A 71,425-nucleotide genomic window follows, 5' to 3' on the forward strand; every position below is an offset into this window, starting at 1 on the left:
AGAGGCATGAATCTGTTTTAATTCTTTCAAATAAATACTATAAAATTGCATGAATTATCCTTAAACTGACCAAGGTGGAGAAGGTTACATTAGCTATAAAAACATACTTTTTAGCATCAGACAATAGGCTACATTTTGATGTTAAACCCACTACTGTTTTATGTCTGATCTCATGACATTTCACACTTTTTTCATACATATTTTACAATAATTCATACGAATTTGTACGAGTGCGGTCGTAATATTTAGATTCCTTATAAAATGCATACGAATCGCTGTGCGATCGGATTGATCTATACACAGTTTTTACCTCAATTACATCAGAAGTAACTGTAAATAAATTACAGATAAATTAAGAGTAATCCCTTACTTTACATTTTCGAGGAAAAGTAATGAAATTACAAGGAGAGGACAAGGAATTTACTTAGTAATTAGTTACACCCAGCACTTGAAGTATGGTGCACGCAACTTATCCATTATAGCATCAATGAATCTGTGATGGACTGTGTGGTCTGTTGAAGAAAGCTGTTGACTCTCACTTATCTGAATTACTTACACCTGGCTTGACATAGCCGCTCCTCCTGAGCCTGGTTTGGCCTTTGTGAAACTGATAAAGCCAGGATGCACTGATCACACTAGGTCAAGCCCAGCTTTATCTCTTATCCTGGATTTCTAAATTCTGCTTTTGTGAAACAGCCCTCAGGTCTTTCTAGTAGCTATCAAGTCTGTTAGCGAGCTAGCTGCATAACTACGTATGGACTAGGATTAACTCCAAGGTGAAGGTAGTTAAATTGTGTAAAGCAGACAAGGTTTTTAGCAGTAATAATTCCTCCGTAAATAATCTATTTCTACTGTACTCTAGCTCTCATTGAAAACCATAGATATCACAAATCTCAAAACAACCTATCACACACTTTTGTTGTTGTTAGCAAAATACGACAGCTGTGTTTACACTGCCAACGGCGAGTGCCCAGAAGTCATTCATTTTTCAGTGAATTTTGCCGCTCTTGTGGTGGCGGTGTGAACGTACAGTTAGCCTCATAACACACACAGCTGACTCGCCGAACCAGCTGGTGGCGCTGATTGACGAAACTACACCCAGATAGCAAACTGACATTGAATCAACGTGGAAATATGACATTGAAACAATGTTGATCTGACATTGTTTTGCTCATCGAATTAACGTTGAACCAACGTCAGACGCGTCACTCTTTCAAAACTAACGGAAAATCAACTTGAAATCAACGCGTTGTTTCAACGTTATGAAAGCAAACCAATTTTCGATTTTCATTTAGCTTTGAAGAATGCCGCGTCTGACGTTGGTTCAACGTTAATTCGATGAGCAAAATCAACGTTGTTTCAATGTCATGAGAGATGTCGTTTCCACGTTGATTCAATGTCAGTTTGCTGTCTGGGCAGGTTGACTATAGACACGATTAATTATATGATCATACAGCCATTGTATTAAAACAAATGTTGAAATTACCTTGAGTGATGGACTGATCACTGCACAGACGTGTAACGTTATACTGTGAAGGTTGCTTATCTCGTTTGGTTAGTGCAACCAACCGCACAACAACTATCTGGCATGTCGTTTATACCTCGAAACACCAACTTTTGAATAAAAACTGCCGACGTCCTGGCAAGATCCTTGACTTGTTTACTGGGTTTTGTTGCTGGAGAATGGCGTTCTTGTCCGCCAGCCAGTACTTGTGACGTCATGTGCAATGTATTAATAGTGTACTTCAGATGAGCATTCAAGCGCCCTCCACTGGTGTGGCGGTGAACTACTTCTTAACAATTGGTGTTCACATTACCAAAACAAGGGGATGGCGGTTTCCCATTAATTATTTGGCAAACGTTTTTTATAACACCCTTTACAGAGCCATTAACTGGAGATAAATTCAGCCAAAACGTTATCCACAATTCTGAAATAATCTTGATATCTAGCAGGATATGTGACAGAGGCCGACTGTCAGAGTCACAACCCTGATAAATCAGTGCATTCAAAAACCAATCCATCTGTGTCATATCCACAGCAGTAATATGATAAGGTCACTGTCACCAGACTTTTCATCACAATTAAATGTCATCACAGTGTCACACACATTATGTTTTTCTATTTATAGTTCCCTTTGTTCTTTGTGAAGTCTTGTCTTTGGTCACGTTGCATTTTCTCAGTGTTTCCTGTTCTTCTGATTTGTTCTGGTATTTTGCAGTTCTGATAATTGCTGGTGAATGTGTGTTAAAAAATTGTGCAGACTTATGGTCCTTGCATAGAGTCCGAAAGTTTCGCAGCTTTTTTTTGTATTCTCTGAATTGTCAAAACACCTCCCAAAATGCTAGTTACGGATGCGAAAAACACAGAAAATTGAACCCAATCCGAATTTTGTATGTTTCGGAGGCAGTGTTTAAACGAGATTGACACAACGTGAGGTCGTATCGGAGAAGAATTTCAGAATTTCATAAATATATATATATATATATATATATATATATATATATATATATATATTCATATGTTATGTTACATGAAATTATATATAGGCAAAAATAATGGCAATATTCGAAAATCGATAATTATTATTATTATTATTTGTTTAAATTACATTGATATCTGAAATGATTTAAAAACCTAGACTTTCATCAAAACATCAAAATGTAATTTATTAATATGTATTCGTGTACAAAATGACATATAAACATCGTTTCCTATTTTTATTTTTATTTTTTTTTTGCCTGGAAACGCTTTCAATACGCTTGCGCGAAAAATAGGCGTCAGTTCTATTTCTAGCATGCACGCGTTTTCTGGAGACGGCGAAATAAAACACGCAGCCAGTGTGTCTCCTGCCTATAACAGCGTCCGAGGATAAACGACTTCAAGCCGAATCTGTCCGAGCTTACGTCTCACACAATCAGAACGTAAAAATACGGGATATTTTACGGGAAAATACTAAAACGATAAAACAGCGGGAAAAGAGCTAAAATACGTGAGAAACCCGGAAAAAACGGGAGGGTTGACGGCTATGGTGATAGCTGACTGCCTCACAGTGTTGTTAACAGTGTTGTTAACATCATTCACGTTATTTACCGCAGGACGTTTAATACTATCTCCACTTTACGCAAAACCGGCTTCTGACGCAGCACCGGATGTAACTGGGCGTGCTGAGACAAACCCGGAAGCGATCGTGCATAGAGGCTATTGAGGCTGCGTCAGTGGCGCAAAAAGTGGGTATGCGCTATATGCGGCGCATAGGGGCGCAGCACAATGGGGGGCGCCAAAGCGATGGTAAAAAAAAAAAATATATATATAGGCTATATTGTATTTCTATATGTAGCTGCCGTTGTCCGTTTCTAAATCATTTCTGCATTCCTTCAATGTTATATAAAATTTTAGAGGACTAACAGCCAGGCTAGAGTAGGCGCCCTCATGGAGAAGGGGGGCGGGTAATATCGCGAGGGTTGGACTGGAACGCAGCATGAGAAACGGATAAGTGTGTGCTAGCCAGACTAATGAACATGATACAGTTCAGGTGTGTTTGTGACCTGGAATCAATACTCAGGTGACGGCTCCCTCCTGTGGTGCATTGGTGGTATTACAAATGGATGTACCAGTATGAAAATTATGCATTGTATTCAGTGTGGTACTGACACTTAAACTCTAAAAACTTTCATTTTTCTCTCACAGTAATGTTTATTTTGGATGAATTACTGTATAAACAGTTGTTACACCCCTACCATTAAGTCATGTGTACAACTTATCAGACACATACAACTCTTCATGTTTGCCAGCCTTTAGTACTCTTGGTGAATTTTCAGCCCTGAATAATTATGCACATAATATTCACAGCCAGAAAAGAGCGGGTGGGTGGTAACACCATCATTATGCACATTTACTCTCAACTCTACCCTTAACAGCAGAAGCAGAAGAGGTTAAATGAAGCTTTGCCCTGTTCATATGCGTCTCCACATTTTTGAATGTTGTATTGATTTGCGAGTTGGGTCGGAGAGCGTTGCATTAGTATTAATGTATTCCAGCTCTTCTTCAGTGTGTTGGTGCCCACCGTCCACGAGGATTTAACTGGGTCATAGCCAGACCTCCATCGCCCCGAAGGCCACATTTCACAGAGCTCTTCATTTGGGCTGAGTTTCAAAGCAGCACTGGTTTAAAGTTCAAGTTCGCACTAGCCGGTGAAAAGCATGCGCTATTTCCAGTAGTAGCTCTCGTTCGACACTCATAACCATTCAGACAAAGGGCAGACACTTTTCAAATACATATCATTTTATGGAAATGCGTGAAAATCCCCAGTTGCATGATTATTATCAATGTTGAAATCAGCAATTTACATTTTATTTCAGGATTCTTTGTTGAACCGAAAGTAAGAAGAACAGCATTATCTTTTTTTGACATATACATGTCTTTGCTGTAACTTTTGATCAATTTAATTTGTCCTTGATGAAAAAAAGTATTGATTTCTTTTATTTATTTCCCCCAACTAATATATATATATATATGACCCCTTTTGAGCAGTATTTTTTAATGTTAAAAAGCTTTCAATTTCACAAATGCTTTCTAGTCATCAAAGAATCCTGAAATAAAAATGTAAATAACTGTTTTCAACATTGATAATAATCATAAATATTTCTTGAGCATCAAATCATCATATTAGAGTGAATTCTGAAGGATCGTGTGACACTGAAGACTAGAGTATGCTGAAAATTCAGCTTTGATCACAGGAATAAATTACAATTTTCTGTATATTCACATATAAAACAGCTGATTTTCTTTGTAATCATATTTCACAACATTACTTCTTTTTGTGTGTGTGTGTGTGTGTGTGTGTGTGTGTGTGTGTATTTTTAATCAAATAAATGCAGCCTTGGTGAACAGAAAAGACTTCTTACCGATCAAAAACTTTTGACTGGAAGCGTGTAAAAAATCCCCGACTTCATAGTGCGTGTCGATTATATACTGGAGCATACAGCCTTTCACCTTTAGAGGAAAAGAAAATATTTGCGATGTGATGTAAAACAATTATTATTCAGACCACAGGGAAGCATGAATTATGATATGTGCCTTGTATTGATTTCACGCCTGACAGACCACCACCTTTAACCAGCGAGAAGCTTGCCGTTTTTGGGAGTAGATAATCTATCAAAGCAATAATAGAGTAATTCTCCTTTTTAATTGGACACTGTTAGACTGGCGTGTTAGTCTCGCCGCTCAAATGCCCATTTTCCATGTAATCTGTAATTGAAACATTGCATTGCCACACAGACAGCCAGGTAAGAGACGGAGACCCGTTCAACTCGCAAAGCTGCTTTAATCACAGTGAGCTTGTCCACCCTTCTTTATTAGCGGCGTTTGCAAGAATCACATTTGCTCATCATCCCTGTAGGATTTAAACAAAAGCAACATTGCAACAGTGTCAACCACCCACTGGGCTAAAAACAACCCAATTTGGATTGTTTTCAACCCATGGCTGTGTAAATATGGGACAGAGCACATGTTGGGTTGATTTTAACCCAGTATAATGGGTTGATTCATTTTTACTATAGTACAAGCTTCTTCTTCTTTTTTTTTTTTTTACTTCATAGGCTACATGAATTAATGTTTACAGATTAACTTAAATCCTCTATAACTCTTTTAAAAATGTGTGATAATTTAACATATTTTACAGTATAGCATATTATATCGTTTTGAATACATATTGCATACATTTAAGCTCATTTAACAAATATTAGAGGTAGATTTAAAAAAAATATATATATATATATATATATATTTAGAAGTAATTCAAGTGTAATCGACCAGCCTGTTTGATCTTGTGCCGGAGCTTGTGTCGTGTTCAGCGGGGAACTAAACTACTTTATATATATATATATATATATATATATAATCAAGGTATCAGGTCAGGTGTTTCCATTGCGCCTCATGTGATTATTTTTTCTGTACAGCACTTTGGTCAACTTTGGTTGTTTAAAAGTGCTTAACAAATAAAGTTGGATTGGATCACGTGAAAGATTACGTGACACTCATTTAGGTGATTAACTCCCCGTATGTTGCTTTGCATAAAATTAAACGATATACAGAACTGCGATGAATTTATCCACAAGTTTCCGAGGGGCGCTCCTGTAAAAAATAAAGTGGGTGAAACTTCCGGTGACGCGGCGGAAGTAGCATTCCAATGGTATTTTGCGTGTAAGTTAGCGAAGAGGCTTATTTTAGGAGAATTATTTTACTATTTAAAGACGCAAATCTTTATGAGAGATGTCGTTACGGAGCTCAGGGACAACATGTGCTGTTCGCGGTTGTATGTATAACCGGACTAAACTAAACGTGATTGTTTTGAACATAAGCTGAAAACGAAATCAGAGTGATCCTGCCAACGACTGAAGTTTCCATCACCTCCCAAAAGACGACGAATCTTCCTGTGTTGTTTAAATTCTTAATATTCTATAAACTCTATCAGCATGTGTTTGGCTGTTCGCTACTGATGTTACACCTAAACTCAGGATCAAAGCCTGTGTTGACAGAATACCAAATGTGCCAGTTAATGTATTCAAGCAGCACATTCATTTATAATTTTGAATAAACTCCAAAGCACAATGACTAAGTGTGTATTTTTTTATTTTAATTGTTTGTCAGCTCGCACAACTGTCTGTCACCATGCCTTGATGAGTATTGATTATTAATAATGTTATTATAATACTCCCAATCAACTACTGCGGAGGGTAAAGGTACTGTTATTTCACCCTTTTTAATTTCGTTGAGGTTGTGTTCCCACATCGTTAGCTAGTTTGGATCGCTATAACTTCAATGACTGTCAACTGTTGAATGAACGAGTGTCAAACATGTCAAATCGCGCTTTGTTTACTTCCAACCGGAAGTCGCGCCCACTTTTGACGCAAGGCCTCATGGGGCGTAGGAAACTTGTGGATAGTTTAAACAAAATGCAGAGCCGGGCAGTATCGGAGTACATTTAATTAAGTACAGTTTTGAGGGATTTGTACTTTACTCGAGTATCATTTTTGGGGAGAACTCATGACTTTACTCAAGTACATTTGAGAGGGAAATATTGTACTCTTTACTCCACTACATTTCTATCCACAACCATGCATACCCGTTACTACTAAAAAAGAAAAAAATGGAAAAAAGAAAAATTTCGGAAACCCTCAATATGTTGTTTCCCTCTCAAACGTGATTGTGCAGGCGCTACTAATTGGGGCAGCCTATCAGCAATCACCTTCAGCTTTCCACCAAACTCAACTCCATGGTCAGATTTAGATAAGAGACAAAACAATGGATGCAGACTATTTCAATTTTCTGAATTTTCAGAAATTTTCTTAAATGTTAAATAAAGCAACATGGTAAAAAGATGAAAATGACTTTTCAAATTTACTTTCAAATCCTTTTACATTCTCCAAGGCATTAACATGAAAATTTTTCATAAGTGTAGGATGTTTCTGTACATAAATGTAAGTGGCAGTAGTAATGCAATATTGTACTCTTGAAACTCAAGTACTTTTAAAAAGAAGTACTTCGGTACTTTTACTCAAGTAGACATCTGACTGAGTACTTTTACTTGTACTTGAGTAAAATTTAGCAAGGGGTATCTGTACTTTTACTCAAGTAATAAAGCAGTGTACTCTGTCCACCTCTGAAAAAATGACACAATAAACCTGTATTTTACCGAAGACCTGCACCATTTTGACGGAGCAGCACTCCTCTCTCCTGAAGAGGGCGCAAAAGCCTGTAATAAATAACTCAACTCTTTGACCTCTGACCCAGGATCTGGGCAACAGAAAAACTACCCAAACACTGGGTTGTTATGTCTGACCTAATATCTGGGTTACACACAAACATAAAACAAACACAAACACTAAACGCATAACCCCAAAAAATTACCCCCAAAAAAATATAAAGACAAAAAAAAAATTTTTTTTTAGCATCCATATAGTGCCTTAAAAACCATACTGTAACACACTGACCAAAAGGGCAACAGGACCTTTTAGGACACTTTAGAGAAAAATATTTGAGACCTACTTAAAGCTATTATATTATTATAATTATATTATAGAATTATAATGTAGGCTACATTATATTATGCATTATATATTTACATCCCAGACAGCAAACTGACATTGAATCAACGTGGAAACGACGTCTCTCATGACATTGAAACAACGTTGATTTTGCTCATCGAATTAACGTTGAACCAACGTCAGACGCGGCATTCTTCAAAGCTAAATGAAAATCGAAAATGGGTTTGCTTTCATAACGTTGAAACAACGCGTTGATTTCAAGTTGATTTTCCGTTAGTTTTGAAAGAATGACGCGTCTGACGTTGGTTCAACGTTAATTCGATGACCAAAACAATGTCAGATCAACGTTGTTTCGATGTCATATTTCCACGTTGATTCAATGTCAGTTTGCTATCTGGGATATTTAGTTACCTTGTACTAAAGCATAGGATATCCATACAATGTGTTACAATGCATAACTAATGCATTAAAATACATTTACAATGCATTATATGAAGGCATCAAGTAAGACCTTTAATAATTTATAGTTCAATGTGATCACAAAGAAGATCCAACTCCTTTCCTCAATTTCTAATGCAAGTGTGTGTGGTCAAACCCGCCTCGTGTTGAAGAGAGAGACTTTCCTCTGCAGAAACACACACACACAAACGACTCCACCTGAAGTGTGAATGTTTAGGCTGTTCTTTGATCCGCTTGAAACGCATGGCATTTATGAGACATCAATAAATGACGATGACAAATAAGACACAGTTAAAAAGCCAGTGCATGATTGCGATGCTTGCCGAGAGACGATAATGTTTCGTGTTTCAACATCAAAAGAGGAAGCGACGCTGGATATAATTCTGAGATAAAGTGGAAGAATTACAGCTCTCTCTGTGGTTTAAACGGCTTTCTTCGCCGAGTAGTCTTCAGTATCAATCAATTATTTTAGGTGAACGCAGTAATGTGATGTTGCCTGAAGCCGCACACATTATCCCGCAGAAAATGAGGCGCTTTCCATTCCTTTATTTCATCTGTTCCTTCAGCATCTGAATTGAGGAAGAGTTGTCACTTCTAATGACTGTCAATAAATGTTATCTTTCTATTGTACAAAGACTTACATGCAGTATTCATCCATCTCAGCTACTAGCAATTTAATTGTAAACCTCTCCTGTTGTTCTGTTCTGGTCCAGATGCATGCTGGGAATAGAGGAGAGATGCGTGCTAATGGCTTCTCATCACTCATATGGTGGTACGCCGGTTTAGTCCAAATGGGCTAAAAAAAAAAACACAATCATTTCAAGAACTGTGTGTTATGTTATTCAATAACAATGTAATTTTTCAACAAAAATAAAATTAAAAAATATATATATTTTAACTGTTAAAGACTGTAAAAATGCTACGGTGAAAAACTGTTAATTGTCAACAGAAAGTTTCCTTACTATAAACTGACATAGATCTAACCTTACATTTAATGCAATTTTACAGTAAAATACAATAAAATGTACAGTTTTGGAAGTGAAAAAGAACAAGTCTTTGTATAATTTATCGTGGAAAAAAACATATACTGACATTCCCACAATTCCCTGCATGACACTATTTTTGTTGAAATAACTATGTATCTATATAGTTTTTTTCTAATCAGTTATGTACATTAGAGTTTTATGTTACATTTATTGTTGTTAATTTAATGTTTATTGTATATATTTAAAAAAATACAATAAAAGATTAGAAAAAAAAATGGGGACCACACGATTTCGTCTTGACGGTTTGCAGCCGAGTGTGAAGCGGCTGGGATGAAAATCAGTACCTCCAAATCTGAGGCCATGGAAAAGGGTGGCTTGCTCACTTCAGGTTGGTGGAGAGATCCTTCCTCAAGTGGAGGAGTTTAAGTGTCTTGGGGTTTTGTTCACGAGTGAGGGAAGGATGGAACGGGAGATTGACAGACGGATCAGTCGTAATGTGGTCGATGTACCGGTCTGCTGTGGTGAAGAAGGAGCTGAGCCGTAAGGCAAAGCTCTCGATTTACCGGTCAATCTACGTTCCTACTCTCACCTATGGTCATGAGCTTTGGGTCATGACGAAAGGACAAGATCTCGGATACAGGCGGCCGAAATGAGCTTTCTCCGCAGGGTGGCTGGGCGCGGAGAAATGGGTGAGAAGCTCGGTCACTCGGGAGGAGCTCAGAGTATTGCCGCTGCTCCTCCACATCGAGAGGGGTCAGCTGAGGTGGTTGAGGTTAATACACATTAATTCATTACAGCTATACATAACTAATTATCTAAAACACTGTAACCCTAATAAATTAAAAGGATTCACCCTTCGTAAGTTACACTGAAACGTCTCTGTTACTATTGTAACCCTCAATCCCTGAAAGAGGGAATGGGAGACGTAACATCGACGTGACAACGTAATTGGGGTCACTTCGGGGCCCAATCAACTTTGAGTATCTACAGAACGAGCCAATGAAACGCGTCATGTGCCCCGAAGTGTGGGTATAAACAGGAAGCGGTCGCACACACACATTGTTTTTCACTGAGGAGCCGAGATTAAGATGGTCAGCAACCACAACGTCGGGACATTACATCTCCTGTTCAGGGAACGAGGGTTACAACAGTAACTGAGATGTTCCCATTCAGTCGCTCGTGTTCGGCGTAACGTCGATGTGACGACGTACTGCAATTGGGATCCCATGGAAAACGCCATGGTTGCTGCCACATTCAGCGCCCTACGCAAGACCTCCAACTGGCTGGGGCGGAAGGCCTGCGTAGAGGGAGTTCGGACTGCTGTTCCATATAACTCACACAGTGGAACTCTTGGATAACACTGGGAAAGCGTGCCTTTCCATGGGAAAGGGAAGCCACATTCTGCCTGAAGAGAGGTGACCCGGAGAACACACATATGGACTGGCCGGTTAAGAGCTGTGCAACATATGGAATGTCACTGGGGTGGCTCCAGCCTGAGAAGGGGGACAGTGACGGCAGAGCGGACTCTGCCAAGGGAAAGACACGGGCTCACTGCAGGGAGCTTGTCGTGGAAGAATACGCATATGGGATCGCCCGCAGGGGTCACCACATATGGAACCCAGCCTAGCACAAGTTACACAAACATACTAGCACAAGGCCTGGCGTCGGATGCAACATCTGACTGCCGAAGGGGTGCTGAGGAACTCTACAGGGTTCGCCTAAGTGGAGAATTCAATTGGAGAAGAAAGCGCACATGGGGAGTGGCGCAGCAAGCCGACACTAGAGCGGGAACTTCGGTGTGTGCCAGAGCATCCGTGCCAAGGGCCACCTCGGTCAGGGAATAGAACAACTGGCAGTAAGACTAGGGTGGCAAACAGATCTACATGTGCAGTCCCGAAGCACCTTACCAAGAAAAGAGATCCTCTGCCCGGGGGTGAGTTTGCTCTTTTCCCAATTGACCTAGGGAAAAGAGTTTTCGCCCTAGGTGGCAGAGGTGACTGAGCACAATGTCCCTGTGTTCGCACAACTGTTCTCTCGACTGGGCGAGAATAAGCTAGTCGTCGAGGTAGTTGAGAGTGCGAACACCACGCATTCGCACATGGGAGTAATGGCCGCCTCCCGTGACTTTCGTGAAGACACGGGGCGACTGGGCCAGTCCGAAGAGTAATACTTTGTACCAAGGGGGTAATCCATCGACCGGAAGTTGAAGCCTCGCGGGAGCTGCCATCTTGTAGCAAAACTTCACTTGCGTTAGCATTCCCATTGACTCCCATTGATTTTGGCGTCACTTTAACAGCGAATAACTTTACATCTGAGGCGTTTGAAGACCCAATTTGTCCTTTATTTATTTCTAAAGAAACACGACAATGTATAAAATGCTCCATTACCTTGTAGCTTATGTTATGGCCCCGTAGAAGCAGTTTTAGTGAAAGTAGGCTAACGATTGCGTCATACCCACGCGACTCTCTGTCGCACAGTAGAGAGATTACCGTATGGACAGGAGAAGAAGCTCGCATGCAATCGGGGAAACGTGGAGGCAAAATGACAAAATAATTAATCAGAATACCTAGCAGATTTGTCTCCTGCTCCTCGCTCATGGACAGCTCCTACTCACACTCTCTGCCTCTGCATGTTTCAGAAGGGAATGATTCAGATTTCTCATGCCACAGCACTAGAAGACATACGGGTTGCTCTCGTCACATCTACGCAGTCAAGCTCTGTTTGAGTCTGCGCGTCAGGGACGGAAGTGCTAAAAAATCACCAAAAACGGGCTTCAATCGTCTCAATGGAGTTCCAATGAGATCGCTCTGTCCATTTCTTTTACTTTCTATGCTTTGTACCGATTTGCCGGTCCCTCGAACGCAAAGCGAAAAAACGGTCTGTGTCGAGGGAGAATCGAGACATGAAAGTACGGGTCCTTCAGGTGGACCGCTGCAAAACAATCTTGGGGACGTATGCAAGTGAAAATGCGTTTCTGCGTAAGCATCTTGAACGGCAGCCTGTGAAGGGACCAGTTCATGACACGCAGGTCCAAGGAAGGTGCAATGAAGTACGGGCTGTAGAAGCCGGTCACGTCCTTCGCCAGTAGGACCTAAACAAAAGATTCTTCACCCGGCCCTCCACTGGGGGAAGGGGCGGTGCATACATCATCTCCTGATGGGCAAGTTGATCCACCTCTGGGTCGCCCTTCTCAGGGTCGTTTTCACCCCCGCTTGCGCCCTGGACGGCGTGGTCGACTTCCTGCGGCTTGCTCTACGCTGAGGCCTGGATGGTGGTTGCTTCTGGGGCTTTGCGGGAGGGGAGTCCACCGCAGGAGGTCGACCTCGGTAATGAGAGGATGGAGGGGCTGCGGCCGGCGGATGGGTGGTAGCATCAGTGGTCCACCGGGGCAGGATGTGTCGAATGGACCTCCATCCAGTGTGTGGCACTAATACCTGTCTCACAGTCATGATAAAAACATCAATGTATTCACTCATCCATAAACATTATTAGATCCATCAGCTTGACGACAAGTTCCATAATTCAACTGGAATTTTGCGTCATAAACCTACGCCTTTGTTGTTGTAAGAGGTTATCGATCTCTCGTGGTGAAAAAAAAATTACATATTGAATCGTTAATGTCATGTGTTACCATGATGGTGTTTAGTGTGTGTGTGTGAATCACACTGTGCAGCTTTTATAGAATTATGTTTTTTTACTTTCTCAGCTTGTGAGCTTTCATCATGTGACTCTCATCTCCACTGTGATTGGTGGATGCCAGCGTATTTCAGTGGTGCATACAGATATTAGTACATCAATAGATCAGTAAATTAACATTATATCAGATAAGGAAATATATGTTTTTACGATAAATTAATGGTTAAGTCTGTAAAACCTAACATGTTGCCACCGTATTTTCTACTGTAAATTTAACCTTTTTTTTTTTTATAAATGTACAGTATATACCACAAGTACTGAAGTACTATATTTTGGCTTATTATATACATATATAACTAAATATTATATTTTTATAATTGGCTATTTTTTACCGAATTTTTAACCGAATGTAATACAATTATGCAAACAGTGATAAGAGAACAAATAAACCATACTGCCTTTGGCTTTCAGCAATGGATGTATAATCTGCTCTCTGTCTCACGAACGCCTCAGTTCAGCTCTCAGTGATTACTGTATAATAAATGCCATTGCATATCTCTGTTTGTTTATGCAAAGATAGAAAAGACACAGTTGGCATGTGATGGATGGAGGGAATGATAGCAGTGAGAAAGGACCAGGCCTGTGTCTGAGTCACCCTGTAGTAAACCGAGCGGCCCGACCCGATTCCTGTAAATCAAACAGCAGATCCTCTGTGACGAGCGCTGAGTCACCAAGGCAGAGGCCGATTACTCCGGGTAAAGGGAATGTATTCTTTTGTCATGTAGTTTGTTTAAGAAATCATGGGAAAATTTTGTTTTGTGACACTGAAGCAGTCCCTAAAGTAAAAGATGTCAGAAATCATAGACCGATAGACCATCGGCTCAGTAAGATATTGGCCATTATATATCTATTATATATTATATAAAATATCGCCATTGGCCATTCAAAAAAAAAGAATAATTTAAGAATCTGACATGCTCAAATGTCCTCTTTTGATAAATATAATCTAGAAGTTTTTAATATATTGTTGTTGTTGTTGTTGTTTTTTGTTTTTTTGTAAAATGTATGGAAAATAATGCTGAATTTGAAAAAAAAAACTCAATAAAAGCTGGATTTTTTAGATTTTAATAATATAATTTAATATAACTTAATATAATATAATATAACAGCCACTGGAGTTGCACAATATGGTTTTTGTAACAGCTTTTTGCAATATTTTTTTTTTCAGACATCATGTTAATAATTGGTTTAGCATCACAAGATCACAGGATTTGCATTAATTAAATAAATGCAGAGGGTCTCAAACACATGCAGATTCATTCTCACACACTATGCTCAAACGAATGTTATGGGTGATTTGGTAACATTAATTAGTTAAACCAATAAAAAAAATGTGACACATAATTTTGACAGTTCTTCAACATTTTATGTGAAGATCCAGCAGCATAGCCTATCCATAATTTGATAAATTTGACTGGTCTGGGATTAATGGATCTTGATGATATTGAGTTTATTTCATATTTTCTGCAGAGGAATAATAGTTTAATTCTTGCAATCACAGACACATTTGTCCTAAACTCACAGCTTTGCCCCTGCAGGGTTTTATACTAATGCATTTGTGCAGTCGATCACTTCAGCCACTAGGTTGCGCTGTCAGAAGCATCGAGTAGTACTCATCGAGGAAGGTCATTTTCATGTTACGACCACATCCACCTACGCAATCCTGATCATATTCTGCATTAAGAAATCATTACAATGCAGCCAAAGATATATTTACAGGGAATATAAAGATTTACTTTAGAATGAAATGAATAATGAATATAATTTATAATGAAAAAAAAGTTATTTTCTCCTCTATTGTGCCGTTTATCCGAGAGAAACACTTCTGAAACAAGAACAAATGTGGGCGGGGCTTGATTTTGTCTTTCTAATTGATTAGATGGTTGTGGTTTGCTATTGGCTGATCTCATGTGAGTGACAGGTTAGTGCCCCGCCCTCGTCATCAGAGAAGAGAAGAGATGAACTTATTCTGATTCAAGATTATTAACACATTAATGATGCGCACCGATAAATTACGGACCATCCAACCATCCAATCAATTCTGCACAGACAAAATTAAGCCCCACCCACATTTGTGCTTGTTCACAATGTGGAAAAGACCAGCACAACTGCAGTTACATGCTGACTTTAACCTGACTTTTGAGAGCAGAGCATTAAAATCATCCACTGTTGTGCTTTCAAAGCATGATGTGTAACGAAACTATATGTATGTAGTGCACTATAAACGAGGGATTTTCTTTTAAAAACTAGTTTTAAACGCTCCCGAAATGTTCCACCAATACACCGGAGTCATTCACACCAGTCTAATGGAATGAACGAAATTAATAAATAGCCAGAATGAAAAGATAATCATCTAAACAAATACATTTGCATTAAGAATAATGATTCCTTGTGTTCAATATGAGACTAAAAAGCAAAATAATAAACGTATCAGGGACAGTAAGCTCCATTTGCAAAAGCACAATAAACAAAATGTTTAAAATGTTGTAATTAGTGTTCAAAGTTTATGAAAATAAAAATATTAAATACAATTAGAAGTTTAATAAAATGTGTTAAATAGTCCTTCTGTTAATATATTACTTTTGTTTTATTTTTGAAAACAAAAGTAATATTATTATTATATATTAAAGTCATAATTTTGTTATAAAAAATATTTATACTCTTTTGCTATTTGAAGTTGTTTATATGTCATTTTTGGTGTATGTAAAAACCATATCAGATAGACCCACAGATATTATAATAATTAGTAATTATATAACACACAACAAGTAACCTTGTCCCTATTTTTTTTATTCAAAGACAATAACAACTGAGATTTCACTGATGTGTTGACCAGTTTAACACTAACACGGTTTAAGACTCAGTGGATTCAGTATCGTGGGATTTTACTGCCCTCTTGTGTTCACAATAAAATAACTCTTAACTGAGAAAGATTACAAATGACTAATGACTATAAACATTCAAAATATAATTCATAATCTTTGAGGGCAGTGAGACCTTTTAATTCTATAATGTCATAATAAACTTATTTAATAAAATAATATGCAGTTAACACCACACTTAGGCGTTAAAAAAAACAGAAATGTAATGTTTTAGATGGACTTTTTATATATTAAATTAAACAATGATATGTAATCTATGATCTTTAAGAGTGAGATATTTTAATTCTATAATGGCATAATAAACAGTTTATCATATGCAACGCACACTTTAATATAAATGCAGTGGTATTAGAAGGCCTGTGATGTCCTCCGGTTAGTTGGATCTCAGATGCTGTTGTTTGCAGAGATTTGACATCCGGAGTGTCTAATTGTTGAAGGTGACATTGAGTTCCCCTTCGAGGCGAGAGCCAGCGGTGTGATCTGTGTGTGCCGGTGGAAACTCATCTCTGTTTGCTGTAGCTCATTGCCCGCTGTAATGCAAGCGCCGGAGACACCTGTGCCCGATGACACAGGACCTCAGTGAGAGCAGTGGACTGGCAAACCCCCGGTGATTGCTTTCTCCAGCGCCCGGACCTCCGCTCAACACACACCATTAACCCATGGACATATCAGTGACCTCACTCATGAGAACTTCCTCACGACACACACACACACACAGACTGACCTGGCACGGCCGTTTACTAGACCGGTGTTGTGCTTTCCGACCCCCGCCAAATTTTTACCCCCATAGCATTGGTCGGTTTAGGATTAGTTGTGGGGGAGGGGTTATGATTAGGGGCAGAGGAGGGGTTATTTTTAGGGGAGTGGTTAGGATTAGGGGCGGGGTTAGGATTAGACAATCAGGTACTGACCTCAATGAGGGGGGGGGGGGGCAGTGGTAATAATTTGGCAATGAGTCGAAATTAGCCACAACACATTGAATCCTGAGACCAGGCCGATAACAAATGTGGTCGAGAAAAGATCAAGAGCTTCAAATAAAGAGCTTCTAATGAATTATTCACTATAATTCACGATACAGATTGTCACTAGTATCCACAATACATATTGCTGCATTTTTTTATTGTGATGTATTGTCCCATGATATATTGTTACACACCTAAAAGGTCCCCCTGGCCTAATCGCAAGCACAGCTGTCAATCATGACGTCACGCCCCGTTTTTATAGCACCAAACTAACTAAAACCAAATGTATTGTGGAAAAAAAAAACACTTGAACATACGTCTGCCTGATAAGAACTACCTAAAACCTTTGAAGTGTATTTGGATTTATTTATTTCTTTTAGTACGTCCCATCGGATTACATGGAGGGGGCCGGGTGGCGGGGTTTATGACCTGTACTGCACCCAGTCACCACCAGAGGGAGAACCCAAGGGGGGGGTTAGAGATGTGTTCACTTTCCACAGTCACCGCCAGGGGGCGATCGAGATGTGTTCCCTTTTCAAAGTCACTGCCAAGGGGCAATTGAGATGCGTTCACTTTTCACAGTCACCGCCAGGGGGCAATCGAAATGCATTCACTTTTTAACAGTCACCCCCAGGGGGCGATCGAGATGTGTTTTCTTTTCATAGTCACCGCCAGGGGGCGATCGAGATACGTTCACTTTACAGACAATCGTCACCAGGGGGCAATCGAGATACGTTCACTTTTTACAGTCACTGCCAGGGGGCGATCGAGATACGTTCACTTTACAGACAATCGTCACCAGGGGGCGATCGAGATGCGTTCACTTTTTACAGTCACTGCCAGGGGGCGATCGAGATACGTTCACTTTACAGACAATCGTCACCAGGGGGCGATCGAGATACGTTCACTTTACAGACAATCGTCACCAGGGGGCGATCGAGATACGTTCACTTTACAGACAATCGTCACCAGGGGGCGATCGAGATACGTTCACTTTACAGACAATCGTCACCAGGGGGCGATCGAGATACGTTCACTTTACAGACAATCGTCACCAGGGGGCGATCGAGATACGTTCACTTTACAGACAATCGTCACCAGGGGGCGATCGAGATACGTTCACTTTACAGACAATCGTCACCAGGGGGCGATCGAGATACGTTCACTTTACAGACAATCGTCACCAGGGGGCGATCGAGATACGTTCACTTTACAGACAATCGTCACCAGGGGGCGATCGAGATACGTTCACTTTACAGACAATCGTCACCAGGGGGCGATCGAGATACGTTCACTTTACAGACAATCGTCACCAGGGGGCGATCGAGATACGTTCACTTTACAGACAATCGTCACCAGGGGGCGATCGAGATACGTTCACTTTACAGACAATCGTCACCAGGGGGCAATCGAGATACGTTCACTTTACAGACAATCGTCACCAGGGGGCGATCGAGATACGTTCACTTTACAGACAATCGTCACCAGGGGGCAATCGAGATACGTTCACTTTACAGACAATCGTCACCAGGGGGCGATTGAGATACGTTCACTTTACAGACAATCGTCACCAGGGGGCGATCGAGATGCGTTCACTTTTTACAGTCACTGCCAGGGGGCGATCGAGATACGTTCACTTTACAGACAATCGTCACCAGGGGATGATCGAGATGCGCTCACTTTTCAGAGTAACCGCCAGGGGGCGATCGAGATGCGTTCACTTTACGGACAATTACCGCCACTTACTGGTGTAACAGTGTAAAGTCGCTTGAGTCATGAAGTAATTTTTATGTACTTCTGACAGTAAAATAAGCCACTATGAACTTATATAAAGACCAAGTCATGCAAAGAAACAAATATATATACTGTATATATATATAAACCAGATCCATAGAGAAAGAGTTGCGACACTCTCACGTGGTTCATGTAAGCCCCAATAGTTCCAAAACATACGCGGGCTGTCATGTTCTTCATATGAGACAGACAGCAGCGATTGTATCATTGAACGGAAAATAAAAAATAAAACACTCACCTAAGTACTTTTTCAGCTGTTATTGCATTTTATTTTAATGTCAGTTTTGCAGAGGCAGGGTGACTATGAAATCCTGTAGATTGCTTAGATAAGTTTTAGGATATATTTTTGGAGGGAAAAGCTTAGTGTTCATGTTTTGAATGGGTAGTAGGACTGGCTTTAGCGGCTCTAACTTAACTTTTCAATATCATTCATCTGATTATGGACATCTCCTGATATTTATTTTTGCACAACAGAGAAAAAATGGGAACCTAGTGTCGGAGCTGCATGTACCCCAAACACACTGTTTGACCATTTTAAACTTAAAATGACAAGAAAAAAAGCAAATGAAAACTGACTAACTGCATTGTATATCAAATGAGGTGGAAGCAGAGAATGTCCGATTGTATTGGGTTAGCTGTGCACTGTGATTGGCTCATCGTGTTTAAGGGCGTGGCTTAGCCTTTGGTCAATTAACTAACAAAACACTTGTAACTTCTGTTACGACTATTCAGACATCAATTAAGCATGGCTTAATTGTTAAGCCATGTTTTTATTAAACAATAACAGACGACAAAAATGTGTGAGGGTGCGTGTGAACAAGAAAAACAAAAACCAGGGCTAAAGGCAGATGTTTAAATTATTAAAAGTATTTTACTTTAGGAGAGAGAGCCTGAAAATATGAATATTATACATATTAAAACTATTTAAAGAAACAGCCATTGAACCAAGGGCAACAAAAACAGTTTTTTCAACAAGAAAAATAAAAATCACGAGGCCACTTTGCCAGGGGGAGATGAGTGATCCATTGACCAGACTGCCAGGGGCCATAGAGGACCTAATGGAGCAACTCAGAATGGAAAAGGAGAGAAGAGAGGGTGTTGCGCAACAAAACAAAATAATACATTAAATGAAAAGTATATCCCAAAAAATTGATGAAATAGAAGTTGCAATAAAGATAGCGATTCATTACCGAACTCAGTAAGCTGTAACCTAACCCGCTAACTAGCTAGCAGGCAGTGCTTGAAAATTGGTTGAAACAACCAACATAAAATATAAATAATTACACTGTGCATGCATGAAGACCAGTATAACAAGCATCGCAATAGGGCCTCTGATACAATATAGACAGTTGACAATTCAAAAGAGGTCGATATTTCAGAAACGTACCTCTCGAACAACTCGACGGCCAAATGACAGTGTTTGGAAAGCACCGCCATTTTTTACAACGGAGGTCTATGGGAGTGTCGCCACTTTTTCTCTCAATGGCTCTGGCCAAAACTATTGAAAAAAATTATATTTTTGGTCATAGCACCCAAAACTAGTTTTATTGTTAAAAACTAGTTAAAAGTAGTTTTAATTTTATTTATACTCTTATACAGTATGCAGTGAAGTCCAAGGTTGTATAATGACCATTTTGTAGTATGATAATAAAAACTAATAAAATAAAAATGTGATACTTAAGTATGACCCATCGTGTACATCATATTCAGTCCGTATAAGGGTGTGATATATATATATATATATATATATATATATATATATATATATATATATATTGTTGTTGTTGTTGTTGTTGTTTAAAACACTAAACATTGCATGTTTATTAGCATTGGAAACATTTTTGTTTGGTATCTATTAGTTACAAATGGTACAAACAAATAAAGTACAAATAAACACTAATATGCTTTACATACAAAGGAGGAAACAACAGATGATGACCGTAATATTGTTTCCTGGTCTTTATTTAGACCTGAGGGGAATCACATGAGACACAAATCACCCGATAATGTCATTTCTCAAATACATTTGATGCTTATCTCTCTCTCTCTCTCTGTCTGTCTCTCTCTCTCCCTCATAAGTGTAATATAACCCGCAGTTGCTTTGATAAAAAAGCATTATGTCATGATCATAAAATATGATATAAGGTACGTTTATAAAAACACCTCCCATATGCAGTGGCGGTTCTACTTTGAATTACACCCAGGGCGAGACACCCTTCGAGATTTCAACCAATAGCTGCACCAATTTGACATCAGAGCTGTCTGAAGGAATAATTTAGCAAATATGCAGAAATGTATATGAGGAACAAGAATATGTGAATAAGATATTGTATGTCTAATAATTGCATCTGTTAGCAAATGTTTGTTTTACTTTTTCATAGTAACCTACCATGAGTTTTCGTTTTTCCTCGCTGGTTAGCTGTCTGTTAAGCTGTTGAAGCGGAGTCGTTTTTGGAACTCTGAATGTCAGACCAAAGAGAGCAAGACATCATATTCTATACAAACAAAAAATTTGAAAATTTTTAAAATTTAAAAAAAAAAAAAAAATCAATGCAGCAGCTATTTTTGTTTAGAAGAACACACTTACTTTTCTCTTACATTGGGAAAGGAATATTTTTAGGACAGTAACGTTATATGGATACTACCATTGCAACTTACCTCTTATTCAAATCAGTGACAGATCTGGGGCTGGTAACTTAACGTTAAGTTACGCTGGAAAAAAAAATTAAAACATTTCACATGCTTAGGATATCATTTTACTATCATTGTTAATTTGTCATCTCTAACGTTAGCCTTGTAACGGGCTAAAGCTTGAAATGTCCACTTTTAAACCAACAAATTCGAATCGACAGTAAATATCGTCGCCGGTCGGTTTGGCCCCAGAAAACCAGTAAAATCGACATTTTTCCACACACACACACACACACACACACACACACACACACACACACACGCACACACACGCACGCACACGCACACACACACACACACACACTTTTAAAATCATACGATGGCAGACAGGAAGACACTTCTTCCATCATACCAGAATGTCAACGTTACAGTTAAGCTAATCTCCGGTTAAATTAGCAAGCTAACTCGCTCAGGTAAAGGGCAAGGCTGTGGAATTATTCGACATATTTCTGACAATTACACCCAATCAGATTAAGTAGCCTATGTATAAGATGGTGTATTAACATAATAACAACAATAGCATGCTAGCTGGTTACTTACCAAGAGTTGAAAGAGGAGTATTTTTTAAAATTGAAATCGACGATCTCTCTGGCAGTGAGCAGACGTGTGAGTGAGGGCGGTTATGCAAATCTTCTACTTTTCCGCGCGATATGACCAGGATGTGACGTCTTTTTGTAGTCAATTTGTAGTCGATGATGATCATTTTAAAAATCAGCTTCAATGTCAGATTAAATTTACCTTTTATAGTATATGCAATTATAGTGTCTGCTGTCATTTTAATCAAGAACTGAATTAAACTAGCTAGGATTTAAATAAAATAAAAATGCAAAATACATAGACCTACAACTTTCAAGATCGGTCTTTTAGATGTTGAAAATTAGTCGCATTGATTTACAGTGAGTAATAAATATACTTTTTCAGACATCGTTTTGATATACATTTCACATCAAATTGACGTTTTAATTCCTGACATCAAATCAACATCGATTTAATGTCAATGATATTGACCTGAGATGTAGGGACAAGAAAAAACATGTCAGATTTATACCTTTGTTTGGCCTCTTTACAACCACAAGGTAATAATTACAAAATATAATGAAAATATTCATATTCATGCATGTTATACATGGTGGTCAAAATCTTGACTATTTGTTGATGTCAAATTGACGTCAAGGTGCCCGCTGGGCAACCAACCAACCGACCAAAAAAAAAAAAAAAAAAAACTAAACCAAAAATAAAATCACATTCCGTTCATTTGAAAAACACAGTTAATAGAATCCAGTTATTTTGCTAGATTTATCTAACTTTAAAGGGAGGAAGTAACCATTAGCGCATTGGTTATTGCTTTTGTAGCCCTATGTCACTCTTAAAATGTCAGAGAAAAGGACAGAATCAGAGATTATTTAGAAAATAGAAAATTGTACTTTGCATATTATTGGCTACTATAAAAACACATAAAGTTGACCATTATGTAAATTATTTTCATTTCATGAATATAGTGACCAACATGATCACACACAGAATCTTGTTCAAAAAGCCTAATACACAATGAAATCAATTCACCAAGTTAATAATATTAAAGATTTGTTTTAAAGGAGTGTCTTTTATCTTACCTACTAAACTTAAAAAAAAGGTTAACACAAAAGATTTAAAAAATATATAAACCTCATATTTCAGCATTCAATCATCTCTATAAAAAGAATGAGTCAATAAAGATACATTCCTGACATTTATAATGCACAGTAGCTGATCTTTTATTATTAATAGTAAAATTCGGACCGATTTGCCCATGGCTGTCGTTGCTATACAACCATGCACTGCGCTCTCCACAATGGCAAAGAAGTTTTAGTAGCGAATGTATTTCCACCACAGAAAAACGCTTGCTGAAGCTCTGCTAAAAGATTTCTTTACGGAGAAGAGAAAAACACCCAAGTGTTTGGGTGCACGTGCACTCCCATGCTGAAAAGATTATGAGCGCGCCTCCCGCGAGCGCGTAATGAGCGCGCTTCCCGTGCGCCTAATCGCCTATTTGAAATAACGACCTCGAGCGCGCAAAAGACGCGATACGTGAACTAATCAAGAGACCCCCTTCCCCTTGATATCGCTTCTGTGCACGGCACCTTCTCCGCAAGCAGGGGCGCCATTGCCAATAATTGAATTGAAATGATACAAAATAGAAAACCTTAGCGGGACAGAGGATTTTTTTTAACTGCTCGTGCCGCCCCCCATGTGACATGAAGAGATGCCGCCCCGGGCGACTGCCCGGTTCGCCCGTGCCTAGAACCGCTACTGCCCATATGATCACATTTCGTTTTGGCAGGTTTCACACACATAAATGTAAATTTTATGCAAAAATTTTAATGCAAAAAGGAAAGTTGGAAAAAAAATTCCAACTTATTTCAAGATCCTAAGTTAATTTAATTTATTGTATACCACCCTGTCAGTTGGTTATATGTATCAGTGATATACATTGCTAGCTTAAAATGATCCCAAAAATAGATGCTAATAAGTATCTGAGAATTAGTATTGTAATTAATGTCAATTATAAACATAATAATAACAACACAGAAAACTCTCTGTCCGAGAATCAGATTCAGCGATGACTGATCTTCCACATTTACAGTTTTACCAAAGCCTGGTGAGGAAAAAAGATCAATCACGAAAAAGGACAAATAAAGTGCTAAAACAGAAATAAAGGAGATGAAGATGAAAGACAGAATAAAAAAATCTAACAGAAAATGAATTAAGTTGAGAAAATAGGAATATAAAAGTAAACTAATTCATGTAAAGGTGATAATTTGCCAGTGTAATCCTCTCTCTCTCTCTCTCTTTCTCTCTCTCTCTCTGGGGAGGAGTCACACCTGAAACAGGAAGTACAGTAAAGGTGTTACACTGAAACACGTCATTGAACACCAGACCAGTTCTTCAAAATCCTCACAGATGCGCGTTATCGATCACTGGACTCGTCATTTGGGGAATATGGTAAGTCTGGGTTACTCTATTATATAAATGGTGTTTATTGACAGCTAAAGACAGGTAAACTCTGTCATTTGTTTACGTGACAGCAACGATTTATTATTCTTATTTTAAAACTAGCTTCCTCAAGTATTAGTATTAGTATTACTGTTAGATAAGTATTAAACAAAAATCCAGCCGGTGTTTTTACCGAAGAGGCCGGAGAAGGCGAGCACGAGCGCGCGCGGTTGACAAGAAGCGTAGAGTTTAGTATTGTTTGTTAAATGTATAGTTTACTATTGTTAAATGCTCTATATATTGTCTCTTATTTAATCAGATAGACAGGCTATCACTGCTTCAGCGTAGAAAGTTCACCCCTACTTTATCACTGCATCAAATCCCTACATTTTTAATTTTGCTCCAATTAGTGAAATCGAATGCAAATTAGTCGAACATAATTAATAAAGAGGAAGACAACAAACTGATTTTGCCTGAGCCCCTCACACAGTCTGGGAGTGGATTTCAAAGCCATTTTCTACACGTCCAAATATATCAAGAAAGACAATACACATAAATTGAACGTATATTTAAAATAAAAGTTAGCAAAATAGCAAGTCAATGCTGCTTTTCTAAGTACAATCAACTAAGCTGTTTGAGTCGTAACTTAAATGACATTAAACTGACTTGACTCTAACTTATCACTTAACTTATTTTAATGAGTTAAAGTAATGTATACATGTTGTCATGATCTATCGATAATATATCATTCTTTTTGCATCGTGTGTATTTTGCATGCACTGGAGCATTATGATAAAAAAAAAAAATCAATTCTATCTTTATCTTATTTATTTTTTAATTATTGATGACTTGAAAGAATGGATGAATTCATTTATGAATAATATCTGTGTAGGCATATATATATATATATATATATATATATGGTTAGGGACAGGTGTGGTTAGGGACAGGTGTGGTGGTATGGGTAGGTATCATGGTGGGCAGAGGTGTAAGGGAAGGATCAACTGTGTAATTACAAATGTAATTACATGAATTAATTACAGCTGTAATTACATGCAGGTATTTTCAAAATATAAGTACAATGTAAAAACATGTATGTACACAATAAGTCCAATGTATCAAAGTAGTAACTTCAATGTAAGTACATAGTACTTAAAGCCACTTAATATAAAGTGAGACCTGTCAATCTGACTCTCTCTCTCCTAAATCAAGATAGACACTACATGTATATTTAAAATAAAATGAGCAAAATGGCAAGTTAATGCTGCACAAAATTAAGTACAATCAACTTTTGCATCAACTGTAAAAGTCATTTATGTAATTGTTACATATTTAATATTTAATATGTGTATTTTGCATGCACTGAACCATTGTGATTTAAAACAAAAAAAAAAAAACAATTTTATGATTGATGACCTGAAAGAATGAATAAATGAATTTATGGAGAATATCTAGTACAGGCATCTATATATATAAGATAATTTATGTAATTATACCATGTTTAATTAGAATTCATAGCATTCATTTTAAAGAGCATTTACTTGTTGCTGTTCCAGCCTGATTCGAAAGCGAGAGCAACATGTGTGTGCAGCACACGGACGACACAGGGGCTCCTCCACTGAAACACACCCCCGTCAGACGCCAGCATGCAGCAGTCGAGGTGTTTCCAGCATCCGCCCGCGAGCCTGAGCCGGGACACACACGACCTGCAGACCAAGGTGGACTTCTTCCGTAAGCTGGGCTACTCTCCGGAGGAGGTGAAGGCCGCGCTGAGGAAGCTGGGACTGGGGACGGACACCAACGCTGTGCTGGGTGAACTGGTGCGGTCCGGGGCGAAGACCGTGCCCTCCTCCAGCTCCGACAGTGATGATGGCTTGCCCCAGTGGGGGGGGAGCTCATCCCGGGGTCAGGGGTCAACGCCGGAGGACAACAGTGAGCCTGAAAGTGACCTGAAGCCGATAGTCATCGATGGCAGTAACGTGGCCATGAGGTGAGGAATCCGCTCGGCTTTCAATAGTCTTTCCGTATGAATTCTCTTACTCTTTAACAGTATCAACAAGTTGCGGTTACAAAGGGAAGTACTGGATGAATGAACTTTTCCCAAACTGTGCAAGGCTTTTACTTTTTTTTTTATAAATGTCGGTCCACCTCAGATTGTTGTAATCCCTTAAAAAAGGGAATATCGCCAAATACTTGCATAAATGCACATGCAAAATGGTTGATGGCTCATTATTTGTATTTGTATTATAATTCAGATCAAAAGTAGAAAGTAGTTTGTTTATAGTAGTTACCACTTCCCATGCTGAATTGCTCACGTTGCCTCAGGGCATTAACCTTAAACCTGCTTCTTTTGAAAAGCTTTTCACTTCCTCTTTGTCCATGTCTTTCTGTTCTCCAATATGCAAATACTATTTAACCTTTTCACATCCAGTAAGATAGGTCTACTCGACATACCCAGTGACATTTTTGGTCACGCTTTCTGCAAATGTCACAGTAGGGAATTCTGTGGAAGAGATTTTTCCCTGAATGCAACGCTTTACAAAGACTATATGTGAAAGGCTGCTGATGCATTGATATTTGTTATAACAACATGACGTAACGAAAATTGCAGTTTTGTATGTACGTCATCATTTCCATCTCGGTTTTCTTTATCAAACATCTCTGACAGGCATCTTTCAGCAAGTGCGGTGCGCATTCCAGTTGTCTTGTAGTTTTCTGTTTTGTGGTTATGCAAATCAGCGTGTGTTTTAGCTTGCTCCGACATGCATTATTTCCTTAAGCTATTCCAATTTCCAGAGCGGGAATTAATTATTTTAGGTTCATCGGGCCTTCTGAGTTCGATCATGATACTCAATTTGACGCACACTCACAACATTTCATCATGCCGATTGGCCTCTGCTGATCCTGCAGCCAATGAGATTCTTGCTCAACATTTGAATGGTGTGGTTCAGTGTTTGTGTAAGCGAGTCCTGCAGTGTGTTGAACCCCTTCACCTCCCCAGCTCCACCTGCCCTAGCAGATCTAATCTATCCAAATACAGTAAGATTTGCAGTAACAATAACATGCTAAGACTATTAATTATATATATATATATATATATATATATATATATATATATATATATATATATATATATATATGAAGAGTTCAGATGCAAAAGCCTCTTAAGTGCTATTTGAAATTTTCTTCTAGAATGATCTAGATTTTATCAAGCTTTTATATTTAAATTCAATCATTTTACTTAAATGACAATTAATAGGTCATCTTCATTGCCATTTAAGTGGAATTACTGAACTTAAAGCTTGATAAAAATGATCATTCTAGAAGAAAATTTCAAATGGCACTTAGGAGGCTTTTGCGTCTGAACTCTTCATATATATATATATATATATATTAGCGGTGTAACAGTACATGTTTTCGTATTGAACCTTTTCGGTTCGAGGTTTCCAGTTCGGTGCGCATACAAACCGAACGATTGCTTGGACCATTTTTCCTGCCGACAAGATTCGCGCTGGCGCGGCCACCACAACGTTGCGCAACATCATATGGCAAGCGTAATGACAGCAAAACGAAACTGCGCTACTCGTTATGTGCTTCACGGATCGTTTATCAGTTCGGACCAGCAACATCTGTGCAGCGCGAGCCGATCGCGATCGAGCGACACTGTTACTGCACAGAGATCCAGTAAAGAAAACATTTGAATTCGCCACTGAAGTGATAACATCGCTGCGAGATCTAGTGACAAACATTCACATTTCTCTACGTTATTAACCGTAGATCTCTATTAGATCAATCAGCGCTGACGTGGAAACCAGGAGAAACATTGTGCCGTGAATGAACTAGTAATACTTTACGTCCACAGACCAGCAACATTCACCATGAATTTAATATAGAAACACTAACTGTAACCAGTTTGGCTGGAATAGTAAAATGCTTTCTAGTACTTCACACATCTTTTTCCAGCACTTCAAAACTCAAATATTATATAAATAAATGTATATTTAAAAGTTATTTTTGTTCATCCTTCAAAGATAACTCCCATTTATAAACCTGAAAGTTTCCAGATGTTGGAAAACTCAAACCTATTTAAAAAAAAAAAAATTTTTTAACAAATTTTCTTTCTTTCTGCTGTATCGAAAACGTACCGAACAGTGATATTTGTGTACAGTTACACACCTAATATATATATATATATGTGTATTATTTATACATGCACACATTCAGGTTCACACAGGACTCGGAAGACACTTGTGAAAATGTTTTTTAATCTGACACGTGCATCTTAGAAATGTGACATTCATGGTGAAAAAGCAGCAGTACGTGACCAAACCCCAGAGGGACCTTAACGTGTGAATAGACCAGCAGTTTAACATGCATATTTAATGATTTGTGCCATATGCCAGATTAATACAGAGAGAGAGGAGAGGAGAGAGAGAGAGACCCACCCCCAAAAAAACCAAAATATGTATATATATATATATATATATATATAATTTCTTTTTCTTTCTTTTCTTCATGTTTTTTGGGGAAAAAATAGAAAAAAAGGCACCTCGTTAACTTTGCAATTGGAAAAGCACGTATGGCTGTTTATCTGACAAGAAAGGAAAAAAATAGGAGGTGAAGTTGGTCGGGATGTAGTACAAGAGAGAATTGAATTTGAATTTTTATATTATAACTATGCAGACTATTATAAAGAAATGTTGTGCTTTGTTAGAGATGCTGAATGCATTTTTGCTGTAAAGTGAATGTTTGTTAATTTATTTTTAAATTACTCTCTCTTACTGTCTCTCTTGTTCTCTTTCAGTCATGGGAACAAGGAAGTGTTCTCATGCCGAGGGATTGAGCTGGCAGTTAACTACTTCCTTGACCGAGGACACAGAAATATCACTGTGTTTGTGCCTTCCTGGAGAAAAGAGCAGCCCAGGCCTGATGTACCTATTTCAGGTAGAGACACTCCCTCACCACCTCTGGTAAAAATGAGTCATCACGGGTGTTTTCGCTTTTCCGAGAAACCAGTCTATCTAACTGCAGACTGAATGTTTGGGGCCAGGGAGTTTTTCTCTAAAGAAATCCACACTTGCATTGAATGGATCAAAAGTGATAGGCAGGTGATTAAACTTTCTATTCATCGGTTTACACAAAAATATGACTACACATTTCTTTCCAAAAATATCTTGCTGACCCCAAACTTTTGAGCAGTGTGTGTGCTTGAATGAAGTTTATTTATATTATCCACTGGCAATTGTTTTTTTTTTTTTTTTGCTTGCTTGTTTTAAGCGTGAACTTCACTTTGTTATATTTTGTAATAATGATACCAAAAAATAACATCTCAGCTCGTCGTATTTTCAACTATTGCAGCATTTTGTAAAAATGTAACTGTTCTGTTCAATAGTTTGTTGCAAAACAGTCCCTCTGTACATCTTGGTACTAGTACAACATGACCTTTGATTTAGGACTTTAGAAACACTGATGTTTAGTTTAACAGCCCTGAGGTGTTGTTGTAGTTGATGATAATGTACTTGTTTATGTCCCTGGTCTATCTCTCTTCTGTTGTGAACGCCCCTGCTCGGATTCCTCAAGTCAATTCTGGCGAGAGAATAACAAAACTAGGATAATAAGGAAGAGTTAAGTTTCCTGCAGGTCTCGCTTGGGAATTCCCCACCAGGAAGTTCAAGAGCTTTCCCTGTTGCCACAGTTTGACGCTGAATCTTTAATCCAGTGCCTCTTTCCTGTTTCACAACTGATAGCCTGTGTTAGATCTAAGGGGTCTTGTGGTTTATAACTTCCCCAAAGCAGCATTTGATATGGTCACTTGTGGTGGATATTAAATGCTAATGGAGGGAAATAACCTTTTGTTTTGTATCTGTAATGTAGAGAATCATTATTTTTTTAGCATTTATGTCATTAATTAAGTAAGTGCACATTGATCAAGTACACATGAAACAGGACATGAGTCACACGATTGTGACAGCATCTTAAAAAAACACTTAAAGTGTTTAAGTTGAATATTTTTATTCATACAGTCATAATTTTTTTTATTTGATGGTGGTGTGATCCTTCTGTCAGCAATTGGTAAATAATGTCTCATGGCAAGAGGAATGGAAATCGAAATCCATACTTGAGGTCATATATATATACATACATATATATATATGCTCACAAAGGAATCCAAATATATATATATATATACTGTATATAACAATGTATAACAAATACTGTATATAACTATACAGGTATATATGTATGGGCAACTCTTAAAGAGACAGCTCTAATATTCCTGCTGCCGTCTCTATAATAACACTAATCAAACGACAAAAGACAAAGAGAAAATTAACTCGTTCTTTACCGAATAAAATTTGTAATGTATATTTTATTTAATAAGTGCAGTATTATTGGACATTTGATTACATTTTTTGTACCTGAACACTGAAAATCTTAAAACACTGTATTTCAGTCGTATCTTTGTTCAGTTGTATCTATAAAAACTTTTTCGGATCGGGCGGTACAGCCCAAAATGACATACTTTTACAAATATGAGAGGTGTGGTCTTTTTTGCCGTCCTCCTCAGATTCCACTGAAAACAGTGATACCCGTAAACACACAGTCAAAGGCCAATGAAATCGATGTTGTTTGGCGGATTCACGAGCAACAACCAATGGAAAAATTGCCGATGGAGAAATAATTTTCTTAATGGGAATCAGGGGAAGGTTATCAGGCCATATTCTAGTGAATCGGAGGACTCTGTAGCCTTGCAAGGGGTGGTACTATATAGTAAGGGATATGACGCAAACAGCGTCGAGTGGTGGAGACAAGCGGACAGAAAGCGGACACGTCGAGTATAAATAAGGCTTTACGGAGCGAGAGCGCGCTGAGATTCATTTGAGAGAGAGAGAGACAGAAGAATTATAATATATATATATATATATATATATGTAACCCCTCACGCCCGGGTCCAACACGACCCGCTCCGAGCGGGCCTCGAACCCGGGTCTCCGGCATGAAAGTCAGGCGCGCTAACAAGGAGGCTAAAGACTGCAGCCCCTAGCATCTGTCGCTAGAGTGCCTATTGAGATCGGGGAGTGAGGTTTACTTGCACAGCAACTACTAGCTGGCCTCCGTTACACTCACCCCCCTAAACCTCACTCTCATCCGGGTCACGGCACCAATGTAACCCCTCACACCCGGGTCCTACTCGCCCCGCTCCGAGCGGGCCTCGAACCCGGGTCTCCGGCGTGAGAGTCGGGCGCTCTAGCAAGGAGGCTAAAGACTGCAGCCTCTAGCGTCTGTCGCTAGAGCGCCTATTGAGATCGGGGAGTGAGGTTTACTCGCACAGCAACTACTAGCTGACCTCCGTTACACTCACCCCCCTAAACCTCACTCTCATCCGGGTCACGGCACCAATGTAACCCCTTCACACCCGGGTCCAACTCGACCCGCTCCGAGCGGGCCTCGAACCCGGGTCTCCGACATGAGAGTCAGGCGCGCTAACAAGGAGGCTAAAGACTGCAGCCCCTAGCATCTGTCGCTAGAGTGCCTATTGAGATCGGGGAGTGAGGTTTACTTGCACAGCAACTACTAGCTGGCCTCCGTTACACTCACCCCCCTAAACCTCACTCTCATCCGGGTCACGGCACCAATGTAACCCCTCACACCCGGGTCGAACTCGACCCGCTCCGAGCGGGCCTCCGGCGTGAGAGTCGGCGCGCTAGCAAGGAGGCTAAAGACTGCAGCCTCTAGCGTCTGTCGCTAGAGCGCCTATTGAGATCGGGGAGTGAGGTTTACTCGCACAGCAACTACTAGCTGGCCTCCGTTACACATATACATACAATTATAGCATTATTTATTTTTTTAGCTCTTATATGATGGCTTGCAGTAAACGATTTACGGTGGAACAGGCTCTGGAACAATTATTGGAGAGTGACAAGGAGAAAGCATTGCTTGCTTAGAAAATTCGAAGCATTCCTAAGAAAAATGCCTGGGGCTATTTGTAAATAAAGTTTGTTGTCTACACATTTTATTTAACAATTACATAGGCCGTGACAAATATATGTTTTGTTAAAAAACTGTTCACTATTGTTGCGCGATTTTCAGAAATAAATGACAAAAATCGAATTTCCGTTTTTGAAATTCTATATTATATTGTACATTTTTCACTCATACTTCCTTTAAAAACACATTACATGCATGCTTATGTTAGCTTAGGGTCTTCTGAAGCCATAGATACCAAACACATAGTGTTCCAGCTCCATTACATGTAGTTTATAAGCCCAAATGTAAAAATAGAGAAAAAGGACCAACAAGGGCTTAGTCCCCAGAGAGTGTTTACTTGTCTTTAATAATGCTTGAAGTTTTCATTAGTCTGGTTAGTAGTTTTTCCAATGGTATTTTTAAACCTCAAGCAAACGCTCCTTGTGTTTTAGCTTCATGATATTCAGCTACATTTAAATGTTTTGCAAAAAGACTAAATGTCAATGATATCTATGTTTTGTTTTTTTAACCATATTGGAATCCAAATTAAGATTAGTCATTAAAATTCAAACAATCTCCAACCCTATATGGCAATGAGAAATACAGCCTCTATTCCTAAAAATTGTCTACAAAAACAATCAAATTTGCACTATTTCTTTATTTCCAGATCAGCATATTTTGGAAGAGCTGGAAAGGAAGAAGTTTCTCGTGTTTACACCTTCACGGAGGATTGGAGGAAAGCGCGTGGTCTGCTATGACGATCGCTTTATTATCAAGTTAGCTCATGACCTGGATGGCATCATAGTGTCCAACGACACGTATCGTGACCTGCAAAGTGAGCGTCCGGAGTGGAAGCGTTGCATTGAGGAGCGATTGCTTATGTACTCCTTTGTAAATGACAAGTATGTTATGACTTCTAATTCTTCTAATACTTTTGGTAATATGTCATCGCATTCCTATGCATTAGTCTAACCATCATAACTCCGTCTTGCACAGGTTCATGCCGCCTGATGACCCACTCGGCCGTCACGGACCCAACTTGGATAATTTTCTTCGGAAAAAAACGTTGTTGCTTGACCACAAGCGCCAACTCTGTCCATATGGTAAATATTTATCACTAAGAATCCTGTTAATGTGTCAGTTGTGTGCAATTAATAAAAACAAAATATAGACCAATAATAAATTACAGGCTTTCCTTTAGCCCAAACAGTGGCGTTGGTGCTTGCAACACATGGGTGATGCGTTAAATTCACAGGGAAAGCAAGAACTCATAAGAATTTAAAAATGAAATGAAACATAAGTTGCTTTGGATAAAAGCGTCTGCCAAATGCGTAAATGTCAATGTCATAAATGGATGTCATCAATCATGCCCATGACTCATGACACATGTTTGATAATAAGGGATTTTCCTGCCATCATAGACATTGAAGCCGAATGTAACACTCTGTAGGCCAGTGATAATCTTGAAGGTGAAATCTGTTCAATGATATGGAAACAAAACAAACAATATATTCACTATTCAAAGGCTATAGTATTTAGTGCTAGTATAAATTTTTCCAATTCGGAGGGCTTTTCTTATACCGACCTGCACTCCAATCCAGAAGGGGGCGTGTGCGGTAATGCAACACAGTTTGCTAACAGTAAAAAGCAGAAGAAGTGACAATGATCGATTTGTTTACATCTCTCAACCAGTGTTATTCTCTCAACAAAGATATTATTCTCAAGCTGTTTTATTGATATCTTACTTAGCATTACATTTACCTCAGGCATTTAGTGTCGACAGCAAGTTTGTTCACTAGAGAAATTAACTATGTATTAGTATAACCTCACTTATTTGATTGTAGATATTTAAAGAACTCAGGATAGCCACCTTTCGTTATAGTCCAACACACTAGAGAGGCGCTACACATGCTTTCAATTATTAATAAATTACTAACAGGTTAAGACAGCCACTGTGTAAATGATTATATTTCAAAAAAAAAAATTGGAGTAGAAAATTAACTTTATAATTAGATTTAGAAGTCAATGCAAAACCCGCCATATGTGCAATTTACACTATTTATTATTTTCTTTGAGTGTTGATTATTGTATCTAAAAGATACATATATATATATATATATATATATATAGCAACTACATTGAATAATTCGGGTTCTGTTGTTAATTGTAATATTTAATATTACCCACCTTTTCGAAAAGCCCTGCTCTGATTGGCCAGCGGTCAATGTTTTTGCTCCTCAACATAGTGAAATCAGTCACCCAATAGATTATTGAGGGTGGGCCAAAGCAGCTAGTAGGTGGGAATTGTGCATATGTGTAATATGATGACGTAGCAAAGTAGCAGAAATAATCCTAGGATTACTAGCAAGGCATTTCAGACATGTGTTTTTTTTTTGTTTTCTTTTTTCTGGATAGATTAACCTCCTTTAGTGTGGACTTTGTGCTTTGTAAATTTGCAGATCCTTTACATGCACAAACAGCTATACTCCAGGAAAGGAAAGCTAAAATAATAAAGCATAGGTGCTCTTAAAATATTTAAGGTCACTACATTTTTTAATCAATTGACAGCCTTAGTATTTGACCTAACCCTTTATCAGAGGTCTTCAGTCCAGCTCCTGTAGTTTAGCTTCAACTTTAAACAAACACACCTGAATCAAAGTCTTCCGGATTGCTTGAAAGCCACAGGTAGGTGTGTTGGAGCAGATTGGAGTTGAGCTTTGCAGGACAGTCTATCTCCAGGAGCAAGATTGCAGACCTCTGGCCTCTATAGCCGCGTTTCCACTGGAATTATCCGGAACAATTTGTCCCAGGAACTGTTTTTCCCCCAGACCAGTTGCTGTCTGCTTTTCTACCACAGTCTAAAGTACCTTGAAGATTAGACAAATTAGTCTGGTGACATAAATACAGGTGGTTGGACTGGGAACGCCCCATGGTGTGAATTTAGCTCGTGGGGGCAAACATTGAAATACATGCGTCAATCATGCTGAATAGTTGTTGTGTTGTTTTCTGTGCTGGTGTGAGCCTCCAGGGACTTGTCATTTTTGAGATTACTGTGTGAGTAGATCCCTGTGTGATATAGTAGTGCGTGTTAAACTCATAGGCAGTGGGACAGATTTGTCTACTTCCCTTACGAAAAATAACGATAGTAATCCAACAAGATTTGTATTATAATACTTCTATGATGTTTGTGATGTCCGCTGTAGTACTTCTGTAGTTTGTCCCAAAATACTACAGTATTCCTATAGGATCACTATAATATTTTATCCTAAAATACTGCAAGATTCTCATTCACATTAGCGTTATCACCTGAAGATTGGCTTGATGGGGCAATCGCTACGTAATGACGTCAGCCGTGAACCTGACAGCACAGTCCCTCGGCAACTTCTTACTACTGATCACCATTTTATAAAAGTATTAATAGTCAATAGTGGAGTGAAGCATACGTACAATTGGTAAGTGACCAGGTTTTATGGAGTTATAGTATGCGACATATGATTGAGTTATAGGCTAATGATACTGCTACCGCGATGTCTTACCTGGAGATTTAACCAGATAACAGAATATATCTGGAAACGACTCCTCCGGCCATTTGGTTGGGTCATTGACCCAGTTTTAATTAAATGAGGGCAATCATATCCTATTGCAGTTAATTTTGCAATGTATTCTTGCCGGTCGGCAGGTGTCAATGCCTTGCAATAAGGCGTTTTTGACATTCAAATACACACGATGTTCGCTGTGTTTTCCCCCACGCCGACTCTGCCCTCAGCAACCCCCAACTATGACTAGTTGCCGACTGTATGTAAAAGATTGCGTGCTACTTTACAGTTCCTGAAAATGTACAATATTTAAGCTTAATAAACCCTGAACCTCGTCATCTGGTGGTTAAAATAAAATGCTGCATAGAGTCAACAAATCAAAATGCGGCATTAACTCAACCAATCAGCATGTTCTGCGCCCAAGTCCCACCCCTGAAAGTTCCTGAACTTTGAAAAAGTACTACCTCTCAAATATTTACCCGGAACTTCATTTAGACCCTGGTTCCTGCAGTGTAAACACCCCGAAAACCAGCTCAAAGTTCCTTATGTCAACACTCGAAGTGAATGAACCAGGGTTCCTCAAATCACTGCTCTGCAGAGTTTAGCTCAAATCCTGATCAAACTCGCCTACCTGTAATTTTCTAGTAGCTGTGAAGACCCTGATAAGCTTGCTCGGGTGTCTTGCTTGTTTAGGGTTGGAGCTAAACTCTGCCTGGCGTTGGGTCTCCAGGACCTGGACTGAAGACCTCTGATAGGCTTAGGTCAAATACTAGGGCTGTTAATTAATCAAGGGTTGGATTTGAAGAACCCTGAAATAGACCTTATAACACTTTTGTCTTTTTACCCTTCAGGAAAAAAGTGCACATATGGGATCAAGTGCAAGTTCTACCACCCAGAGCGCACTAACCAGTCACAGCGCTCTCTAGCCGACGAGCTTCGAGAGAATGCCAGACTGTCTGGATCTAAAGAGGACAGCAGAATAAATGGGAGAGGCATGCACCCAAGAAATGACCCCAGGTTTGAGTCCAGTTCTCCCTCCTTGGAGCAAGAACTTGAACAGAAGCTCAGATTGGAGCCCAAGAGCTCCGACAGCAGGGGTGTCATGCTCAATAACTGGGATGATATTTTGTCCATGAAAAAGCCTTTAAACAGAGCCCCAGTGGGACAGCACAGTCCTCTGGTTGACAGAACCAGTCTGCAAACACCTTTCCCAACAAACCCTTCGTCCATTTTCAGCTCAGACTCTGGGCTTGGATCCTATGAAAGCCTGTTTTCAGAATTATCCCAGAGCATTGACGACTCGCATAGGATGAGATCAAGTCATCCACCGTTGTCTGGTATCCCTACCACACCTGCAAGCGGCCAGCGCTACTACGACAACATGAGCCCTTACTCCAACTTTCATCCCAACTATAGTGCCTACAGCTCCCTACCTCTTGCCAACCCTGTCCAGAGTTACAGTCTTCCAGCTTATGCGGGCTGGTCTTACCCTCTCTACTTACCACAGGCGAGCAGTTTGCCCGAACCTTTACCCTGCCCTAGCTCTCACAGGTCTTCCAATGACTACGGAAGCCAGCAGCACTCAGGCATGCCACAGCCCAGCGCTTTCCAGGAAGAAAGAGAGGAGGTTAGGAAGAAGCTTCATGCAATTTTTAACCCACATCATGTAAACAAAGTTATGGAAATATTCCCACAGCTGAATGACGCACAACAGCTGGCTGCAGAGATTCTTAAACTCAAGTCCAGGGGAGACTTTTGATTTCTTTGAAACTTTGGGACCACGAAAAGGGCAATGCATGAATAGTCTCTCAAAATAATGAATCATGTCAGAGCCGATAACTTCACGGGAAGTGCTCCGACATGTAGATCTTTGGCAACCCAAGTTTGAGTCCAGACTGTCTTTCACCTTTCCCGATCCTGTCCCCATTTCTCTCCCACTTGCTGTCAGTTCTCTGTACCAGGGTTGTCCAAACTCGGTCCTGGAGGTCCACTGTCCTGCAGAGTTTAGCTCCAAATTGCCACAACACACCTACCTGGAAGTTTCTAGAATGCCTAGTAAGACCATGATTAGCTTGTTCAGGTCTGTTTAATTGGAGTTGTAGCTAAACTGAAGGGCAGCGGGTTCCCAGGAGTATGGGTTTAAGTCTTAAAAGGGACAACTGTGTACCATGTTACCCCTAGCTCAGTGGCCCTCCATGAGCAGGATTGGACACCCCTGTTCTATACTATCCTATCTCATTAAAGGAAAAATGGCAAAAAAAAATAAAGAACACCCTGCCCTTAAGTAGGTCTTACTCTCAGAAAAGAAAATGCCCAAAATGTTTACCTTTATGGGTACAACAGCTTGTCTCCAGGGCAATACCCTTAAAGCAGAGGCCTAGGGGCCAGTCGTGGCCTAATGGTTAGAGAGTCAGACTGATAATCCAAAGGTTGTGGGTTTGATTCTTAATACTTGCAGGAAATTGCTTGGGTACCCTTGAGTAAGGCAATAACCCCAAATCGCTTCCCGGGCACCACCGCAAAAAAGGCTGCCCACTGCTCCTGGTGTGTGAGTACGGGTTACCATACTTGGCCTTCACATGTCTTCAACCCTGCACCTGGGGGCTTCAATGCTTTATTTCCAACCTGCTTCAGCACACCTTCCTGTCTATTTACAAGTGATCCTGAAGAGCTTGATTAGCTGGTTGATTAGGGTTGGAACTAAACTCTGCTGGAGAGCAGGTCCCCAGGAGCAGGGTTGAAGACCTCTGCCTTAAAGGGACAACTGTGTTCCGTGTTACCCCTAAAAGTTCATTGTGTTACTTTAAGGGTACATGTTACTACCCTAGCATACTAATATGTACCATTTGGGTGTAGATAAGGTGTGATAGTGTAGCTTTTCTGTTTTTTGAAGGTTTCTGACTGGGGCTCTTTAAAGTATCAGAAACCCAATTGACTTATCACATAGTACATGTGGTAACTACGTATGACTACAAAGTCAAATGTGTGTCTAGTTGTTTTTAAAGAGGTTGATGCACATTGCATCAATTGTTGCTCCCAACGTGCAGCAAACTGTACCTTGTCTCAAATGCTGCAGGTTTGGTTTGGACAGAAGCTGAAATGTAATTTGAGCATTCTGTAAAGTTAGTTGTATATTATTACATTCATTAAGGGCAAGCCCTGTTTTCAATGTTCAGAGTAATTTTGTTCTTAAGTCTGCACCTAATCGTTCATTCAATTCTACTCCATCACAGAATCACTTTAAATGGCAATAGATGTGATGTATCCTTGTCTCCTGCAGACGTTTTATCGTACTTGTGTTTCAGTTGCTGATAAGTTTTTATATAGTACTCCAGTTGAAGCACTACAATTGGACTGGATTGCATTTTCTGAATCTTGCCACAGCACTGGACATCATATTTAATTGTGCTTTAATGTTACATGTTTTTTATCAATCTGGTTCAGTTATGTAATGTTGAGCTTGTGGATTATGACAATTTGAATGTATAAAGGACATCTCACATATTTCCTGCTATGCAAAATTGACTTCATTCATCTCAATGTTCAAACATCTGCTCCTAAACAAGAGAATAGTGAATTATTTGCACTAATCGGTCCTGATTTACGTTTATATGTGTGTCAAAAGATGTTAAAGCCTTGACATAAAAACATATCAGAAAAAAAATAGGCTTTAGATGTGTCAATTCAACATAATGACGACATCATTATTATTATTATTATAATTATACTGATGTTTTATCCACTATTGTCGAATTAGCATATAGTTATTTGTGTAATTTGTATCACATTTGCGTCTTTGATATGCTAGTATCTATTTTTACTGTCAGTGTGCATGAGTTTGTCCAGTTTCATGTTTTCAGAGGAGACAGTCTAATCTTAGCATCTGTTTGCAAAGATGTCCCATCAACATTAGCTTGGGTGCATTATGTTGTTGTCATTCTGTTTAATGTTTCAGTTCTAAAAATATCATACTCGGCTGTAACAGCTTGTCACGTTTAGTTCAAGGTATCCAAGTAGCAACGTGCAACATGATTATTATCTGCCAGTGCCTTATAATCATTAATGTGAACAGGAATTAAGTTCTCAGAATTGCATTGGCAAATGCTATAAAGATGTACTTCCTGCTCCTTGTCCCTTCAACATTCATTCAAATAAAATGATAAATGTGTATTTGGCTTCTTTTTTTTTTGGTGCACATCGCATTGATATCACAAATTAAAATTTAATCTTAAAGGTGAAATGACCAATTATTACACACTGACCACTAATAAAACATAGAGAAAGGAGTAACAAAAAAAATATATGTGTGAGAAAATCTTGAGACAGAAGCTGTTCCCATCCAAAGTTATGAATTTAATTTATTCACAAAATTGGAATATCACACAAAAACATCTGCAAATAAAGCAGCGTCTCCATCCCATGTGTTCAAGAGAACAAAATCATCACTTCCTAGGAAATTGTTGCAAAATATCTGTAAACATTCATTAAAATAAAATGATAAATGTGTATTTGGCTTATTTCTTTTTTTTTGGTGCATATAGTTATGAAATTAGCATAAAGTCACAAATTAAAATGCTATATCCATTTATATATAATTAAATTGAAGTTGTTGCGATTGTGGCTCTTTCTCCATCATCATTTATGAGTGTCTCAGAGCGTCTAACGAAACTCCGTAAACGCTGTCATGCTCATCGTGTGGTGTTCCAACCCGATCTCACGGGAATTCGTACGAATTTTACGAGGTGGCTAATTCTCAACAATTTGTACGACCTCACTCGTACGAATTAGTACGATTTTGCTAAATCGTAAATATTTTACGAATTAGCCAATTCGTATGAATTCGTACGAATGACCTACCCCTGACCCCGCCCCTAAACATAACCGTCACGTGGGTTTACACAAATCGTACGAATTCGTATGAGTGAGGTCGTATGACTTAGTATGAATTAGCCACTTTTGAATCACTGGTACGAATTCGTAAGAATTGGTCGTGAGATAGCGTAGGGTGTTCGAGATCAGGGGCAGAGTGCGACCAAAAAACCTAACGGGAAAATGTTTAGGCTTTTTAGTGATGTCATAGAACCCTTGCAAAATTATTTCGAATAGATTAAGAAAGCCACCGCTACATCTATGGTTAGATTGATTTGTTTAGATCCAGTAAGGTCGTGTCATAGGCGTATTTTGGGGTGGTCCCCACCACTTTTTCTCAGGATCGATATTGTCTCACATCACTTTTTGAAACATTGAGGCATGGGTGTACCTAATACAAATAAATAAATAAAACATCTCCAGTTAACTAGCAGAGCATTAATTTAGTTCGCTATTAAATAAGAGATCTAGCGCTAAAATCTGTTGTTTTTTTAAACCAAGCCGAGCGCTCGTGTTTACTGCAATCAGTGTCATGGATACAGTTCTCTTGTCTTCACTCGGACGCGCTCTTCAATCTATCACCGTTGCGGAGACTCTATTTATATCACAAATTAAAATGCACACAAACGTGTCCCTGCTTGATATAGACTTTTATAGACGATTGATATAGACGTTTTGATGAGAGAGGAAAAAAAACATCGGATTAGTGCGGATTAGAACACGTAACCTCTGACACTCTTGGCAAAAGATCTGCCACTAAACCATTGAAGAACTCAAAACTAAATTTGCGGATTGATGGATTTAATCCTCGAAACACTATTAGACTCTCCCAACTCTCCCGATTGCCACTCCGGCCCTGTTCGGGATCACACTTGTGTGTGTGTGAGACGCTTCTTTGACTCAGAAACAGCAAACCAACATTAGAGATGCTGCGGCACCATTGGTCCACTGGTTACTCCAGTTATCCAATCACAGCTGATGCTGATGGACAGGCATATGAGGACGAGGGAAATGTGTTTCAAACATGTCTTCTTACTGGATAAAAAATACCCATAATTGAAATAGTAGTTCCCTTTTAAAAAAAAACTTTTGCTGATAATTTACTCACCCCCATGTCATCCAAGATGTCAATGTCGTTCTTTCTTTTTATGGATTTTTCTCCATATAATGGACTTCAATGGGAACCAAATGGTTCAAGGTCCAAAAGACAGTTTCAGTGCAAACTGTTCAAAGGGCTTTAAACGATTCCAGACGATGAATAAGGGTCTTATCTAGCGAAACGATCGCTCAAGTTTTATAAGCTCAAATGCTCGTCTTGCTCTGTTCTGTGATGCACGTTCGTGACTTTCCTGTTTGAACTCGTTCATCAAAATGAACAAATCTTTTCCAGAGTCAACTCGTTCATTTCGTTCGTTGAATGAACCAAATGACACGATCGTTTCGCGATCGTTTCGCTTGATAAGACCCTTATTCATCGTCTGGAATCGTTTAAAGCCCTTTGAACAGTTTGCAGTTTGCCCTGAAACTGTCTTTGAACGGTTTGGTTCCCATTGAAGTCCATTATATGGAGAAAAATCCTGGAATGTTTATCAAAATTTATTTTTGACTGAAGAAAGAATGACATGGAAATCTTGGATGACATGGGGGTGAGTAAATTATCAGCAAAAGTTTTTTTAAAAGTTAATTACTCCTTTAAATGAGTGCTTAGATTTTTAGACTTTATCTTGCCGTTTCAATCCAGGGTTTTTTTTTTTTTTTTTCAAAATAGCTGGGTGAAAATCACAGTAATTGCATTTTAAAATATGCATATACAAATAGGTGTTAGCTCTAAAAAAGCTGCATGCACAACAATTTAAGAACAATTACAACAGTTTTAGATGGAGATTGACAAGTAATACCACAGACATGAGTATTTCATGTTGACTATGTTTTGACATGTTTCTTGTCACGAAATAAAAACATTTGTGCCAAATATTCAGTTTTGTGTGATTGGTGGTTTATGGCATCTGAAGTATGTACTAGAGCACTAATTTTAGTCCATTACTACAGACACACCTTTAAATTCAACTGTAGAAAGTGTTGTGTTATAATTTGCTTTTACAGCCAAAAACTATTTGCAGCTTATAAATAATGACATTTGCACGTGTAAAGATATCCAAAAATCATGTAGAGCAAGACAATTGATTGATATACACGTGGATTCAACATTCAAATCCAACCTATGTCAAATTTGGCTTTCAGTCTCCTTCCTTTCTGACTATGTATTTATCCGGCTCTACAAGGAAGAAGGAAGTTCACAAGCAACAAAAAGGGTATGCAAAACAGCTCCTTGTAAAAATGGTTTATTACTTTATCTCAATCCATAGGAATGTTATTTCCTTTCTTAGTAAGAGGAAGTTAGGTGACTAAAATAATAAGCATAATAGACAAAAGCCAAAGCAAACACTTTTGCACAAGACGTGTGTCACATTATTGCATCTTTGACAAACATTTGATAACATGAGAATTGTAGTTTCTCTGGGATAAAATACAAAATTAAATCTTTTAACATCGTTTCAGTTTCCAAGAAGGTCCAAAGCAATGAAACATCGTTCGCACAGGGAAATCTTTAGATGGCTTCCTCATGGTGAGGATCACAGTTGGCCTCTTGTGATGTACGGTAAATACAGGGTATTTTGAACCTAAACCTGATATAGTACAATGCAAATGAGCGGTGGCTGATCTTTGCCTAATATGGCTGTTTAAAAGTCAACTTCGTCCCGGTTCAACAAGTGTTTCTTTGATTTGCATTAGCGGATGCAGTAAGTAGCCCTGTCTGCAATGCCTGACTGCAGAATTCCACAGAATTTGTTCATCATTCATCACACTTCACATGTCTGCTCCTTGTATGTAAATATTGTGGTTGATTTGATCATTCTCTAAAGCTACTGTTGAGATGTGCTAATGTTCACACGCAAAAAAAAAAAAAAAAAAATCACTGAATTCTGAAGAATTGGTGGCTAATTTTTGCTCGACTTGCTGCCATCGCGCTGACGATTAGGGCTGGACCCCCTATGGTGCTCCTCGGTTATGTTTGACCGAAAAACTTTTACGATTTTTTTTTTCTTTCAAATTTTTTACTTCATCGGAATGGCATGAAACTTAGCAAAGGCTTTGGCACTTGCTATGTGAACTAAAAAAAAATCATGGACATGATTCGAAAAGGTTAAATGGTCCTGAAAAAATAGTCACACTTGTTCTAATCGTGGTCAAAAATGAGCGCAATGGAATGAATCGGAGACTGATTTCCTCTAGTGGAAGCGTTTGGTACTGCGGCCAGACACTCTCACTGAACGCTCATTTTTCGAGATATCAAGCTCAAATTTGGAACACAACTTTGTGTTCTTTGTAAAGCCAACTTATGGCTTTGATTCTCTTGCAGTTTTAGAGTAAAATGTGATTTTGGAAAAAAAAAATCAAACAAAAATTGAAAATAGTACACACCATTGTGAGACTTAAGTTTAAAACTTTTTTCTCTTCTGCAATAATTTGCCAAGTGTCGTCTTTGAAAAGAGATCAAACTTCAGTCTGTTTCTTTAAAGCACTCAAGATTTACCAGTTTAAGTTGGAAATGTAGTTTCCAGGTCTATGCTCAAAAAGTGAATAAATAGATTATAAATACAGCGTAAATATAACTTAGTACTATAAAATCCTCTAAAAAATATTAAATATTAAATAAAAAACATTATCAAGCTAAAATATAGTAGGGGAGAGACGGAGTTAAAACACGTTTCAGATAAACGTCGTTTTCTAAGACAAGGTTACAGATAGATGTTTTTTTGTGATCAACAACTCACATTTGTGTTCTCATATCATGTGTTATTCGGTAGAAATATAGAATGGTTTAAGTAAAAATCATTGCGAGAGCAGGGCGATTGAAACACGGGGTGGGACGGATGAAACATAAGTTTTAACAGTAACTATTCTTCTAATGCTTGCCCAATAAACAACATGTGGTCAGCCTTTGCGCATTTTGCGTAATCTTTCTAATAGGCTATTTTGAAGAAGAATCTGCTAACAATTAATTCTTACATTTATTCCTTGAGTCATATTGAGTGATTGAGTAACTTTTTAAACTAAAAATCTCTGATATTATACACTTAGGGATGTGTTGCAGCACTAATTCACCTGCTGTATTAATATCACAATGGCACGTGAAACAATAAATACAACTTGTCAGTCCAAAAAAAGTACTTTAAAGTAACTTTAAAATGGCATGACTACGCTATCTCACGACCAATTCGTACGAATTCGTATGAGTGATTAAAAAGTGGCTAATTCATACTAAGTCATACGACCTCACTCATACAAATTCGTACGATTTGTCCAAACCCACGTGATGGGTAGGTTTAGGGGCGGGGTCAGGGGTAGGTCATTCGTACGAATTCATACGAATAAAATATGTACGATTTCGAAAAAATCATACTAATTCGTACATGTGAGTTCATACGAATTGTTACAAATTAGCCACCTCGTAAAATATGTACGAATTCTTGTGAGATCGGGTTGGGCATGACGTAAAGAGGAAATGTTTTCGCGGGTCTCGTAGGCATTGCGTGCTGCACGTGCTGACGAAATTTGACATACATGACGTGAGTGGTTTTCAAGGAAAACCAATGTTTCAATCTCAATGTTTCAATCGTCCCACCTCTCCCCTACATTCATTTCATTGAATTATGTCATTTTTGACCGACACGCGAAGAGCACCAGAGGGTTAATTTTTCAGAGGGTTAAAATTTCTAAATGGGTAACAGGTGTCAGAGTAACCCATAAAACATCCTAAGTCCTATTCTTTCCCAAAAGATTTTGCTATGCAAGCTAAATGAGCAAAGACAGGTATTACTTAAAGACTGACTCTCAGAAAACATTGTTCTGTGCATCCGCCTGCACAATCTGTTTTTGAGAGGGTTCGGGAAGACAGTCGTTGTTTTTGCTATATTTCACTTGTGAACTCTACAAGATCAATAAGGTCACTAGTTTGGCAACAAGAAGTTACTCTACTAGTTAGACTACATACACACACGTGAGTAGCGTGAATGACATATTTCTGTAAGCCAAATCAAACCCACAAACGAGTTTGCATTTTAGCACCTCCTGTTCCATCGTACCGAGGTCAATGAGTTTTTTTGGTTCATAAGGTTTGCGGTGAACACAGGCTCAAGATATTTTCATGTTGTGTTCTTCTTTGATATAAAATAAATGAATGTAATGTGATTTTTTTTAAAGCTTTTACTCTTGTAAAAGGCGGTTGCTAACGTTTACACTGCAGGTCTTGATGCCCAATTCTAAAGCGGTTTGGCCTCTCATTTACATGAAAACCCCGTTTTATAACAGAAAATGATTATTTGTAAAAACTCTGATATGTGTTGCCGTGTTAACTGGGAGAAACAGGGTTTTAGGCTTTCAAACGTCACATCATGCGCCAGAAAATGCTTAGCGTCACGTGAGCGCCCAGTTTGGCAGAGTAATGATGGCGCTCGGCTGCGTATTTATACGGGTTAATGTAAGTTTCTCTTAATACCCGGCTATGTGTAAATGTGATTTCCAGATTTTCTGTCCGTTTACATGTTCTTTCAATTGTGACTCATTCTATCACATGCGAGCAAAACATCAGAACTGGGTCACATTTCACTGACCGTGTAAACGAGGACTGTTGTGCCGTCATCACACTGTTGTTCCTTTATTGGTAGTTTTATGTATTTTATTCTTAGTTTTAAGAAGGTCAGCTTTAGTCAGCCTTGTTTTTTTAACTGTGCTTTGTAAATAAATATTGTATTGTCATCAAACGTCGTAAAATCATCTACTTTCACATCGTTGTGGTCTTCTTTGTGTTCATAATCGTGGTCATAAAAGGTTTAATGATGGTGATGTGGAAGTCATGTGACTATGGTGTAGATCATTTTCAGCTTTTGACTTCTGCCAAGTTTACACTTGTTTTCATTAATAAAGATTATCATGATGAACAACATCAACAAACTTGCGTTAGTCCCAGAGCTTATATTCAGCGATAATCCAAAAGCCAGGTCTCTTGGTTGAGGGATCCAGGATGGTGCTACTGCTAACTTACCAAAATATCTCATCTCTGATCCATGCGGCGAACTGTTGTGCGACTGCAGTTCTTCACAAGTGTCCCTGATTCACTCCCAAGCCATCAACAGTTTACTGAATGCTACAAATGCTCCATGCCCAGGGTCACTGAAAACAAAGAGGAAATGAACAAGAAATATCAGAAGCAAAAAACAGCTATGAAGACATGTATTTCTTTTCATCGGATGCCCATTTTCCACAAGTTGGGATGATGCTTAGGGTTTTCATGTAAAGTTTGTAACATACTTTGATTAAAATTCCTCTATTGTTGTGTAAAACAACAACCTTTTTACCTCCTCCAAAACAGCTCTGTCCACAGCGACCCGTTCCAGTACATGTCTCTTTAAAGGAAAATGAGCAACTGCTACTGCTACACCTAACCTACACCTGTACTAACCTAACCTACACCTTACCTACACCTAAACTACCCTAACCTACACCTACACTAACCTATACCTAAACTAACCTAACCTACACCTAAGCTAACATAACCTAAACTAACCTATACCTAAACGAACCTAACCTACACCTTACCTACACCCAAACTACCCTACATCTAACCTAACCTACACCTAAACTAACATAACCTACACCTAACCTAACCTACACCTAAACTAATCTAACCTACACCCAAACTAACCTAACCTACACCTAACCTTCACCTAAACTGACATAACCTAGCTTACACCTAAACTAAACTACCCTACATCTAACCTAACCTAACCTACACCTAAACTAACATAACCTACACCTACACCCAAGCTAACATAACCTAACCTACACCTAAACTAACCTAACATAACCTACACCTAAAATAGCATAACCTACACCTAAACCAACCTAACCTACACCTAAGCTAACATACCCTAACCTATACCTAACCTAACATAACCTACACCTAACCTTCACCTAAACTAACATAACCTAACCTACACCTAAACTAACCTAACCTACACCCAAACTAACCTTCACCTATACCTAAACTAACATAACCTAACCTACACCTAAACCAACCTAACCTACACCTAAGCTAACATACCCTAACCTAAACCTAACCTAACATAACCTACACCTAACCTTCACCTAAACTAACATAACCTAACCTACACCTAAACTAACCTAACCTACACCCAAACTAACCTAACCTAGACCTAACCTTCACCTATACCTAAACTAACATAACCTAACCTACACCTAAGCTAACAAAACCTAACCTACACCTAAAATAACATAACCTACAACTAAACTAACCAATCCTAGCCTACACCTAAACTAACCTAACCTACACCTACACCTAAGCTTACATAACCTAACCTACACCTAAACTAACATAACCTACACCTAAACTAACATAACCTAACCTAAACCTACTCCTAAACTAACATAACCTACACCTAACCTTCACCTAAACTAACATAACCTACACCTAAACTAACATAACCTACACCTAACCTTCACCTAAACTAACATAACCTACACCTACGTAACCTTCACCTAAACTAACTTAACCTACACCTACACCTAAACTACCCTACATCTAACCTAACCTACCCCTAAACTAACATAACCCACATCTAACCTAACCTACCCCTAAACTAACATAACCCACACCTAACCTTCACCTAAGCTAACATAAACTAACCTACACCTAAACTAACCTAACATAACATACACCTAAAATTACCTAACCTACACCTAAACCAACCTAACCTACACCTAACCTTCACCTAAGCTAACATAACCTAACCTACACCTAAACTAACATAACCTACACCTAACCTCCACCTAAACTAACATAACCTAGCCTACACATAAACTAACCTAACCTACACCTAAACTAACCTAACCTAGACCTAATCTACACCTAACCTAACATAACCTATACCTAAACTAACCTACTCCTAACCTACACCTATACCTAAACTAACATAACCTAACCTACACCTAAAATAACATAACCTACAACTAAACTAACCTAACCTTCACCTAAACTAACCTAACCTACACCTAAGTGTACATAACCTAACCTACACCTAAACTAACATAACCTATTCCTAAACTAACATAACCTAGCCTACACCTACACCTAAACTAACATAAGCTACACCTAACCTTCACCTAAACTAACATAACCTAACCTTCACCTAAACTAGCATAACCTACACCTAACCTTCACCTAAAATAACATAACCTAGCCTACACCTAAACTAACTTAACCTACACCTACACCTAAACTAACCTAACCCTAAACTAACCTACACCTATACCTAAACTAACATAACCTGACCTACACCAAAACTAACATAACCTACACCTAACCTAAAACTAAAAAAACATAACCCACACCTAACCTACACCTAAACTAACTTAACCTACACCTAAACTAACCTAACCTAACCTAACCTATGGCCCAAAGGAAGGAGGATAATATATTTGTAAATTGGGTGATCGCGTCGTTTATATTTTTTGTGCCTTTCGTAACGTGAATGCCGAGACACTATCCGATAAATTAGGAGTAGGGATACCAATAATTGTACTTGCTAAATAAGTTATCTTTAATAATTTGTTCTTGTTGGTAACTGTTAGAAACAGTGTTTCTCGACGGGAGGAATCAGAGAACAGAAGTGTTCTTGTGGGTCGAAGATTCACGGCGAGAGGAGATAAAAGTGTGAAGAGAATGAGATAAAAGAGAATGGTCTGCGACATTGTAACACTGGCTGGACGCTTCAAAGGCAAACTTTCCAAAATTGTAGTCACAATCACATGGATTACATCAGACAGAGGCGCACATCTGTTGACTGTGTGCGTCACTGATGAGGACGGGTTCTGTTTGCTTTAGACGTGACTCGTCTGGTGTAAAACATGAGTCTTTAATTCAGTGATTGTTTCTGTTAGCTTTCACAATGACATCCAGACAGGATATCAAACCTGACATCATTAAACAATCCCTTCAGCTTATTTTATGGAATAATAAAAAGAGAGCTTCCTGTTTGCTGATTGACTGAGTTTGTGACAAGTTACTGATGAACAGTATCAGTGTTAATATTCACATGGCTTTTTTGCTCATTGTGAAACTAATGATGTAATGATATTCCAACTGCCCAGTCAAATCAAATTTGCAATTTGGCATTCAGTGACATTCTCATTTTAGTGATATAATAAGAATAATAAACATTAATATTCAGGGAAGACCATAGTTTACATTTAAGTTGATGCAGCGGTGAGGGATATGAATAATGAATGTTGGCTGAAAAATGTTGAGAACTACTGTTTTAAAAGAAGGTTATTATAGTTGACTACATCTAAAACTTAAGTCATAAAAACAATATTTTTTGCAACTTTAAATAAAATAAATATTAACTGAAATAAAATCAAATATTTCATCTAGTTGCCAAAGCAACATTTCTTATTTTTATTTAGTTTAACCCGATGGAGTAAAATAACTCAAACTGAAACTGAAATAAAACATATTTTAATTAATAAAAACGACAAAAAAAATAGAATTAGAAAAAAACTTTAAAGTTAAAATGGAAAATAAAAACGAATTCAAAATATTATGAAAATCCTCTAAACGTATTTTAATAATACTAAAATAACACTGTTTAAAAGTAAATAATTTTTGTAGGAGGACAGTCTCGTCATTGAAACTTTCAATATTTTAATATTTTTTATTAATAATTCATTACATTTATATAGACCTTTTCTGGGTACTCAAAGCACTGTACATAATTTAATAATATTTAAATGATAATCTATAAATAATCTTGTTTCCTAGTTGTAATTACGTAATAATGAGATTTGCGTCGTAATTCGTAACTCGTAATTACAGCTTGCAAACTCATAAATTCCCGAGAACTGAGGGAGCAGATTCATTTTGACGTTGATATTGTTGCCATATAGAAACACGTAATTGACCTACGGCTAAGACACGCCCTCAAACGCGATGAGCCAATCACAGTGCGCAGCTAACCCAAAACACTCGGGCATTCTCTGTTTCTACGTCCATTGAAATGCATTGCAGTTAGTCAGTTTTCATTCGTTCTGTTTAAAATGGTCAAACGGTGTGTATGGTGTACATGCAGCTCCGACACTACAGTTCCCGAGAGGCTGGACGACGGTGTGTATCTCAACTGAGATAAGTGTCTGCTCTGGATTAAGTTATGCGGCAGACCACAACACAAACTAAACGTGGGTAAATTAAACAAGGATGTCTACATCTGTTCTAAGTTAAGTCAACAGCGTATTTGAACGTTATCTTTAAAATCTCTAACGTAGCGTTAGGCTAACATTAGAAAACGTTGACGTTAGCTTCTAGCTGTGTTGTACATCATGTCACTTAGCTTCATTAACGTATCAGTAAATAACCGAGATAACAAATGTTAACAATGTTTTGCTGAATGATTCATGTAAATACTGTAGCACCAAACGCTGATGGCAACGATATGCGGTTTATCACGTTTACACTGTGACCTGTATATTTTTGCCTGGAGCTGAAGCTTTTCATCTAGCTTCTCAACAATAAAATTATTAATATAACCCTCCAATGCATAGTTAAGTGACTTTGAGATGATATATAATCTTTCTGTCTCCTGTGAAATGTCTTTTTTACTGTGACAGCTGCCATAGCGCCTGTCCCCGAATGTTGACTGTGTGTTTGAGTGAGTGGAGGGGGCGTGGCCTAGCCATAGGTCAATTCCAAAGAAGTGAACTTTTTTCTTTAAATCTTTGAAAGGAATGTCACTTATGATAATTACAGCATGAATGCAGAGTTAGCTCTTTTCATCAGCATAAAACCCAGTTTCCCATCATCCAAATGTCTGAAGGCCAGAAAGCGTCTCATACCAGTGAAAGTAGCAGTGCCCTCCACAGGCGCCGTCCTGCTGTCCGTTGTCCGCCGACTCCAGCTCCACGCCGAGATGGTAGTCAGGAGAGTTCCTCATGTTGCCCAGGAAGCGTACGATACCGGTGCTGATCCGGCCCGAGGGTAACATGATCCGGACCCTGTGCCCGATCTTCAGATCCAGGGGAGAGTGGGGAACGAACACTCGATGAGGTCCAGCTCCACTCCTCCAAGACCTTGCACTGAAGAAAAAGTAAGAACATCCAACCTTTATGCAGAACTCTTTAAATGCATCACTGATCGTTACACAGGAATTCTGATTGGCCAATCACTGCATTCCAGAGTCAATTTATTACACGGTTCTCTGGAACACTTGATTGTGACAATGACAGGGAAGAATGAACATGTCAAACTTAAAGGTGCATTGTGTAATATTTAGGAGGATCTGTTGACCGAAATGCAATATCATATACATAACTGTTTTCAGTGGCGTCAGAAGACCTTACATAATGAACCGTTATGTGTTTATTACCTCAGAGGCATTTCTCTCTACACACGCCACGGGTCCGCTTACATCGACATGTTTCTATGGTGGCCCTGAACGGACAAACGCGTTTTGAATGTTGTCAGGGAATGTCTAATTGAAGAGAATTGGCACTAGCTGGTTACTTCCGGGTTCTGGACTGGCTGCAGTAACGCGTCTCTGTCCATGCGGGGGCGCTCGCGGTCGAGTGCAGAATGAATGGGAGTCAATGGGGTTTCACCCCCAGAAATCCACTTTTCTCAGGATGTAATTTTTTGGCAAGTAATTTGAAAGTTGCATTCAAAAGGGAGGGCTAAGAAAATACACTCAGCTGAAAATTGCATTTTTAAGTTCACTTATCTGTTCTAAAAATCCGTTCAAAAATGTGATGACGTCACACAATAGCAGAATGCTAGCGTGTTCCGGCCAACAACATTGATTTCGTCGTTCATTCGACTTTTGGCCTATAATCTATATTGAACTTGCGGAATCATTAATAAAATCTATTTTGATTTAACGACAAGCAGGTGAAAGAGACACATTTAGCCGTTTAGCCCCATAGACTCCCATTCATTCTGCACTCGCCCGCGATCACCTCCAGTGGAATTCTAATGGAACTGCAACCAAGATGATACACAACGGGGCTAATAGGAAGTGCCAAGGCTCTCCGTTAGACGGGCTCTGATGTTGTTCTTCAAGCAAAGAATCAAACTAAAGTCAGCGTGAATAAGTTACAATAATATTCACAATAATATTGTATTACTAAATAATTAAGTAAACATAATTTCTTAATTTTTCTTTGTAAAGAAACCTTGTTTCTGAACTTGCTCTGCCGTCTCAGACGACGTCACTTCCTGTCAGCCACCGTAACTTCTGTTGGGTGTATTCGCAACCTCACCACTAGATGCCGCTAAAACTTACACACTGCACCTTTAAAACAATATGAATGAGACCTGATGTTAGACATGGCAGAAGTGGCTCTGGAGTCTGATGGGCCGGTAACACCACTAAGCAATCCCATGTCAGATCTCTTCTGCTGGTGAATCTGTCTGAGACTGAGACCACCTATGGAAAGTTGGAAAAGATGGTCTAATTTTTTTCATTCATTTCCATTTTTTCTTACACCGTGTGCTAACCAGACATGACACGATAAAAGGCCTTTTCATAATCGTGATAATCGTTTTTAAACCAGCCGGCTGGAACAACAACTTTATTTAATGTTAAAGGCATCTTAAATAGCCATACTAAAAGCAACAACAATGGATAATTCAGATGTTAAAGGGGTGGTTGATTGCGATTTCACATTTTCATTTTAAATAGTGTGTAACGTTGCTGTTGGTGCATGAACAGTATCTGCAAAGTTGCAGCGCTGAAAGTTCAGTGTAAGTAGAGATATCGTCTTTTAAAAATCAGGAAGTATCCACAAGTTTCCGAGGGGCGCTCATGTAAAAAATAAAGTGGGTGAAACTTCCGGTGAGGCGGCGGAAGTAGCATTTCAATGGTGTTTTGTGTGTTAGTTAGCGAAGAGGCTAGCTGTTTTTTGGAGAATTATTTTACTATTTAAAGACGGCAATCATTATGAGAGATGGTGTTACGGAGCTCAGGGACAACATGCGCTGTTCGCGGTTGTATGTATAACCGGACTAAACTAATTCAGTGGCTTAAACGGGATTGTTTTGAACATAAGCTGAAAACGAAATCAGAGTGATCCTGCCAACGACTGAAGTTTCCATCAACCTCCCAAAAGACAACGAATCTTCCTGTGTACATTTGTTTAAAATCTTAATGTTCTATAAACTCTATCAGCATGTGATTGGCTGTTCGCTACTGATGTTACACCTAAACTCAGGATCAAAGCCTGAGGTGACAGAATTCCAAATGTGCCAGTTAATGTATTCAAGCAGCACATTCATTTATAATTTTGAATAAACTCCAAAGCACAATGACTAAGTGTGTATTTTTTATTTTAATTGTTTGTCAGCTCACACAACTGTCTGTCAACATGCCTTGATGAGTATTGATTATTAATAATGTTATTATAATACTCCCAACCAACTACTGCGGAGGGTAAAGGTACTGTTATTTCACCCTTTTTAATTTCGTTGAGGTTGTGTTCCCACATTGTTAGCTAGTTTGGATCGCTATAACTTGAATGACTGTCAACTGTTGAATGAACGAGTGTCAAGCATGTCAAGTAACGCTTTGTTTACTTCAAACCGGAAGTCGCGCCCACTTTTGACGCAAGGCCTCATGGGGCGTAGGAAACTTGTGGATATTGCCTACAAAATCGACTCGATTGGGACTACAGCTGGGTTTTAGACGTCACTAACCCACACATTTACATCAATACTGTTTGATTATGTTCCTGAAAGTGTCGATCGTAATTTAGCTCTCTGTGCTGCGAATTTACGGAAGACAGCTTCCATAATCTCCACGAGTTCAACACCGGATTCAACAAGAAACTGTTACTAAAACATGAAGCAGTTCCGACTTTAAAACCAGAGGCAGCAGTTGTAGGAATATGAAACTCTTACTAGAACATTCATGCTCCTTCTCCTCAGAATCCAGTCCGTTCTCCAACCCGGACTCTACAAAGACCTCGTTTGAATCATCTGAATCGCTGTCTCTGTACAGCAATCCAGTCCTCACCAGAACCTCAGCGCTCAACTGAAAAGATCACATCACACAATTCAAATGCAAGTTAAAAAGGTTAGGCTTCCGTCAGGCGCTTCATATATACGGTACAATCTTTTAGGGGTTTCCATCATGGCCTCATTTTATGGATTTAGTTCTAAATAATTTAGCTTTAATCCATTTTTTTTATTTTGATACATTGAATCAGCTTGACATACTTTATCACTAGAAAATTTGAAATAGCTCGTAAAAACATGAAGACATTTCTCCTTATATAAACCATTTTGGCATAAAGGGTTCTTTAAATTTGAATCAAGAACCCTAGAGTTCTACATTGAACCTCATTTTCTAAGGCTGCGTTCACACTGCAGGGGCCAAATGCTCAATTCGGAAAAAATTCGATTTTTTTGTAAGGCCGTTCACATTTCCAATTAAATGCGACCTTTTGTGACCCATATGCGCAGAAGAGTACTCAACGGTCAACAACGTCACTTGTTGTTTGCGGAAGTTTGCACTAAACATGGATGTCAACAGTGGAGCTCGTTTAACAATATTAAAGTTATTTTCCCAAAAGAGCCAGAACAATTACAATCTTCTCATTTCCCGCCTACTTCAACGCAGAATTATGACGTTTGTCGCATATCAATGACGTGCGGGTCGGATACATGTGACCTGGCCGTCCAAGTCGCATTTCCAAAGATCGGATACATTTCGGATTTGGACCACATACCCGAGTGGCCTGGGTCGCATTTGAAAAGATCGGATCTGTGTCATTCAGACTGTCATGAAAATATCAGATACAGGTCGCACAGGGGCAAAACAATCGTAATTGGGTTGTTTCAGCCAGCATTGTGAACGTAGCTTAAAGGCCCGTATACACCGGGACGAATATCAGCGCGCGTTATTCGTCAGCGTTTTTCAACGCATTTTTTTTGTGTTCACAACCAAGCGATTTTCGCTGACGATGAGCCGAGTGAACATGCAAATTCATTCCCTGACATTAGATGGCGCTCTGCAATACCACTCCATATCAGTTTTCTTTTATCAATATTTGTTTGTAGTCGCTGTCGTGTTTGTCATATAGTTATTCATGTTCTAGCACCAACGAGAAAAGCAGCTCTACATTCATCTTGCCTCGCATCTTCCTCGTCTTATTTCTTCCTGGCTGTGTAGACGGCGACGCGTAAATCTTCTTCTCCGTTCCATATGTGTACTCGGCAAGACTGTTTTGTGTTTGAGCGCCCCCAAGTTGTGTTTTACTGTAACTTCAGAAGCTCCCAACACATGAGCAAAAGCACCAATCTCATTGGTCGGATAGTTTTTGCCCCAGCACGTCAAACTAAAAAAAAAAAAACGGAGGCGTTTTAAAAAAAAAATGACGCTTTTACGCGTTGCGTTTTACGCGTCGGTGTGCATATTCACATTGGAGTCCTTTGTTTAGTCACGAGGCGTTAAACGTCGGCCAATAACGCGCGCAAATTTCGTCCCGGTGTGAACAGGCCTTAAGAGTGATACAGAAACAGTGTGTTTGTTCACACACTGCAAAAAACAAACAATTTATAGGAATGGGTAGTATGCTGTATAGTGTGTGTCACGGTGTAAATATATAGCTCTTTTGACAGTTTAGAGAGAGACAGTTTAGACTCTTTAGTTTAGGCCATAGACATATACACTAGACCTCACCTGGGGGTTCTAAGCATGCGTCAAAACCGCCGCCATCTTGGAACAGGGGTCTTGTCATAGGAAGTAGCTAGGTAACGCTGCTATCTCTGCCTTTACTTCGAATTCATTGATGGTGGCGGACTTTTGTGCAGCGTATGAAGTTCACGGATGAAATCTGAACTAGGAAGAATGTTTTACAAAAAATTTAAAAAAAAATTTAAAAAAAAAATTCTTTCTGGAATCAATGATAAATACATGTCTGACCGTTGGAACAAACCAAAAAACAAGAAAAATCGCATTCATGATGATTTGTGATGATTTTATTTGCGTTAGACCTGTGTCTACTACATTGACGCTGATGCATTAAAGTGGAGGGGCTCCCCTGTTTCAAGATGGCGGCTCTATTGACGCATTCGTTCCAATGAACTGCCGTATCCAAGGTGAGGTCTAGTGTATATGTCTATGAGTTTAGGTCCCGTCCACACTACTGCGTTTTCGTTTAAAAACGGAGAATTAAAACGAAAACGATCTCCGTCCACACTAGCGTTTTACCTGCGTATTAGAATTTATCTCCGTCCACACTAAAACGACTGAAAACGTGGATCACGTGACCATTCACCAACACTGGGCATGCGCGCGCCGGTGTAAACAGTGGTTGGCGAATCAGGGAAAGATAGCGTGAGCCTCTGCGTCATCGTTTGTAAACTCCTCCGTTTTGTCGGGAGGTGCAAACGTAGCAAAAGGTCTCCGTTTTTAAACGAAAACGCAGTAGTGTGGACGGGGCCTTAGAGTGATGAAATGAATGAACGAGAATATAAAAAGTGGGATGTGCTTGATGTTATAAAGAGTTATAAGTGCAATCTATACTGAAAAGGACAGCAAGTGCTTGGGAGCACTTCGACTCGGCGTAGTAATATCATCACTCGTGAAAAGTCGAGTCCATAGATGCCCCGAGTTGTATTCCGCCATCCAATATAGTTATCCACTTTACACACTTAGAAAAGCGCAACGATTTATTTTGTGTCACCATTCTTGGTCGAGTTACAATACTCATGGAACTAATAGGGAAAACGTGGAGGTGTTTGATCACTACTCTGCTTGGCCCATATTGAATGAACTGGGCTAGTTTAGTGCGATCAAAGTGTCACCCCGTGATTGAGTGCACACACTGAGATCTGAGAGGTATGTATCAACTCGTCTTAGTTACGGGAATAACATAGTTTAATATAAAAGACCGGTGGAGTATCCCTTTAAATACTAAGTACAGTGCACTTATTTTGTTGAGATGTAGCCGGTACGGTTAGGGACAGGTCTGCTGGTATGGGTAGGGTTAAGCGGTAAGGGAAGGTAATTATAGATGCAAATTACAGAAAATAATTACAGATGTAATTACATGTGGGTAGTTTCTAAATATAAGTACAATGTAAAAACATGTGTGTATACAATAAGTGGATTGCATCAAAGTATTAATTTAAGTGTTATTTAAGTACACATTATATAACGTGGGACCTGTCTGTGCAAGTTTGCCTCTCAGACACAGCATTCATGGGAGGAGAGTATTTCCTGCAACCTTTGAGCATTGCTAGTTTCAGTTGCCAACCCCATCAATTACCTAATGAAGCGGTTATCCTCATTATCAAAAAAAAATGCATGCTATTTAGCATTTAAACAAAGGGCCAGGCGATCAAAGCAGCAATCAGGTGTCACAGGTGGTTCGTTATAATGGATTTTTGAGTTGAACACACCTGGTCTCTCAGATCACGTTGTCTCCTTCGCAGCTCCACAAACCGCATCTCCCATGATGCTCTCTGGTTTGCGATCTCTATCTTCAGCTCCTGGATCTCCCCTTCAGCCTTTAACAGTCTGTTGTGCAGGCGTTCACGCTGAACACAGTTTTCGGCTCTAGCCTTCTTCTCAGAGACTGAGTTCACATCTGTCCCTGCCAGATGCTTGACACCTTGGACAACTACAGATTTATGAAAGGCTTAATACTTTGACAAATCAAATAGGATAGTTCACCTAAAAAATAATTTTCTCACTGGCATCTTGTATGAAACCTCTGTGGTTTTCTTGTGGATCACAAAAATCTGTATTTTTGTTTTAAATAAATTCTCAATGAATGTCAGTGTTGTTTTGGATGGACAAAAAAATTATTCCCAATATATGTTCCACGGAAGAAAATAAGTCATAGTGGTTTTGTAAAAGATAAGGTCCAAGGAATCAGTGACAGAATGTTAATTTTCCCTTTAAGTACCCTTCATTTATGAGTTCTGCAATGTGATTTTGGCAGACTATATTTCATACAAAACTAGCCTGCCATCTATTGGACAGGTAAGGACATAACATGTTTCTTGCATATAAAATTTCACATTTACAGAGAACTCATCCACATGATATGATGTATTGGTAGAGTTAAAAAATTTACCTTACAATTGTAAAACAATCAGCAGAGTTTGTGTAAAAAAAATTGTATCATGACTGCACAATTCTGGATGTCTGGATTTACCTGTGGTCAGTTTATGGGCAGTGTCTGAGGCATTCTCCGTCCATGGGGCAGACTTTAGAGCACAATATGGGCTGACCTACAGTATACAAACAAATAACATTTGATTCAATTTACCAGTAATAACTGGAATAAGCAATATGTATACAATGTATTAACATTAGCATGTTGCTAATGTTTTTTCATTAGCATGAAAAAGCTTTGCGAAGCTCCAGTTATTCTCTACCTATATCAGTTAGTGTTTCTGAACTCCTGAAACGCCTCTATTGTAGTCTTGAGTTTCGTATGTGAACAAACCTCATCCAAATATTCCTCATTTTAATAATTAATACACAGAATAAAGGGGCGGGGCCTGGTTGAGTTAGTTAGTAGTGTGTTAAACTGGCGGTTATGGTAAGAGGCGGTAGCCTGGCTAACGCCAGACCACGTATCGTTGAGAATGAAAAGTCGTCTGGAAACCACATGTTAATTTTCTCGTATTTGAGGCGTGGTTTACGAATGCCCAGAGCCGCATTTTTGGGTGCTACGAATGTCTATCAAATGCACCTGTACGTCTATCTAATGCGCCTTTGCTCTCTCCTTGTTCTGTGATTGATTGGTTCCCTATTTCAGGGGAAAATTTGGTTCATGGTATCCAGACTGCCTTTCAGCGTGAATAAAATAGCAAGGCAGAATGGGGAAACCCAGGCTAAAGGGGCGGGACATTTCCCAAACATGCTGGAAGTGCTCGACCAATCACAACACTTTGCTCCAGCCGACCAATCAGAGTACAGTGTTTTTCAGGAGGAGGGGCTTCATAGAGACAGGAACTAAAAAGTGGTACATTTCCCAAAAGCCTCCTTAGCCAACTATGGTCACAAGTTCCATCGTTACCAATAGAGTTCAATGGAAATTGCGACCATAGTTGGCTAACGATGCTTTTTGCGACCATAGTTGGCTAACGATGCTTTCGGGAAACGCACCCCAGAGCGTTACTGACAGACGGTGAAGAGAGGAGCTGCAACAATGGAGAATATGAGGAAAATAGTCAAAATTCGAGATTGAAAACCTGCTCTAGTAGAGACCAAAAACAACATCAAGACTGAAGAAGGGCCAACGCTATCTCATGACCAATTCGTACGAATTGCGAGTGAGTAAAATGTTTCTGAATCGTACGAATTCGTACGACCTCACTCTTTTAACTCACGAATTCGTACAATTTGTCTAAACCCCAGTGACCGTTAGGTTTAGGGGCGGGGTCAGGGGTGGGTCATTCGTACGTGGGCAACTCGTAAAATATGCATGATTTAGCAAAAATCGTACAAATTAACCACCTCATAAAATTCATATGAATTAATAGGTCATAGGGTCATAATAGGTCTTCTTTAACTGAAGAGTACACAATCACCCAGAAAAACCTCCATGTGCACAACAGGCCCTTGAGAGTCCAGACGACTGCTGACCACACACACGTAGCCATTTTATGGAGATTTCACATGGTGCCTGCAATACAGACATGGAATTAATTCAAGCATAATTCTGTATGTTAAGTCCTTAAATTCTGACTCAGGTGAGTGACTGCCAAACGCTGTGGCTTTGAGTGAAAGAGGAATCTATTCTGCTATTTACTTCTGCAAAAACATTGAAGCTGGTAAATACCTTGATACAACAGTTGAACTTCAGTGGATATAAGAGTGTCTTGGTTTGTTTCTCTTCAGCTGGTCATCCGATGGCATGTTCACAGACGAAGACTTCAGCAGACACATCGAGCCTAGAGACATAATCCTGTGTAATCTGATTAGTGACGGGGTTACGTGCTCCTCCTGCGTCCCTTCATACTAATTTTGGTTCCTGATTCTATTTTCCCAAGTCCATATATCTGTGTATTGCTGTGGCAATGATCAGGGAGCGAAACCCTCAGATTCCTCTAAAACAAGCCCTAATCTAACAAGATGCTTCTGCTTGACTGAAATAAGCTTTAAAATCCTGACGTATCCAGTGTCAAGGTGAGCAAAACATCCATAGGACTGCACCTATATATTTTTCATTCGTTTAAATACATGAATATTTAGATCACACCTTAAAACAAAAATAACAAACTGCAAGTCTTGGACACTATCACTGGTGATTCAATCAGTAAAAACGCCTGGCCATTCTAAAATGCTTCACTTCTGTGAGTGGATAACAGTTTTGCATATTATAATGAGTTTCACTCTATCCAGTTTGCCATCACGAGGTAGGCATCTATGTTATTTAGCTATGCGTGTAATGCGCGAATCCGGTGGGCGGGGCTAAACCGGCAGTGTTGAAGTAGGCGTTGTTTTTCTTTTGCGGGGTCTGGGTTTTATCCTCTTTGTCGTCATAGTTCCCCACTTTGAAAAAGTCGTTTGCGGGGCTGGTGTCAATAAAAGCTTTTATTGGACTAACAAGGACATTTTCAGTTCTGAAACTTACAGAATATTCTTATAATATGATGAACTCTGGAAAATTTGATTTCTCGGTTCATCACCCCTTTAAAAGATCAGTTTACAGGTGTGATCATGACACATAAACACTATGAAGCAAACTAATGCTTATGAAGTGTACCCATAGTCTGTGGGAAAACCATGGATTAATGAGTTGCTTATCATTTACCATTCAAGATGATTATTTGAGAATTAATTAGAATTAGATTTAGTAATAAAACAGATTCTAAAGCTGTGTACCTTTTTTTAGACAGGATCCTTTAGCGCAGCGCGACACACTGTTAAAAAAAAAAAACGGTCAAATGACTGGCAGACAAAAAACGTAAAATTAAAGTAAAATATCTATAATTTATAATAACTATAATTTTATGGAATTTTTTATTAAAATTTTTACAGAAAACACTCTTATTTTACAGTTTTTTTCTTGTTTAAATTAAGATATTTTACATAAATTTTATGGTTTTTGTTTGGCAGCCGTAGCTGCCAGTCATTTGACCGTTTTTTAATTAGCCTATGATTTTTTTTACAGTGCAGTGTAATTGTTGAGAGATATCGTTTTTCTAGTGAGGGTGTTATTTGCATCATTCATCTGTTGGAACCACCGCCGGGATCAATGCATGACAATTTTCCGAGAGTCACATTTATGCACATTATTTGAACGTTGGGACATGCACAGGGGGGTTGCTCAGGTTGCAAAAATAAAAATAAATAGTAATAATTAAAAAAAATTTTTTAAAAAAACTAAACAATTAACAATTAAACAATAATATGAGAAACTCTTTTACTCATGTGTATTTTGGTGACATTTAAGTTGTGACTTGATAAGATACTGATGGGACATTGATGTACTGTAGGGATTTTCATGTTTTTCTGTGTTATTTTTACTAGTAGCTAAGGTGATTGAATGCTGTATTTCAGTGTTTTACTTTTTTACAGTTTTTTCTTTGTGTGTGTATATTTTAACAAAGACCCTTCATATAGCCCATGAGTTTGTTTTTTTCTTTTTTCTTTTAGAAAAAAAATTATTCTTTACCGAGGTCTTCTAGTGTTGGCAAAATGAGGCTTCCTGAAGCACTGAGACCTCACAGCCCATTGCTTCACCCATTACTCGAAGCTTCATTCAACATTGCTCACTAGTGACACCTAGCGACTGTACAAAGAACTAACAGACAAATGAATTCCTCCTGAACCAATGACCTGAGCCCCCAATAAAAATACCTGAGCAGACGTTTGTACATTGCCTACAGGGTATAAAATAAAATATGTATCTTTCTCTGTCTGAATTTACTTGTGCAGAGACAACTGTCACACACACACACAGTTCATTAATTATTCATAAAATGTTTAGATAGTGACAGTATTACACAGTGTTGAGTGCAGTGATTGGAGCGAGTTTAATAAAGCACAGAATAGTCTGGGGTGGGAAATGTTAAGAATTGTTTCTGGTGTGTTTTGTGCCGTGAACTGTTAGTAGTTTGAGTGTAGTGACTGGGGATATAGAGGAGCAAACTGCAAAACTGCAGATTGGGGTGGGTGAAGGAAGGATTTCAATAGATTTTTATTGAGAAACAAAAAATGTTTCAAGTGTGTTGGGGTTTATACAATTCCTCTTTTTGGACAAAACCTCTCCAGCCTTGGAAAAGATCCTTTCACAAGGAACAGAGGATGCTGGGAAACATAAAAATGCCAGTTGCTATAAATGAGGATACAGATGCTTCTGTTGAGCCCAGACGTTGAAGATCTCCTCTTTCTTGATGGATCCATTACCAGGGCAAACAAATCCAAAACAAAAAGCAGTCCAGTCCAGATGCAAAAATTCAAAGCAATCAAAATAATGTGATCTAATTAATATAACTATTAATAACAATATAGACCATTTCACAAGATGTAAACAACACTGGTCCAGAAACACTTCCTGTTTCAGTTTGTAACTGTTTTCTTTATTTCACATGTAAAGAACACATCTTAACGATGTTTGTTTAACTTTTTGATTCAGTTCTAAATGTTCTGTTGGTTGTATTTTATCCCAGCTTTTATGTAGTGTTAAAAAACTGAAACAGGAAGTGCTTCTGGACCAGTGTTGTTTACATCTTGTGAAATGGTCTATACTATAATTAACCTGATATAGTGTAATAATATACAACCCTAACACATATGACGCAATTACAACAATGCCAATGAGATTTCTCTGTCTCTGACACTACCACACCTGCTACTGCTACTCCTCCAACACCCAGAAGGTGGCGCCAGTTTCAAACCCCATTAACCCGGAAGCGACACTCAATCAATCAATTCTGTCTAAACTCTAAACCGAGCTGGGTCAAACCTCTGAAATGTGCCGACGCCTCGGATTGACATCTTCTCCAGGCTAGATGAAGCAAAAAATGTGGTGTCTTTTAGTCAATTTCAATTTTTATTAAGCAATCGTCAGAGTAGTTTAATACTGTGTAAATTGTCTTAAGTAGTATGTTTATTTCTATAATGATCGTTTTATGTTTATGTGTGTCGTAACTTTGATGTATGTAAACTCAGCTGCTTATCTTGGCCAGAACACTCCCGTAAAAGAGATTTTAATCTCACTGAGTCTTCCTTCCTGCAAATAAAGGGTTAGACAAACAACGGCAAGAAACAGAGTGGAAACAACCAATTTTAGTATTATCAGATTTACTTTTAATTCTCTTATTTTTAGAGTGAGAAATACTATAGCACATAATTCATCAAAACCATTTAGTTTGTGCTACGTTTTATACACATGTCCCTTCCTGATGTATCAAATCATCACTTTAAATATTGGTCCAGATCACTATAGCTCTTAAAGATGAGTAATTAATGATGCACTTTATGATCATGTTCAGAGTCGAAAGGAAAGTGCTCAGATAGTTAATGTTGTGATTGGTAATTCTTTATAATTTGCTGTAGGCTAATTTCCTTTTGATAGTAAAAAAAAATATTGTTGGTTTAACTTAAAAAAATGAAGTAACCTGGCTTAATCATCCGAAACTTTAAATATTATGTTATCCGAACTACATAAATTATTTAAAGGGCACCTATTATGCCCCTTTTTACAAGATGTAATATTGGTCTCAGGTTTCCCCAGAATGTATTTGTGAAGTTTCAGCTCAAAATACCCCACAGTTAATTTATTATAACCATTTGAAAATGTCATTTTGGGGCCTGTTTAAAAATGAGCTGTTTCGTGTGTATACCACCTCAAATGAGCTGCATATCCCCGCCCTGCCTTTGGATGAGGGCGTAACTTGATACCTATGGCAGTCGGTACTGAGAGAGTGAGAGAAACCGCTGTTTTGAATGTCATTCAGCGTACGTTTGAATCGGAATATATAAATAGTAAGAAGAGACTCCGGCAGAATAAACACAAATGAGAATGGACCAGTACGTCTCGGTATGGTTATCTGATACATATGAACTTGTAGAGTTGTAATTGCGTCCCATTTGCAATTATGGATGTGGAACACACACACACACAGAGACACACACAAACACTGACGCTGGCGCAATTTTTTGAAACTACAAACACATTCTGTGATAAAGTTTGCTACGTACAAGCGAATTTACATTTATGCGAGGGAGCTGTGGCGTCATGTTTACTTGTCATACGGGTGCTTCTGTGGCAAATGTGAGGAGATGGCTAACTTACAGAACAACAACATATATGCAGTTTTTAAAGAGCCCCTATCATGGATTTTTGAAAATGACTGTTCATATGGTGTGGAATATAGCTCTAAGGGAATGAAAACATCCTGCAAAGATTGATATCTGAAAGTGCACTGTATATAAAGTTATTGTCTTTCAAAAGTGAGAGTCGACTCTGAGTCTATGAAATGAATTGTTTTTGAGACGAGTCATTAGCTGGTTCGTCGTGACGTAGAGACATACTGGCCGCATCCAGTTACTGCACGCGCAGACGGAAGTGTAAACTTGAAGTCGACACATTCAAATACTTCATCATAGCATCATGTCGAGAAGACGCTGTGCTCTACAATGCAAAGATAGTTCAGCCACTACGAGCATGTGAAGAATCGGTGGTTAGAGTTTATATTTGCAACGATACCACAACAGTATTGTCCGGTTGTGTTCTCATCATTTTAATTAACTGTTCAAAAACATAAATGAATTCAAATGTGGATTCGCAATCGATTGTTCCTGAAGGAGGGCTCAGTAACTTACTTACCCAGTGTATGGATCAGCTTCCTCCTTCGAATCACAACCTGTAAGTATTATTAATAATTGTTGCTTTTATGGGTTTGTAGCGTCGGGCGCGAGGAGGGAAGATGCAATAAGTATGTGTGTGCATATGTGTGTGCGTAAGTTACGCTCAGCGCAGCTTCTAGGTCTCCAATGTCTATTTTTTTTTAAATATGTGAAATGTTTGTCGCTGTTATTGGAGTTGTCATAAAGAATAGATCGTCTCGTAGTACTGCAGTGCTTTATCAATATGTTTATGCGTTATGCTAACAAACAATAACTGACTGGGTCTGTCATCTGACCAATCACCGCCGATTAGCGTCACGCAAAGGAGTGGTTTGGAAAAATGAGTCGTTGTACGAATGGTGAGCAAATCAGTTAAAATAAATGCATATTATAAGACAAATAAAGTTTTTTTTCTAATTGCATGGCATGCATGTTAAACTGTTTTTGGGAACTCCTAAAACAAAAATAGGAACATTTCAAATGCTATGATAGGGGCTCTTTAATACAATATCTTTATAAAATATATATATTTATAAACGTGTATACACTATACAAACAAGGTTTAAATTATATACAGTACACAGACATCCTACGACGACAACAACTTTAGACGCATTTGTTGTTGAATTGGCTTCCATAGACATCGACTGAAAAGACTATTTGCTCAAAAATCATAAACTACACTTACTGTTATTGGATGTGACGGTGGATCGCAAACAGTAGACGACGATCCACACTTGAGGATTAACTTTTAAGCCACAACAACAGGATTAACCCACGAGTCCACGACAGAACGTTTATGTTTCCAAGAGACATTACCGGCTGTTGTTGAAACAACGGAGGATGGTGTACAGATCACCGAGGGCGGGGTCTAGGCCACAACCACACTGTCAATCAAACCCCTTTCTCACTTTCTACGTCACAAAGAGCTAAATCTCAGAACAGCTCGTTCTGAGATAAATGATGAAATGATTTATTGAGATAAACACTGGGTGGATTTTTATCTTTCTAGGGTGGTTTTGCTCACACACTGCCAACACACATTTATGTTCAAACACCATGTAAAAGTGAATTTTCCATAATAGGTGCCCTTTAAGTTGATTTGACAAAAAGAAATAACGTTGTGATTATAAATCAGGAAAATATATTTTTTTACAATATATTGATTACCAAATAAAGAAATATCTCAGTCCCAACTTTGCTATAAGTTCCTCTGGTTTCCGTATTAGCAGGTGAAACTTCCTGTTATAATTGTGATGATTATGTCTTACAGCTTATGAAAAACCCCAAAATCTCAGAAAATTAGAATATTACATGCAGAAATGTTGGCCCTCTGAAAGTATAATCATGCATATGTATATAGTTATATATACTATTAGTTTCACCTTTTAATTTGAATTACTGAAATACATGAACTTTTGCATGATATTCACATTTTTCGAGTTTCACCCGTATAGTGTAGAATTACTCATTACTTTCTGACCGTTATTCTAAAGAAGGAAGAGCCTACATTCATTTTTATATATAACATGAAAATTACAGCAGTACAGCATATTCATATTTTCCTATCAGAGGACTGGTCGTGTTATTACAGTGCGCAGACTCGATGAGCCTTTCATTCAGCATGCATTGTTGCATATATTTTCATCCGCATTGAGACGAGTTTGTTTAGGAAAAATTCATCAATCCCCCAGACACATGTGTTTGTCCATAATAACATGTAAAGAGGGATTCGACTTCTGTTTGAACAAGTACTTGTTGCATGTCGCAATGAACGGCTCACTTCCATCAGTGTGAATTCTGATGTTGATCCTGAGCTTTTAAAAGAAACCGGAGCTTAAAATCACTGCGACTGATTGTTCTGTGTAAATAGCAGTGAGCCGGCTGTGTATTTTTGGATTGTCAGGAGTGGGATGGGTGGAAAACCGAGGCCTGGTGTAAACAAGTGTAATGCTACCTGGGACTCCGGGGAACATTAAATCATCTTAAAGTGAAAGTTCACCTTCAGAGTTAACATACGCTAACACTTCATTTCAATGCTCTGCTGACTATAAACCGCATGTCGACTACTAATACCTGACAGTCTACACTGTAAAAATGAATATGCTTTTTGCTAATCAATAGAATTGTGGCAACAGATTACAAGCAATATTAATTAAATTAAAAAAATTAGAATTGAGTAATAATTAATCAAATTATTCCTTAAATGTTAACCATTTAAACCAAGTTTACACCAAAAAAATAAAATTCTGAATAACAGACAGACGTCAAAGATTACATAAGGACGCTTTATTTTATATTGCCGACATTGAAGACACCTGAAGGAGAAAACCGTCATTTTAAAACAAACACTGATCACCATAATGGTGACTTCAGTTTATGTTTTTTGGTTGTTGTTGTTGTAAGTTTTACTCATTTTAAATGGTTGACTTTTAAGGAACTCATTTGATTAATTATTACTCAATTCAAATTTATTACATTTGCTTGTAATCTGTTGCCACAATTTTTTTAATTAGATAAAGCATATTCATTTTACAGTGTACTGATCCTCAGATGAGAGTTAGCTGACATGAACTTGCAAAGTTACTTAGTTTCGTAGATAGTACAAATATAGGAAGAACGTGTAAGTGATCATTTGTGCATCATTTACTCCAAACCAAAGTCCTTTTAAGACAAGTCATTTTTCCCAACGGGTTAAGATATCGTGCAAAAGTTAATTTATTTCAGTAAATCAACTTAAAAGGTGAAACTAATATATTATATAGACTCGTTACGTGCAACGTGAGATATTTCAAGCGTTTATTTGTTCATTTTGAAGGCTCACCGCTTATGTAACGACTCTATATAATATATTAGTTTCACCTTTTAAGTTGAACTGCTGAAATAAATGAACATTTGCATGATGTTATTATTATTATTTTTGAGTTTCACATGCTCTTATCTTTTATTTCTGTTGTTAAATTTCATATTTGAAATCACCAATGAAATTTTGTAAGAATACCCTGACCACTTATTTCCATTAAATGAAAATGAAAGTGGAATGTGTCTAAGATTATAAAAAACACAACATGTTTAGTCTGTCAGAACCTACGTAAAACGTGTGTTGTTATTTTGTAGCTTGACAGACACGGTTTCAGGCTGTTCTTCAGAAATGCACCTTGAATGGATGGATGTGCATTCGTGACGTGTGACACATTCATGTGCGGTGAGTCTCAGGGGTTTCATTAGTTCAGTCTCCGAACACCTGTCCACAGAGACACAAGAGCATACAGGCTTTTGAATTCAGACACGGGCGTCTTAATGAGCCATTTTTCAGGTCATGTCCTCATTCACTTCGGTTATGAATTACCTGCATTCAATGCATTGTTATATATGACTGAGCATTTTCATTCATTTCATTCAAAGCACTTTCAGTGTTTGCTGTCTTCCCGTCATGGAAAATATGTCACATTAATCTGGATAACTACCATTTTAAAGTACGGTGGTGGCCCAAAGTGGCCTGTAACATCTGACATCTACACCCTTTATTTGAATACTAATAATGAGATGAAACATGACAAATTGTTGTCCAGACTGTCATACAATGATATTATTAACTAAAAGCAAGAGAGAACCAAGCAAATATGAATAACTAATTGTGTTGTAGTCAATGTTTGCTTTTTCCTGTCAGCCTTTTCTTTGCATAGTAAAATAAAACCTGTAGCTTGCCAATTAGCTCAATTTAGTTTAATGTTTCATTCTTACCTCATATTTAAAATATTAAACAAATATTTTCCTTATATTTTGATGGTTTAATCAAACTCTGAAAACAAACATCCCCTCCAGACATCATCACTTTTGGATACTACTGTATACTTAAATTACTATAAATTATACCACTATGTCATAAAACACACACACAAACACACTGTAAAAAAAAATGTATACCTTGGCATCTTGAGGGTCTATTTTTTACCTGATCTAAAAATATTTAACAGAAAAAAGTTTTTAGTTCATATCCTTAAGCTAATAATACATTTATTTTATTCCATTTATTAGTAAGTATATTCCTGCGGCTCAGACAGAGAAACATGAGGTCTTTTCCTAGGAAATGTATGAATCTTGAATGCAAAGTACAGTAAGTCACTTTGCATAAAAATGTATGAAAATTAAATAATTGTTAATTGTGATTATACATTTATACTAGTTTTTGATTTATTTAATGAGCACGCTGCACGAATGAAATTAAATGGAAAGTTATTTGCCTGTGTCTTGGACATGGCCATGCGATTTGATTATGTTTCACTGCCGTTTAACAACATGCATTTGTCTGGAAGTGCAGTGCAGTAATTATGAAAATGAGCTGCGATGCAAACCCCTGCCTGCGAATGGAAATGCAAAGCCACATATTTGAGAGCTAAATTTTAGATGACAGAAACATACTATATTTTCTTACCACAAATCAAGGGCTTATTTCAGGTCATTTCAAACAAAAAGAAAAATTCTTATGTTGATCTTTAAAGTTTTAATAGTTATTTCTGGAATATTTAGGAATGACTTTTAAAATCTTTGCTATTTTTCAAACAATTGGGTCAAGTACTAAGTTTAAATGACAGAGGGTTGGGTAAGCTGTGCCATAATTCACTTATGTTGTCCTGGTCAAGGAAAAATTAATAAATAAACACACTTCGTTTAATTTTGGATGATCAACTAATCTACGACAAAGTAATGCCCACATTCTACCAGAAAGTCTTTACAAAAAAAATCTGGTTACACTTAATTTCAATGGGCAACTTTAGACATTCTACTGACTATAAATAACTTGAACTGCATATCAAGTTATTCTACAAACCTCAACGCTAACCTAACAGTCTACTAATACTCGTTTACACTGGAGGTCTTGATGCCCAATTCTGATTTGTTGCCTATCTGGGTTTTTTTCTTTAATTGTGACCCATATCAGAGTCATATATTTACACTTGACTCGCATCTGTTTAATGGGTTCTTCTTGCACAAATGGACATGTTGGACACTCTGCTGTTGGACACTCTCGTCATTAAACCGCGGAGACGTTGCCTAACTGTGCGTTCACACCAGGGGCAAATAGTGAGTCAAATTCACACCTACCACGTCTAGTTATTCGCTTGAATACTTTGAATCCATTCGCGCGCATCAAGAGCAAAATTTACGCGTGTAAAAATAAAAGTTTGAAGCAAAATTTACGCGTCACGCACGTCAGAATCGAAACTCGTTGGCGGCCATCTTTTTTATGTTGATCGAGCATTCATCGAGATAGTCACCTCTCTGTATTTACTCTGGAAAGCACAACACCGGCGTGAGGATCATCGTCGCCGTATTTGTGTACACATACGCCGTATTCGTACCGTATTTGTGGATGACGGCCGCGGTCAGCGGTAACTTCCGGCTTGTCACGCGCCCAGTTTGATGACCTGTTGTCGCGCATTGGAGCGAGGATCACCCTCGCCCTCATCCATCTAATCTGTCATTTATTTTTGTTTTGATGATAAATAGAGCCAGCCTCCAAAAGTTATTAACCTGTCCTGTGATTTTTTTTCTCTCTCACGTCCAGACATGAACTTATGCACATGTAATTTGGTTGTCTTTACATTATAATAATAA

The 71,425-nt window shown here is 38.5% G+C and overlaps 2 protein-coding genes and 1 long non-coding RNA gene across 7 annotated transcripts; 1 reads left to right on the forward strand and 2 right to left on the reverse strand.

Moving 5' to 3' along the window:
* Positions 1–21,059: 21,059 nt before the first annotated feature.
* LOC148976914 (uncharacterized) lies at positions 21,060–22,695 on the reverse strand. 3 transcript variants are annotated; one of them, XR_016145847.1, is made up of 4 exons: positions 22,057–22,695; positions 21,484–21,537; positions 21,215–21,320; positions 21,060–21,087 (listed from the first exon to the last, which is right to left on the reverse strand). It is a non-coding gene; the product is annotated as an uncharacterized LOC148976914 (long non-coding RNA). The 3 variants fall into 3 exon arrangements; XR_016145849.1 differs by having other exon boundaries at positions 21,068–21,087; positions 21,215–21,284; XR_016145848.1 differs by lacking the exon at positions 21,060–21,087 and having other exon boundaries at positions 21,095–21,284.
* A 1,651-nt stretch (positions 22,696–24,346) lies between these two features.
* Positions 24,347–40,161, forward strand: zc3h12aa (zinc finger CCCH-type containing 12Aa). Its single transcript, XM_039651290.2, has 6 exons — positions 24,347–24,498; positions 26,046–26,479; positions 29,294–29,433; positions 33,125–33,359; positions 33,454–33,560; positions 36,845–40,161. Exons 2-6 carry the CDS (start codon positions 26,136–26,138, stop codon positions 37,750–37,752), a joined length of 1,734 nt encoding a protein of 577 aa, XP_039507224.2. The 5' UTR covers positions 24,347–24,498; positions 26,046–26,135; the 3' UTR covers positions 37,753–40,161.
* A 6,426-nt stretch (positions 40,162–46,587) lies between these two features.
* Positions 46,588–60,609, reverse strand: LOC120470673 (uncharacterized). 3 transcript variants are annotated; one of them, XM_089118166.1, is made up of 7 exons: positions 60,538–60,609; positions 59,154–59,229; positions 58,393–58,604; positions 54,886–55,018; positions 53,305–53,416; positions 51,831–52,070; positions 46,588–47,096 (listed from the first exon to the last, which is right to left on the reverse strand). In XM_089118166.1, exons 1-7 carry the CDS (start codon positions 60,607–60,609, stop codon positions 47,039–47,041), a joined length of 903 nt encoding a protein of 300 aa, XP_088974292.1. In that variant the 3' UTR covers positions 46,588–47,038. The 3 variants fall into 3 exon arrangements, with proteins under 3 accessions (XP_088974292.1, XP_088974291.1, XP_088974290.1); XM_089118165.1 differs by having other exon boundaries at positions 58,393–58,613; XM_089118164.1 differs by having other exon boundaries at positions 58,393–58,631.
* Between the last annotated feature and the right edge of the window lie 10,816 nt (positions 60,610–71,425).

This window comes from Pimephales promelas, chromosome 12 (genome assembly GCF_988280905.1).
Source record: "Pimephales promelas chromosome 12, fPimPro1.hap1.1, whole genome shotgun sequence".
NCBI classification, from domain to species: domain Eukaryota; kingdom Metazoa; phylum Chordata; class Actinopteri; order Cypriniformes; family Leuciscidae; genus Pimephales; species Pimephales promelas.

Excerpts from the sequence above, each read along its gene's own strand:
- LOC120470673 (XM_089118164.1), bottom strand. The coding sequence starts at position 60,609 with ATGGCTACGTGTGTGTGGTCAGCAGTCGTCTGGACTCTCAAGGGCCTG. Across the intron at positions 59,230-60,537 it reads GCACATGGAGGTTTTTCTGG|GTCAGCCCATATTGTGCTCT; the intron begins GTGATTGTGTAC and ends TGTATACTGTAG. Across the intron at positions 58,632-59,153 it reads TGCCCATAAACTGACCACAG|CCTTTCATAAATCTGTAGTT; the intron begins GTAAATCCAGAC and ends CAAAGTATTAAG.
- zc3h12aa (XM_039651290.2), top strand. The coding sequence starts at position 26,136 with ATGCAGCAGTCGAGGTGTTTCCAGCATCCGCCCGCGAGCCTGAGCCGG. Across the intron at positions 29,434-33,124 it reads GCCTGATGTACCTATTTCAG|ATCAGCATATTTTGGAAGAG; the intron begins GTAGAGACACTC and ends CTTTATTTCCAG. Across the intron at positions 33,360-33,453 it reads TACTCCTTTGTAAATGACAA|GTTCATGCCGCCTGATGACC; the intron begins GTATGTTATGAC and ends CGTCTTGCACAG.